The sequence below is a fragment of the Hordeum vulgare genome, chromosome 7H (assembly GCF_904849725.1).
Source record: "Hordeum vulgare subsp. vulgare chromosome 7H, MorexV3_pseudomolecules_assembly, whole genome shotgun sequence".
Taxonomy (NCBI): Eukaryota; Viridiplantae; Streptophyta; class Magnoliopsida; order Poales; family Poaceae; genus Hordeum; species Hordeum vulgare.
In genome coordinates, this window is record NC_058524.1 from 22988810 (window position 1) to 23060898 (window position 72089).

General features: G+C 44.4%; 3 non-coding genes across 3 annotated transcripts; all 3 read right to left on the bottom strand.

Moving 5' to 3' along the window:
• Positions 1-27125: 27125 nt before the first annotated feature.
• Positions 27126-27229, bottom strand: LOC123414514. The gene has a single exon (XR_006614451.1). It is a non-coding gene; the product is annotated as a small nucleolar RNA Z107/R87 (small nucleolar RNA).
• A 120-nt stretch (positions 27230-27349) lies between these two features.
• Positions 27350-27439, bottom strand: LOC123414540. The gene has a single exon (XR_006614476.1). It is a non-coding gene; the product is annotated as a small nucleolar RNA U31b (small nucleolar RNA).
• Positions 27440-27846: 407 nt separating this feature from the next.
• Positions 27847-27924, bottom strand: LOC123414523. Its single transcript, XR_006614460.1, has one exon. It is a non-coding gene; the product is annotated as a small nucleolar RNA U83 (small nucleolar RNA).
• Positions 27925-72089: the final 44165 nt, after the last annotated feature.

Sequence of the window (72089 nt, forward strand, 5' to 3'; positions counted from 1 at the left end):
CTTGTCATCCACCTGGGAGTTGGTCTTCCCCCTCGGCATGTTCTCACCTTCACTTGGTTTGGCCACACCCCCCCCCCCCCCGCCCCCACCTCTCTTTTGTGTGGCATATTTCTCCTTGAACTTTGGGCACTCACACATCATCGTCCAACAATGGGTCAAGGTGAATGGCTTATTTCCATGTTTGGACTGGCTTCCAAAGATTGAAATGGCTAGCAATGAAGATGAAGGCACCAATATACATTAATATGAAATGGACATGAAAGTATGAATCAATGGAGATGCCCACATACCATGCTTTGATGACTAGGCCACTCATGAAGCGGTTGGTGATGCTCTCAAGGTAGCAGAAAACTTGTTTCACTCTTGATGGATGAACCCCCGCATCCTTGAGATGGACACATCACCACGGTTGCTCTCAAACGTGTAGGGATCGAAATGACTCCATTCATGAAAGTATGTATGGTATCTCGCCCAAAACGTTCACTGTATTTCTCAACATTGATCATAGGATCTTTTCCAATTTCTAGCCATGCTTCCGTAATCAACTTGTCCTTATCCTAGGTGTACCTCCCGCGTGAATGCTTTGTCGCCTTTGTGCATTGGCTTGTTGTTTCAGCTCATCCTGAAACAGTTGATCCTCCTCAATGTCCACACCATCTTCATCTTCCCCTTGTTTATTGTGTCCGTCTATGTCTTCTTTCCCTTGGTTGTCATGGTCGTCTGTGTCTTCTAGCCCTTGTGTGTACTGGCCATGTCCGTCTTTGCTTTGGGTCCAGTCGTCATCGTAATCTTGACCACCCTCATAGATGATATCCTCCATGATCTCATTATAGTAGGTCGAGTCTTCACGCGTTGGCGTCATGGGAGGCATATCATCGAATAACTTGCAGGCATCAGGAATGTTGCATATAGGTATCTACTACATCCTCTTCCTTTGCATCCGAGTGGACTGAGCGACCACATGAGTGACGTTGAGGTCAAGGTTTGATGACACGGGAAAGTCCGGCAGGAGGGGACCCGTATGTCAACGGTATTGTGGATGAGCGTGACGACTCCAGACATGGCGGTCAAGCAGCCAACGAGCTCATGCTCTCCGTGTCCGTACCTGCAACGATAAGAATTACTAACGCACTGGGATCATACCCTACCATGAGGATGTCCTACTGCATAGCCTTGGCAGTGATGACCTCATTCTCCTCGTTCTCCACAATGATGGACTCCTAATGCGCGATTGCCGTTAGGGCCGTGACAATGAACACCTCTTCACCGACTCTTGTGTCCTCTCCTGTGGAATGAACACCTTATTTGGCTTCTTCGTTAGAAGCATGGGGTGAGTGGCCACACCGTCGGCCATTCCGGCAGGGAAGGAGGCTACGACAACGTTTGGAGGGTCGGCCATATAGAGATGGGCAGGAGGTTTTTGGGAGAGATGGAGGGAATGAGGTGGACGTGCCACCCACTGACGGGCAGGAGGGACAAGGGAAGGTGTTGCACGTGTCTGCATTGTTGCAAAGTTTGCCCAAATTTAAGCAGGAAATGGGTCACTGCGGACAAAACAAAATACGCCCATCCATTTGCGGAGGCGCGCTGGGCCAACATTTGTGTCAGTTTTGATTCAAAAGCGCGCACACACACAACAAATGTTGCGGTGTGTTAGAGTTGGCTAAAGTGTTACTGAAATGGCAAGGGCACATGGTGTGGAGGGCAAGCCTCCATTAGACCACAATATGAAAGATGAAACGATCAAACTTTGCTGATGGTGAGTATTGAGAAGAGGAGGATTGTATGCAAAACTGGTGTTTACTAGCTATCATCCCACCATTGATGATAATAGTTCCTTAGAGCATCTTCAATAGATCCCAATAGATGACACAAATGTAAAAATAATTGCGTTATACATCTCCAGGTCCAAAAACCACCTCCAACAAACGATGTAAACGAATTTTTTTTTACATAATCTCCTACAAGTGACGTAAAATACAATATTTGAAGATGCTACCACCTCCAGGTGATGTAAACAGTTGGTCGCATGGCAACCGCCCAACTACTTTCTTTTTTCCTTCCGCCCGCCCGCCCACCCGATGGCTACCCGCCTCCGCTGTCGGCGGTTTGTGCCCAAAAAAACACCGATCCCGTCCGCCTATCCCTCTCCTAGCCCGTCGCAACCCAGACGACTACGTCACCTCCGTGAGAGCCACCGGTGCCGCAAATTTGATTTCGCGCCACAGTCGACCACACGACCGATTTGGAGATTCGTCATAGCTCGAGCTGCCATAATGTCGTCGAAGCTGTGGTCATGGACGCGCTGGTGCTTCTGCTAGCCGAAACTCATCGCCAGAGCTAGGGGAACAGTGTGACACCGTTCACCCACGTGTGGAGCCTTGATCGGACAGCCCATAGGTCGTTTACAGCCTTCGCCCACAACAGCTGCCGCCCACATGATATGTCATGGCCATCCATAGGTCGTCCACAGCCGCCCCCATCTATTGCCCTACCCGTCGCTAGCTATTTTCTTCCATGTTACATGCAACATGTTCGATCAAATTCCCCCAAGGTAAAAAAGCATGCAAACTATGAGATTTGTTGGGTATGAAGGTATATTGTGATGGCGATTTCCATATTCCACATGAGCTCATGCGACTACTCTTTTGTGGATGATTCGTTATTTGATGAGTAAATTTGATTTGATAGAGGAAGAGGAAATTGCTCTGCTAGTGGCGCGGCACAACAGGAAGAGGTTGAAGCATGGCAGTTCCCTGTTTGACCAGGAGTTCATCCCGAGAGAATGGGTTCAGGCACAAAAGAGGTTGATACGCGACTATTTTGGTAAACCATATGTTTTTTCAGAGAGGTGCTTCCAACTCCGGTTTAGGATGTTCAAAGATTTGTTGATCCACATTTTACATTCCGTGAAGCAGTATGACCGATTCTTCCTACATAGGAGGAATTGTGTTGGGTTGCTTGGACATAGAACCGAGCAGAAGGTCACTGTCGCTTTGTGCATGATTGTCTATGGTATTCCGGCAGACTACATTGATGACAATTTGGCGATGGAAGAGAGTATTTCTATCTTGTATGTCAAACAATTTGCAAAAACCAAGGTAGAAGTGTTTGGTCAATAGTACTTTAGAGCACCCAATGCTCAAGACACTTAAAAGCTTTTGAAGATGAACAAAGCCCATGGCTTTCCATATATGCTAGGGTCCGTTGATTGCGTGCACTGGAAGTGAAATAATTGTACAAAAGCATGACATGGACAATTTATAGGGCGTGGGAAGGATATGCCACCATCATTGTTGAGGCCGTTACTGATCAAGAAACTGCTGGGGAACATCGCATGGGAAACAAAAAATTTCCTACGCGCACGAAGACCTATCATGGTGATGTCCATCTACGACGGGGATTTCAGATCTACGTACCCTTGTAGATCGCACAACAGAAGAGTTAATAAACGCGGTTGATGTAGTGGAACGTCCTCGCGTCCCTCGATCCGCCCCACGAACCGTCCCACGAACCATCCCGCGATCCGTCCCACGATCCGCTTCGATCTAGTGCCGAACGGACGGCACCTCCGCGTTCAGCACACGTACAGCTCGACGATGATCTCGGCCTTCTTGATCCAGCAAGAGAGACGGAGAGGTAGATGAGTTCTCCGGCAGCGTGACGGCGCTCCGGATGTTGGTGGTGATCTAATCTCAGCAGGGCTCCGCCCGAGCTCCGCAGAAACGCGATCTAGAGGAAAAACCGTGGAGGTATGTGGTCGGGCTGCCGTGGAAAAGTTGTGTCAAATCAGCCCTAAAACCTCCGTATATATAGGTGGGAGGGGAGGGGCGCCCCAAGGGGTTCTGCCGAACCAAGGGGGGAAGTCCTCCCCTTCCAATCCTAATCCAACTAGGATTGGAAGGTGGAGTCCTTCTCCACTTTCCCACTTCCCCTTTTTTTCTCTTTGATTTTTCTTTCTCCTACGCATAGGGCTTCTTGGGCTGTCCCACCAGCCCACTAAGGGCTGATGCGGCACCCCTATGGCCTATGGGCTTCCCCCGGGTGGGCTGTCCCCCGGTGAACATCCGGAACCCATTCGTCACTCCCGGTACATTCCCGGTAATGTCGAAAACTTTCCAGTAATCAAATGAGGTCATCCTATATATCAATCTTCGTCTCCGATCCATTCCGGAAACCCTCGTGACGTCCGTGATCTCATCCGGGACTCCGAACAACATTCGGTAACCAACCATATAACTCAAATACGCATAAAACAACGCCGAACCTTAAGTGTGCAGACCCTGCGGGTTCGAGAACTATGTAGACATGACCCGAGGGACTCCTCGGTCAATATCCAATAGCGGGACCTGGATGCCCATATTGGATCCTACATATTCTACGAAGATCTTATCGTTTGAACCTCAGTGCCAAGGATTCATATAATCCCATATGTCATTCCCTTTGTCCTTGTGTATGTTACTTGCCCGAGATTCGATCGTCAGTATCCGCATACCTATTTCAATCTCGTTTACCGGCAAGTCTCTTTACTCGTTCCGTAATATAAGATCCCGTGACTTACACTAAGTCACATTGCTTGCAAAGCTTGTGTGTGATGTTGTATTACCGAGTGGGCCCCCGAGATACCTCTCTGTCACACGGAGTGACAAATCCCAGTCTTGATCCATACTAAATCAACGGACACCTTCGGAGATACCTGCAGAGCATCTTTATAGTCACCCAGTTACGTTGTGATATTTGATACACACAAGGCATTCCTCCGGTGCCAGTGAGTTATATGATCTCATGGTCATAGGAATAAATACTTGACACGCAGAAAACAGTAGCAACAAAATGACACGATCAACATGCTACATCTATTAGTTTGGGTCTAGTCCATCACATGATTCAGCCAATGATGTAATCCAGTTATCAAGCAACAACACCTTGTACATAGTCAAAAGACCCTCACTATCCTTGATCAACTGGCTAGCCAACTAGAGGCTTGCTAGGGACAGTGTTTTGTCTATGTATCCATACATGTATCTAAGTGTTCATTCAATACAATTATAGCATGGATAATAAACGATTATCATGAACAAAGAAATATAATAATAACTGGTTTATTATTGCCTCTAGGGCATATTTCCAACAGTCTCCTACTTGCACTAGAGTCAGTAATCTAGTCCACATCACTATGTGATTCTAACGAATCCAACACCCTTACAGTTCTGGGGTTTGATCACGTCTTGCTTTTGAGAGAGGTTTTAGTCGACGGTTCTAAACCCTTTGAGATCCGAGTGATCTTTACAAATCTTTATGTCATCTTATAGATGCTGCTACTATGTGCTGTTAGGAAATATTCCAAATATCTACTCTACCATACGAATCCGTTTCACTACTCATAATTATCCGGATTAGTGTCAAAGCTTGAATCGACGTAACCCTTTACGACGAACTCTTTAACCACCTCCATAATCGAGAAAAATTCCTTAGTCCATTAGTTACTAGTCTTTGACCGCTGATCAGTGATTCAATCCTCGATCACTGTGTGTACCTCTTAACAGATTTGTAGCAAGGCACACATCAGGTGCGGTACTCAGCATGGCATACTTTAGAGTCTATGGCTAAGGCATAGAAGACTACCTTCGCCTATTCTCTTTATTCTACCGGGGTCGGGTTTTGAGTATTACTCAAATTCACACCTTACAACACAACCAAGAACTCCTTCTTTGTTGATCTATTTTGAATTCCTTCAAAAACTTGTCAAGGCATGCATCTTGTTGAAACTTCTATTAAGCGTTTCGATCTATCTCCATAGATCTTGATGCTCAATGTTCAAGTAGCGCAATCCAGGCATTCCTTTGAAAATCTTCTTTCAAACAAACCTTTTATGCTTTACAGAAATTCTACATTACTTCTGATCCACAATATGTCAACCACATATACTTATCAGAAATACTATAGTGCTCCCACTCACTTCTTTGGAAATACAAGTTTCTCACAAACCCCGTATAAACCCAAAAGCTTCGATCAACTAATCAAAGCAAATATTCCAACTCCGAGATGCCTGCACAAGTCCATGAAAGGATCGCTGGAGCTTGCATACTTGTTAGTATATTTAGGATTGACAAAACCTACTAGTTGTATCACATACAATCTTTCCTCAAGGAAACCGTCGAGGAAACAATGTTTTGATTTCCTATGGGCAATATTTCATAAATAATGCAGCAACTACTAACATAATTCCAACATACTTTTAGCATCGCTACGAGTGAGAAAGTCTCATCATAGTCAACTCTTTGATCTTGTGAGAAACATCTTCGCGACAAGTCGAGCTTTCCCCAATGGTGAATAGTCACCATCATCGTCTGTCTTCCTTTTAAAGATCCATCTTTACTTAATAGTCCTACGACCATCAAGTAGTTCTTCCAAAGTCTACACTTCATTCTCACACATGGATTCTCTCTCGGATTTCATGGCCTCCAGCCATTTGTCGGAATCCGGGCCCACCATTGCTTCTTCATAGCTCGCAGGTTCATTGTTGTTCAACAACATGACCTCTAAGAAAGGGTCACCGTACCACTCTGCAGCAGTACACGACCTTGTCGACCTACGAGGTTTGTTGTAACTTGATCCAAAGCTCAATGATCACCATCATCAGTTTTCTACTTCAATTGGTGTAGGCGCCACAGGAACAACTTCCCGCGCCCTGCTACACTCTGGTTGAAGTGACGCTTCAATAACCTCATCAAGTTCCACCACCCTCCCACTCAATTCTTTCGAGAGAAACCTTTCCTCGAGAAAGGATCCGTTTCTAGAAACAAACATTTTGCTTCCGGATTTGAGATAGGAGATGTATCCAACTGTTTAGGATATCCTATGAAGATGCATTTATCTGCTTTGGGTTCGAGCTTATCAGACTGAAACCTTTTTGCATAAGCATCGCAGCCCCAAACTTTCAAGAAACGAGAGCTTAGGTTTCTCCAAACCATAGTCTATACTGTGTCATCTCAACGAAAATACGCGGTGCCCTATTCAAAGTGAATGTGGTTGTCTCTAATGCATAACCCATAAACGATAGTGGTAATTTGATAAGAGACATCATAATATGCACCATATCAAATAGGGCGTGGCTATGACGTTTAGACACATCATCAAACTATGGTATTCCAGGTGGCATGAACTGCGAAACAATTTCCACATTGTCTTAACTGCGTACCAAAACTCGTAACTCAGATATTCATCTCTATGATCATATCGTAGACTGTTTATCCTCTTGTCACGATGATCTTCACTCTAAAATAGCTTTGAACTTTTCAATATTTCAGACTTGTGATTCATCAAGTAAATACTCCTGTATCTACTCAAATCATCAGTGAAGTAAGAACATAACGAGATCCACTACGTGCCTTAGCATTTATTGGACTGCACACATAAAAAATGCTTTACTCCAACAAGTTACTCTACTTGTTTCATGTGGCATGTTTTGCATATCTCAAGTGATTCAAAATCAATTGAGTCCAAACGATCCATCTGTTGGGGAAAGTGGCATGGGAAACAAAAAATTTCTACGCGCACGAAGACCTATCATGGTGATGTCCATCTACGAGAGGGGATGTGTGATCTACGTACCCTTGTGGACCGTACAGCAGAAGCGTTAGTGAACGCGGTTGATGTAGTGGAACGTCCTCACGTCCCTCGATCCGCCCCGCGAACTATCCCGCGATCAGTCCCACGATCTAGTGCCGAACGGACGGCACCTCCGCGTTCAGCACACGTACAGCTCGACGATGATCTCGGCCTTCTTGATCCAGCAAGAGAGACGGAGAGGTAGAAGAGTTCTCCGGCAGCGTGACGGCGCTCCGAAGGTTGGTGATGATCTTGTATCAGCAGGGCTCCGCCCGAGCTCCGCAGAAATGCGATCTAGAGGAAAAACCGTGGAGGTATGTGGTCGGGCTGCCGTGGCAAAAGTTGTATCAAATCAGCCCTAAAACCCCACTATATATAGGAGGAGGAGGGAGGAGCCTTGCCTTGGGGTCCAAGGACTCCCAAGGGGGTCGGCCGAACCAAGGGGGAAGGTCTCCCCCTCCCAAACCGAGTCCTACTTGGTTTGGAAGGTGGAGTCCTTCTTCCCTTTCCCACCTCCTTTTTTTATTTTCTCTTTGATTTTTCTTCCAATGCGCATAGGGCTTTTTTTGGGCTGTCCCACCAGCCCACTAAGGGCTGGTGCGGCACCCCCAATGCCTATGGGCTTCCCCGGGGTGGGTGGCCCCCGCCCGTTGAACATCCGGAACCCATTCGTCACTTCCGGTACATTCCTGGTTATGTCGAAAACTTTCCGGTAATCAAATGAGGTCATCCTATATATAAATCTTCGTCTCCGGACCATTCCGGAAACCCTCGTGACGTCCGTGATCTCATCCGGGACTCCGAACAACATTCGATAACCAACCATATAACTCAAATACGCATAAAACAACGCCGAACCTTAAGTGTGCAGACCCTGCGGGTTCGAGAACTATGTAGACAAGACCCACGGGACTCCTCGGTCAATATCCAATAGCGGGACCTGGATGCCCATATTGGATCCTACATATTCTACGAAGATCTTATCGTTTGAACCTCAGTGCCAAGGATTCATATAATCCCGTATGTCATTCCCTTTGTCCTTCGGTATGTTACTTGCCCGAGATTCGATCGTCAGTATCCGCATACCAATTTCAATCTCGTTTACCGGCAATTCTCTTTACTCGTTCCGTAATACAAGATCCCGTGACTTACACTAAGTCACATTGCTTGCAAGGCTTGTGTGTGATGTTGTATTACCGAGTGGGCCCCCGAGATACCTCTCCGTCACACGGAGTGAAAAATCCCAGTCTTGATCCATACTAACTCAACGGACACCTTCGGAGATACCTGTAGAGCATCTTTATAGTCACCCAGTTACGTTGTGACGTTTGATACACACAAAGCATTCCTCCAGTGCCAGTGAGTTATATGATCTCATGGTCATAGGAATAAATACTTGACACACAGAAAACAGTAGCAACAAAATGACACGATCAACATGCTACGTCTATTAGTTTGGGTCTAGTCCATCACATGATTCACCCAATGATGTGATCCAGTTATCAAGCAACAACACCTTGTACATAGTCAAGAGACCCTGACTATCCTTGATCAACTGGCTAACCAACTAGAGGCTTGCTAGGGACAATGTTTTGTCTATGTATCCACACATGTATCTAAGTCTTCATTCAATACAATTATAGCATGGATAATAAACGATTATCATGAACAAAGAAATATAATAATAACTGGTTTATTATTGCCTCTAGGCAATATTTCGAACAGAAACATGGTTTTTTCATCCATATTTTGGGATGCATGAACCCTCCAATGACATCAATGTGCTCGACCAATCACCTCTTTTTGGAAAGTTAGCCAATGAAGAAGCTTCATCAGTGACCTTCGAAGCAAATGATCGCACATACAACTATGGGTACTATCTTGCGGATGAGATCTACCAGAGGTGGAGTATTTGTCAAGCCAGTCCAAATCCCTCAAGGTAAGAAAGAACTCTACTTTCACAATGCTCAAGCGGCGGCTAGGAAGGATGTTGAGAGGGTATTTGAGATTTTGCAATCCCAATTTACTATTGTGCAAGGACCATCTAGATTCTGGGTTAAAAAATATTTTTGGAGATCATTATTGCTTGTGTGATCATGCATAACATGATTATTGAGAATGAATGTGAACAGGATTTAGATTACACCTTCTACAATATAATGCGCATAGGTGTTGTGCCAATGAGAAACGAGGAGCAGATCAGACGTTTTATGAAGGTGTACAATGAAATTAGAGACTCCAATACACACAATGAATTTCAGAATGATTTGATGGAGTAGTACTAGAAATGGCATGGCGAAAGAACTGCCTCATTTTTCGTTGTTTATTTGTTGTATTGTGCAAGAACTTTGTTGTATTTGTGTTGCATTTGATGAATTGTGTAATAATTTGTTAGTGTGGACATGTGAGAATTTTAAATTTAATTCAGAATGATTTTATTTCAAATTGTGCGGTTGTACAGTGGTTGTGCACAGCTGTGTGGCCGTCCACTGATTTTACATCTTCACTTTTGCATTTTCTATTGAAGTTGAAATTTTACATCACAAATATACAACATCAGTTGAAGTTGGCTCACTTTTGAAGATCTAAAAAGCAGTTTTTTGGTGATTTAAATTATATAACATCCATTTTTACATCTTCAAATTTACATCATCTATTGAAGATGTTTTTATCCATCAATGGCCTGTTTTCCACGTCTCAATTAATTGTTGGTTTTCCTTGGCTATCAGTCCTGAAATCAATGAGCTAGGTAGCATGGGCGCCACTACATTCGACAATGCACATGTAGATATATGTATATAATACTTGTCAATCTTCACCCAAATTAAACCATGCTCTGTTAGGCAACACACACTTTTCTGTAGCTATCATATAAGTGGTCGTGGAAGCGAAAGGTCAGTGGTAGTAGTATAAACCTAGATGAGACAGAAGGAAAGAGAATACAGCAGACGAGTAGGGAATAGGAGACGTCAGGAATTAGAACATGGGTACTTGTTGGACCTCATAGTTCCTTGATGTATCCCTGGGTCTAGTGATACTTCTATATTGGATCCAAACCTGATGCTTCATTACCAGTCGGACCTGGTACACAAAACTGAAGGGGATAAATACTTCCGTGTGCCAGGGTCGATAATGAACTAGATTAATTAGTCTGCACGCAACTTTTCATGTGCTGGTAATTGTGTTGCAGTCAGGCAGGCCCACGAGATCAAGCCCTACGTCCATACTTACATCGTCATGGCAACACTGCAGCAAGAGTTCATGAAGGCGTATTTCAGGAAGCGGCTCGGCTATGGACCACAACAGTCATTGACAACCTCCATGGCGAGTCATGAACTACACACGTGATTGAACAAGTACATATGCATCAAATGGCCAGTGGGACCTGGTCTTGTCCATCATGCGATTAAACACTAGGATTGGTAACAAATTAAGCTACCAGTGTTGTCTACTCGCGTTTGAGGGTAGTACTATATGTTTTGATCATAGTTGGGAACGACAATACTATCATATCCTCCCCTCCCCTCCTGTGACGCTCCCGTGAGCGCTGGGGGAAACCCTAGCCACCGAGCGCTCCGCCCCCTCACCACTCCCTCCTCCCCCGCCGTTGCCGGTTGGCGGGGCGGCGACGGGGCCTCCTCCTCTCCTCTGTTCGGGGGATTCCTCTCGACCGTTCATCATCACGTGTTTTTGCAAAAATAAAAAACTTCTATTTTTTGATAATTAGACCCGCAATTCCTTTTGAAATATCTATGAAACATTTTTTTTTATAAGAAAACTACATTCATAAGTATGCAACCCCCAATCCATTTTCAAGTGGCTAATTGAGAGAACGCAAGGGGCAATGCAGCCCACGGCGGTTAAGGCAAGGGGCGAAGCAGCCCTCCCAGCCACCGCAGCCCATTGTGGGTATGACACAACCCTTTGATTATGCGATTTCAATATAAACTAGCTAGGTATCCCATACAAAATGTGTGGTGCCGCTATATTAATGGCTTCGTGATATGTAATTATTTTTCAAATCAACCATATAGTAATTTGACTATTATTGCTACATCACTTCAGTGCCTATATGTCGAGACTATGATTCATTTGACATATTATTCAATATCTGCTGGTAGCATGCCGATACGTTTGATGAGCGTGCGCATGACCTCATGGTTAGCACATGACACTCCGTTCCATGTCGCTGTACATGACCCTTTCATTTTCTTTTTGACTGAGGTCAACTACACTTTCAAAAAGTGATGACTGCACAAAAAGTGGAAACAAAGAGAAACTGATTTAACGGAGAATATATTGAGTTGGCAGACCGCTGCAACTAGTGCGTGAGGGTATTTAAAGATGGACTTGGAAAATTTGACCCCCCAAACATCCACGATGCATCCGGTCAACGTCCGAATGTGTTCGTTTTAAGCCTCTATTTGTTCATGCATGCAGTCATGCTCTTCATTTTCTTTGTTATATATCCGTTCATATGCATGTGATTGATGGAGATGAATAAAGGGAAAATTAATAATAAAGAAATAGACAATGTGGTTCGGAATAGGACGGGTCTTACATCGTGGATTAACTGGTCGCGTCCCCGAGCCATCATATCTTCCGCGTATATATGATCAAAATAATGATGGTTTGCAGACAACCAAAACATTTGGAGATGTATGAGGGATCCGGTTGAGTCTTTTTTTTTTGTGTGTCTTTTCCGGCACTAACCGGATGGGTCCACATACATTTGAGGAGGATTTGAGGGAACGGGTTATAAATTCTGTGAGCAATGGTTCCTGATGAGCCCAATGGGTTGTAGGCCCTGCTAAAGTAAGTAATGACAACATTATGTTGGGGCTGGATACACACGATAAATTTTGGTTGCCCTGAGCTAGCTAGGTAGGACTAGGTCGGTCCATGAGAAGTTGAGAACGCGATGCATTCAAACATGTCTGACGCTACTGAGAAATGTTTCGTGCGGGTATATATACTGACCCACTATTCTCACCCGAGCACATAGCATCAATCTCTAACTCTATTAGGTGGCACCTTTGTTTACTCACAAATTAATATGTCTGCTTTGAAAAACAGTGAAAGCTATTGGCCTCCATAGAGAAAGCACCGAGGAATAGAAGGCACCAGGAACGAGGGGACCATTGCAAAGTGTAGCTAGCAGCTACATGTGCTTTGATTTTGCACTTTTTTCTGGAGGGTAACTCTGACAGATGCATTATATGTGAACATCGCGTCCCTAAAAATGTTGAATTATGAATGGAAAACCTATTGGACTTCCACCTCAAGATAACCTAGTGGTATTGGTGCTTCCAAGGAAATCGTCTACACCTCGAGCAAGAGCCTATCAAGCATTGCATGGAAATCTTACACTCCACCAACCAGTCACACACCTCGTGATTTCTTTGACCAGACAAGTCATTGAGACCACTATCCTAAGGCGACTTCCAATGCATTATCTTAGTGTGTTGTCCAATAAGATGGTAGATATTTGGATGCAACAACCCCAATGCATTGTCTTACAGTGTTATATCTAAAACAACCTTCGTTTAATTTGTTTTGCGGTTACACTCGCATTTCAGCACTTCAGCCTATTTGTGGAATGAACTAAATCGGTTAATATTTCTTCATGCACACAACCATCCCAACTTTGTGGCGTGCTCATATATATTATCATATATCAAAAAAAGGATTATTGGGCCTGCCCGTTGCTACCACAAATTCGTGTGGAAATTAGCAGTATTTTTTCACATGCTCGCCAATTTATACTAAAGAAAAATGCAATGTTCCCTTGGATTGAGGATCATGCTACAGCGTTCTATATTCTCAAGTATGTCGTGATCCCAACACAGGTAATGTGGCTTCCTGATATTGTCAACCTCATCGTCTATGAGACAGATGCGAACACTCGTGGTTTAAGAGCCGTGCTGATGCAAGCGGGACAAAAGGCTCCACCTGTTTATTTTGTTTGACCCGAGGTCACCCATCATCTCACTGCTTCAGCCCGAGCATGCTTAACTTTCTGGTTTTATCGCCCCTAGTTACCAAATCTGCACTTGTTGTTTTTCTGACAATAGTAAACTATCAAACCTAAACAACCTTAGGTCTTGATGTCATGTCACATGATTTAATTTTTTGAATTCCAAACAATTATTAAAATAAACAATATAAGTAATAATAATAGTGAATTTCAATGAAAACAAAATAATATTTTATTTGATTTTTTTCATTTATTCATTTAATATGCCATAATTAATATCTTTAAATATGTAAATCGAAATTCGACAAATAATATATCCATTATTATCTGAAAAATGTGAGGAATCCAAATATGACATCATTTATTTATTTTTCATGCATTTAATGATTTTTTTTTGAGTTTAATGACCCTGAAATGGAAAAGCACTATAAATGAACTCTGAAAACGTTGAAACTTGACATGGTATCATCATTTCACCCACATAGCTTGTGCTAAAAAGTTGAGAGGGTTATGGAAAAAATTGGATGCACTTTGTGTACAAACTGGACCATCTCCTTCGAAGTATGAAGGTTTCAGACGACAACTCGTCTGTTACAAAGGCATTTTTTTAAAATTGTTTCAACTCCAGACTTTTTGTGCATTCAATATGCACTATACTACACCATGTTAGAAATAACTAATTTAAAATAATAAAAAAACAATTAAATGACTAAAACAACTATATAAGCAAAATAGTATTGTTTTAATTAAAATTATAATTATAATTAGTCTAAAAATAACCAGATAAATCTTACTGTGACAACAATCTAACACGTGACTTGGAGCAAAAAGGATTAAATTAAAAAGTATTTGCAAACTCAAGTTATTCATAATCTAGGTTTGAACAAATTTGAACAAATTCAAATTTGAACCATTCAAATTTGAAAAATAATTGCACAAACAGAAATTAGACAACATTTTGAATCTAATGCAAAAAGAATCACTCAAAAACATCAAATATCCTAAAAGATATAAGCAATTTAAAACAAAAACTACAAACAGAAAACAAATTTAAAAACAGAAAAAAAATCAGAACCACTTTAGTCCCGGTTGGTGTCTCGAACCAGGACTAAAGGTCTACCCTTTAGTCCCGGTTGGTGTCTTCAACCGGGACTAAAGGTCCCATTTAAACCGGGACAGATGCCCGACCGGCGCCCTTGCCGCTCGAACCGAGACTAATAGTAACATTAGTCTTGATTCGTAATGAAACAGGGACTAATGTGTAAATTGAGCTGGGACGAAAGTCATGTTTTCTACTGGTGAGTGTATCTGCGTGTATATGAATGCTTGCAAATGTATTATGTTAAAAAAATAACGTCCTTATCACTTGGCAGGTGAGGGTGGGGAAGCTAGATCATCTGCATCTTGTCGATCAACGGCTAAACAGCGCCATGGCAGCAAAAGGTGTTGACGAAATTTCTAGGCACACAGTACAACACCGAGTACAAAATGGGGGAGACAAATCAAGCATTTGACATGCTCTCTCACCATCCGGCAATTTTGGTTTGAGAGGTGTTTCCCATCACTTATCGTACCCCGGAATGCCTCAACTATGCGAGTCGTGGGTACACCGCACATGCGACAGTGATGGCAATCATTGACAATCTCACTAAGGACCAGTCTTCCATCAAGCATTTTGTTTGGGAGGATGGCTTTCTTCGCTACAAAGCGGCCATTTGGGAAAGTGATGACTGCGCGAAAATTGGAAACAGAGAAAAAAGGATTTCACGCAGAATACTATTGAGTTGGCAGCCCGCTGCAACTAGTGGGTGACGGCATTTATAGCTGGACTTGAAATTTTTTGCCCCTCAAACATATGCGAACATATACGGTATGTGTGAGTATGTTCATTTTGAGCCCCTATTTTGTCCACGCATACAGTGATGTTTTTTTTTATATATATATTCAGTTATATGCATGTGATTGATGGAGATTAAGAGATAGAGAAAAAAATAAAGAAAGACAAAAGACGGCATGGGATAGGCCACGTCTTACATGGTGGTCTGACCGGATGCGTCCGACAGCCCTTATATATTCCCCATGTCTATGGTCTAAATATGATGGTTTGAGGACAGCTGAGGCGAATGAAGATGATATGATCGGTTTGGTTGGATCATATTTTTTATCTCATTTGTCACGGTACTAATCGGATGCGTTTGCAGACATTTAAAGAGGATTTGAGGGGCCAGTTGTAGATGATATGAGCAATTGCCCGGCTAAAGCGCTGGATACACACCATAAATTTTGGTTGCTCTGAGCTACCTAGATATAACTAGGTCGGGCCATGAGAAGGAGATGCTTTCAAACATGTATAATACTACCTAATGATGTTGTGTGCGGGTATATAGTAATCCACTATATATTGTCACCAGAGCACATAGCATCAAACTCAAACTCTAGCAGGTGACACCCTTCTTTACTCACAAATTAATAGGCCACCTTTCAGAAATAGAGAAAGCTATTGGCCTCCATAGAGCAAGCACCGAGGAATAGGAGGCACCAGGAACGAGAGGACCGTTGCAAAGTGTAGCTAGCAGCCACATGTGCTTCTAGTTTGCACTTGGGTGTTCAGGATAACTCTAACGAAAGCTTTACATGTCAATGTCATGTCGCCACAAATGTTGAATTATCAACGAAAAGCCTATTGAACTACCACATCGAGATGACCTAGTAGTATTGGTACTTCCATAGAGATCATCTACACCCCGAGCTAGAGCCAATCTACCACCGGATAGGAACGTTCCACTCCACAAACCAGCCACACACCTTGGGATTCCTTTCACAACATAGGTCATTGAGATCACTAACCTGAGGCGACTTCCAATGCATTCTCTTAGTGTGGTCTCCTTTGACATTGTAGATATTTAGATGCAACAACCCCAATGCATTATCGTATAGTGTTATAATCTAAAACAACCTTCATTTAGTTGGTTTTGTGATTACACTCGTATTTCAGCATTGTGGAATTAATGTGTGTGGCATGAACTAACTCGCTTGATGTTTCTTCAAGCACACAACCATTCCAACATTGTGGTAACCTCATATATAGTATCATGTATTAAAAAGAACGATTCTTGGGCTTGCAGGTTACTATCGCAAATTCGTACGGAATTTAGTAGTATTTTTTCACATGCTCACTCATATATACTAAAGAAAAATGTAATGTTCACTTGAACTGATGACCATGCTACAGTGTTCTCTATTCCGAAGGATGTCTTGGTCACAACACATGTATTGGCGCTTAATTCCTGATTTTTTCCAGCCTCATCGTCTATGAGACAAATGCCAACACTCGTGGTTTAAGATCCATGTTGATGCAAGACTGCAACCTTATGAAGTTCATTGGATGAGCACTAGGGCCATGGCTCTAGGGGCTGTCAAGTATGAGAAGGAGATGTTGGCAGTTCTTTTGATAGTAGTTCAACGACGCTCTTATCTCTAGGTGGGGTGTGGAGGATTGACCATCTGCATCTTGGCGACCAATGGCTATACGGCGCAGTGGCAGCAAAAGGTGTTCACGAAATTTCTAGGCCCCCAATACACCACTGAGTACAAAAGGGTGGAGATGAATCAAGCATTTGACATCCTCTCTCATCATCCAGCAATCTTGGTTGGGGAGGGGTTTCCCATTACTTCTAGTATACAAGAATGCCTCAACTATGTGTGTCGTGGGTACATGGCGGATGCGACAGTGAAGGCAATCATTGATAAGCTCACTAAGGACCAGTCTTCCTTCAAGGCATTTTCTTTGGGAGCAAGGTTGTCAAAATCGTGATCCTGAATCGGATCGGAGCTTCGATGGCAGGAGCGCAAATCGTAGAATCTTCACTATCAAGATCATAGAAACAATTATTCTATGAACCAAAATCATAGAATCAAAGGATTTGATCAGATCCTAAAGTCGTAGAATCATATAACAAAATCTCGATTCTGACAACCTTGCTTGGGAGGATGGCTTGCTTCGCTACAAAGCGAGCATTTGGGTGGGTGCAACATTGAAATGCATGCATGATTTGCCCCGGTCAATGCAAAGCAATAACAAATGAATATGTATTCAAAGCTGTGAAATACATCTTTTAAATACATATATCAGGAAAGTGACACCTAGACAAACTATACAGTCAGAAGAAGTTACCAACACGCTGATGGTGAAAAGTAACATGTGGTATAGCTCCAGTAAACATTGTCTTCTATATATGTGGATTAAATATTCACCCCTCTCTTATTACATCACTACACCATATTTTTAAGTCCTGTAAATTTTGTCTAAGTCGGAAGTGAGAAGAGAAGGTAAGAAAATGTATCTTGGGCGCCAAAAAATATATTTTATGTGACATAAAATTGCAAATGTAAAAACACATTACAAATTATACATATAAATTTCAATTTTATGATCTTATGACTCATAACTTACTTTTCTTATGCCGAATTTTGTATAGTGAATCAATATGAATGTAACTATTTGTATATCAAACGTATTTTTTTTACAAAACGGTCATAAAATTATCTCGGGTGCAAAATAATTCATTCTGCACCCTGGGTGATGAATATATATACACGCGCGCGCATGCACGCACACACACACGCACACACACACACCAAAAAATGAATAATCACACACACACTACTTTTCCGGTCAAAAAATGAACACTTTTCACAAAAGCTTGAGTCATGCCATGTTTGCTACCTTTTGGAAATAATCATATAATAATGGATTTTAAATGTGCATTATGTTTTGTGTTATGTTTGTATTTGAAGAAGTGATCATAGTAAATTAATTGTTGTTTAAATGATTTTAGGCATAATTAAACGTCTTGTGAAGACCTCGCATGTACAGAGTTTGTGTAGAAAAACGGTGTGCAATGACCCCCAGGTAGTTTTTTCAACTGGTTCAAATTGGATGTGATGACCTTCACATCGCACACTGTTTTCTTGTTCAAATTGGGTGAGATGACCTCCACATCACACACAGGTTTTCTTTTTAATCATGTGCAACGACGTGCACATTATGCACAGTTTTCACGAACTAACCATATGTGATGCTCTTCCACATTCCACATCGTTTTTTTGTTCCAACCATGTGGGATGCACACCACTCTCACACACGGTGTTTTGATAGCTTGCTCGAGGAACCCTCCCTCTATATCACACACCATCACAAAGGTGACAATTTAAAACTATGTTTATGATAAATGGTTTAGATCATTTTCTTTGAAACAATCTTTACTAGTGTAACAAAGAAGGTTTTGATCTCCTAGATAATTTGCTCTAAGATATAGATATTCCCTCGACCAAAACGCCACAATTTAATATTTCTAGGATCTCTAAGTGTTGCTGCATGGACGTGAAGTTATTTTTAAACCGGTCATTTGCATTTCACACTATTATTTTAATGATAACGACAAAATTCTTACAAGATAGCACAAAGACATGTTGAAAGGGATAAAAGAAAAAAAGCCCATAATTGCGAGTTCAATTGAAGTCTAGGGCAAGGAGAGCTCCTGTATGACATCCACAGGCATCCAACAATTGAGATTTCTATGAACGGCAGCACAAATGGGCCAGCCCATTTTACACGTGCCGATTTTGTTTATGTTTTCTTTTAGGTTTTTAGTCTGTTTTTAACCCAAAATAGCGGCTTTAGACGCTACATATTTTTTAAATTTATTAAAAAACTACATTTTAGAAAATTGTGAACGTATTTTGAATGAACAATATTTTCTAAATTAATTTTAAAAAATGATATTAATTTATTTTTCATCATTTTTAAATTACGAGCAAGTTTTGAATTTTAAACTTCTTCAAAATTGCTAACAAATTTTAAATAAGCGAAGAAAACATGAAAAACTTGAATATTATTTCCAAAAATGTGAACTTTATTTTGTAACTGCGAACAAATTTTGAATCCCATCCAATTTTTTAATTGTGATCCCGAAAACTTGCCACCATTCTCTCAAATGTGGCATGTGGCCACTCGAGAGACTAAAACTCGCACGCCCCCTCCCACCCACCACCACGCTTCCCACCCACCCCAACGTTGTCATCCTATGAGCCAATGTTGAGCTTTCCCTTCCCCAATTACCAAACGAATGAGTAGGTCATCTCCCGTTACACCCCTCGACACTAGCGATAGCGCTGGAGACACATAAATGGCCAAATTTGTAAGCCCAACCAGCAAAAAGTCAAGAGCAGGCGAGGAACCCATCCACAGTAAATCGTTGACAACGTGGTGATGGGTGGGCGGGGACGTCAACCAACAAAAAGGGCGGTAGTCAACACGGCAGCGCTAGCAAAGTAAAAGAAGAGTGAGGCAACCTCTTTGCTTCCCCCTCGACCTGTCGTGGCTACTGCGACTACCGGTGGACAATGATGGAATGGATTCTAACACTATAAGAAGTGACAGCGACATGCTTAGTATAGGGTATGTGCGATTGGGATGAATCAATACAACATGTATTCCTCAAATGTCCACTAGCTAAATTATTATGGTGTACAATATGTGTGCCCTTCAATGTCAGTCCTCCTAATAGCATTGCAGCTTTATTTGGGACATGTCTAAACAAGGTAGAGCCTAAGACAGCGGTGCATATTTCAAGTAGGAGTGTGGGCATTATTTGGGCTATCTGAAATTGTCGAGATGACTTTATTTTTAATAGAGAAAAAATCAGAAAAAATTTCCAGGTTATCTTCCGGGTGATTGGCTGGATCTGGATCCGTACGTGGTCACTACTCAGTCATGCGAAAATCATGCAACATATGGCTTATGTGTGCAAACGTTGGAAGACGATAGGACGGAATACCTACAACCGGTTTGGATGACGGTAATCTTGTCCTATTTTTTACGCTTGTTGTGGCTTTCTATTTTTATTCGGTTTTACTTGTGAACTTGTATCGGAATTCTCGCTTTGTGAAGACTTTGTTTAATAATATGGATGTGTGCATCAATTGATGCAAAGGTCGGAGATAATACTCCTTGTAAGAAAAAGGTACAAGGACTCCACTAGAGATACCCTTAGCATGGGCAAGCTTATAAGACCAAGCATTTGCAGTACCGCATCAGAACTCTTAGATTTAGATTGTTATCTGCTTTACTGATCTCTTTGACGAGAAATGCACGGGTGATCTCCAATCTGTTTTACCCAATAGACATGATATTTGGAGTCTTATTTTAGTGAAGTTTTAATTTATCATCCTTGGAAAAGGGATATTACGATAGGTTTTGTTTTTTCAAAAAGGAGGATGACCCCAGCCTCAGCGCGATGCATGCATCAATTTTATTCATTATTCACTAAGACCATACAAGGCAATACTCTTTGTTGAAGCCATCATACTTTCAATCTCGCTATGCTCTCTCAGCAAGGCTGGAGACTAGTTGACACCCCGGATACGCTGTGCGCACAGGTGTTTAAGGCACGATACTTTTCAAACTGCTCAGTTCTTGAGGCCATCGAGAAGGATGGCATCCATATACATGGCGTAGTATCCTGAAGGGAGTTGCACTGCTGAGAGCATCTTCAACAGCTTTTGTATATTTGCATTCACTTGCAATTTTATAAATCTTAGTCAAAAAACCTTCTTCAACAACCTTTGTATAAATGGTCCTTCAAATTTTTTTTACAAAGCTTGTTATATTTGCACCCGCATTTTGCACATTTGCCAAGCCAAAGACCACTTTGTAAATTTTTAGCAAGCCTGCTAAAGCCTCATTTTGTCTGAATGACAACTGGGTCCGTGTACTAGTGTGTGTTGCGCCTGCGCAGTGTGTCCGCGTGTGTACGTGTACGTGTTTTTGTGTATGTGTACGCGTGTGTGCTACATGTGTACGTGTGTGTTGCATGTGTACGTGTTTTTTGTGTATGTACGTGTTTGGGATGTATGTGTATGTGTGTGTACGTATGTGCGTTTCATGTGTGTAGGTGTACATGTGTGTGCACGTGTACGTAAACGTGAGTTGTACTAGTATACATATACATGTACGTATGCAAGTGTGCAACGTGTCTATGACAAACTGCCCCACATGTCATTGTGTGTTTTGTGCAAATATAACAATCCAACATACAAAAGCTACCAAAGCAAAAAACATGTTGGCTTTGTAAACCTTCTCTCTCCTCTTGCTATAACAAGTTTTTAGCTATTCAATATATAAAGGTTGTTGGAGATGCTGTGAAGAAGGAAATTATTTGGCGCATTGGTCCGGACAAAAATATATAAGGTGATACTCGAAGTCCAATGTCTCAGAGAGGCAACACGGTCATTACTAGGATCTCTGATCTGATCGATCCTGTCACATAAGGCTGGGATGAGCAGCTGCTACAGGAACTTTTCAATGGTGCTGATGTGAATGCAATTATGAAACACTAGTAGAAAACAGGGCATTAGAACCGGTTGGTAAGGGCCTTTGGACCCGGATACACATCCGGTGCTACGTATCCGGGACTAAAGGCCCCCCACTTTAACACCGGTCTCTTACAAACCGGTGGTAAAGGCATCCACGTGGGCGCCGAAGAGTGCGCGCAGGGGAGGACCTTTAGAACCGGTTGGTAACACCAACCGGTCCTAATGCTTTTTTTTTTCTTTTTTTTTCCTTTTCTTTTCAGGGTTTCCGATTCCGTATTTCGGTGTTTCCGTGTTCCGTATTTTCCGTATTTCCGTTTACGTGTTTCCGGTTCCGTATTTCCGTTTACGTCTTTCCGATTCCGTGTGTCCGTGTTTCGTTTTTTACGAACACGGAATCGGAAACACGTAATCGGAAACACGTATCCGGAAACACCGATTCCATGTTTGCGGTTAAGTGTTTCCGATTCCGTGTTTGCGGTTAAATGTTGATGCACCAAATAAAATTTCATATATACATGTAACACGAAGTACTCGACCGATTATCATTACATAATTTGAAGTTCGTTTCCTATAGCTGTATACTTGCATAGAGAAGGGAGCTGGCTATTGGTTCATAGGATGGAAAATTCTCCGCCTTTATCTATGACTTGCGTGTAGAGAAATCCTGCCAATTCCTCTGCAACTGCCTTGCAACGTTGGATTGGTCTGAGCATCGCCCGCTTTCGTTGCAGCTTTAAAAGAAGTAGATGAAAACAATTAAGTTATGAACAAAACTAAACATAATTGATGGCAACATAAATAAAGTTGTGAAGATCCGGTTACGTACCTCTAGATTTCTGGAAGTACGGGATTTCTCATTGATAATCCTGTGAATGTACTCGCAAACGTAGTATGCACAATAATCAGTGCCCCGTGGTTGTTGCGGGACGCTCTATATACGAGAACATAATTCAGTCAAATTAATAATAATCAAGAGAATGGTAATGGTATTGAAACTAGGGTACGTAGTACTACTTACTTTGTTAATCTGAAAGTGGAGCTTGTCTGCCCATGTACCGGGTTCTTCCTTGATGAACATTTGCCAAACCCTGGCCGACAAAGAAAAATGAATACAAGAGTTAATTATTACTTACTTGATATCAGGAAATGAACGAAAAAGAGGCCGATGAACGAAAGAGGCCGATATATATATACCTTTGAAGCATCTGACGTGCGCTCTTCCATGTGTCAGCGTCCCAGGTTAACGGGTCCCAGACTTCAACTTGTCCTTGATCGATTCTAATGATGAACAATATGAAGTGGGACCTGCGCACGTGTACACACGCAGTCATGCATACTCATCAATTACACTTAACATCAGGTAAGCAAAATGGAATGTGTACAAGAGAGTAACACTCACTTGAATCCGTAGGGCCAAAGTATTTCTTTTTTGGTACTTTGTCGCTTCAAAAACCTTAGCAAATCATCCGGTGTATCCTTGTTGAACTTTTCTATTGTCTCTTGATGAAACGAATACGGGTCAATGAACCCAAAGTCCCAGATTCCTGCCAGCCTGCATTCACGAATCTTCATTCTGCATAGTAGCGTACAAAAAGAATGTCTCGTGAGTGATAATTATACGGGCAATGAACACGAGCTTAACTAAATAATTAAATTACACAAATAAATCACTTACAAACAGTAGCAGCTGATGATAGCTTTGTCGAGGGCACGTTGATTGTACATCTGGAAAAATCATCGAACCCAATCTCCACACCGTACTCTCCGAAGTAGTGTTGATCCTGAACTGCCGCCATGATACAGTCTCTCTTTTGCCTTGCGGCCTCCAAGTACCAAACATGTAAATTCCATAGTTGGGTTGTTAGAGCACTAGGATTTTCGACCAGAGGGTGCTCGGGCTTATATTTATATACCACATCAGCAATAGCGTAACCTACGTCGCCCATGCGTGGATCGGACACTGAAGCCTGGTCAGATAACACCTTGAGCGGGGCAATTGACTGTGCTTCTTGTTGTCCGAGCTGGGGAACTTGTTTCCCGCATTTCGTCTGCTCCGCCTGCTTCATCTGCTCCGCCTGCTTCATCTGCTCCGCCTCCTTCATCTGTGCGGTGTGCATCTTTTCAATGTACCGTTCATAGTCTGAAAGTTCCGGCGGTGGCGGCGGTTCAGGATAATATAAGTTGTCGATGGTGCGCTCAACTTTCCACTTTGGTATGTTCTTCAGAGTTTCTTTCCAGATGTCTGGAGGGGGCTTCAGGGGAAACCGCGCGAACCATGCTTTATTTTTGGCTTTCACGGCCTCGTCTAGTTCCTCCGGAGTCATCAGGCCTGGTAACTTCGGGGGAGTCTTGACTTTCTTGGGTTTCCTTTCTCTCTTCTTGGGAGGAGACCCGTTTCTTCTGAACTGCAGCTTCCGCTTTGCCGTACCCGTAGTGGGCGCATCCGTCGGCTCACTGGAGTGCACGGGCGATGGACTCTCGGCCTCGGGCTCCCAATCTTCGTTGTGGGGTGGACTTGGAGGTGCGTTGGGGGGTGGACTTGGAGGTCGTGCATTCTCTGTACGAAAGTGAAAAAACTATTAAAAATAGGCTTACATGTGGTGCAACATTCAGTAATTGTTGGAGGTGGTGCATTTGTACCTGGAGGAGTCGGTGGCCTTGGCGCCGCGTTAGGAAACACGATGTGTTTCTTCTTCCACAAGATGATACCAAGCTCCATTTCTCCCAGTGTCTTCTCGCCTTCACCTCCAGGAATATCAAGCTCAATTGACTGGCATCCCGGCGTAATTGTTGACAACCCGACACGAGCATGGGATGCTGGAATCTGACCACCATGGTAGGTTGCTCCAGGTTGATTCGGTAAAGCATAGCCTGACGCCACCATGAAGGATATGTTCCCCATTGGCATATGTATCTCACAGGTTGTCTTCTCCGTGACATCATCCACGGGGTAGTGAGGCGCCGACGGTTCGACTGCAGGACCGTCTTCTAGCTGCAGCTGCGTGGAACCCACGCTGCTTCTATGCTGAGATGGGACGGGATCTGCTACAGGATCGTCTTCTAATTGCTGGTGATCAGCGTCAGGTGCAGGATCTTCTTCCTCCTCTTTAGTGTCAGGTACAGGGTGTCCCCCTTTCTTCAAGAGAAACGCCACCTTTTCTTCTAATGTCGATATCCGTTCCAGCGCCTTCCTCTTGCTTCTACTACGGCTTCTGTAAGTGCCAAGGTCCGCCGGAAACCCTTGGTTCCACGGGGTAGTGGCTCCAAAGCCTCGTGTTCGTCCCCACTTTTTGGGGTTCCCGAGTGCCTTCATCAACTCGTCGTTCTCTCTATCGGGAACAAAAGTTCCTTTTCGAACAGCTTCTATTGCCTTCTCTAGATCTAATACGACTTGTCTTATTTTTTCCGCCCATGGTCCCTCCGGAACAATCATCCCAGTCTCAGCGTCCAACGTTGCCCCATGCGCGAACAACCAGAACTTGGACCTATCGGGCCAGTCATGTGTCTGTGGAATGATATTTCTTTTCAGAAGCGCATCTTCATAGCTTCGCCACCTAGGCAGGGCAGTCATGTAGCCACCTGACCCCAAAATATGGTGATATTTCTTCTTCTTCGCATTCTCCGTATTTGTGGCTGATCAGGATGTAAAGACACCCGATTTCTTGTACGCCTTAAAATCAGGCCAAGCGTCTCTTATCTTCACTAGGTTCCCAGTGAAAACTGGATCTTCCTCCTTATATTTCTTCCACAAGTCTTTCTTCCACCTCTGGAATTGTGTGGCCATCTTCTTCAAAGCCCACTCCTCGACTTTCTTCTTCTTATCTTCCGCTACGCTGAAATTTAGCCAAACCGTGTCGCAAAGCACTCTTTTCAATCTGTCATCGACATAAGTAGCTCCAACGTTGGCGCCGGTCTTCGGCTTATTCCATTCTATTAAGTTGATCGGGACCAGGTCTCTTACAACAACTCCGCACTGATTTATAAATTTGCGATAAGTTTCTGGGGGTTCCAGTGGTTTGCCATCAGCAGCAACTTTATCGATCGAGTACCTTGCAGTATCTTTCAACCTTGCGGCCGGGCCTCGTTTCGACTTTGTCTCAGTACTTGCGCTAGCTGTTCCGGAGGGCGCCTAAACGGAAAAATAAAGATTCGTTAGTAAGTGCAATACAAATTAATTGTTGCGTCAACAGTGACTTGAGATATACATTGGCAGAGTTTGTTCCGGAGGGCACTTCTGCATCTACTACATGTTCTATATTCTCAGCTCCGTCACCGGAGTCGTTCAAAAATTGATTGCTAAACGCCTCTCCACCGTCGTCATCATGATATATGGCCGTTGCATCTTCAAAAATCATCTGGCACATGTATCTTTCCTTCTCCGCCTCACCCATTCCCGCGAGCTGATCGGCGTGCTGATCATGTGGTTCTTGGGGATCCATAGCTCAACACCTGCTAGTAACAAGAATTTAACTTAGCAAAATTATTTACGGAAAAGTTTTACGGAACCGGAAAGTTTACGGAAAAGTTTACGGAATATTCTACCAATTGAAATCACGTTTGACTCCTCTACATGGCATCATCAAGATTAATTCAGCCATTAGATTTAAAATTTAATGGTTAAGATTTATTAGATATATCATGTAAATACATCATGTAAAATAAGAGTCAATGTAGAATTCGTCACGTGGTACTGATGATGACAATGTATGAAATGTTTTTATTGAATATATTTCAAGAAGAGAACATTGTTAAAGGTAATTGAAAAACTATCATCTACATTTCAAAACAGCCTTCAAATCACTTAATTAGCATATAAAATCAGCTTCAGAGAATAAAACTTGGCTGGGCAAAAAACAAAGAAAGCAAAATGTTTGAAAAACAAGCAGCAAAAAAAAAGAAACTAAAATTGATACAAATACGAAATGGGGAGATGTGAACTAGGCTCAGACATCCAAGGAAGGAATTAGCAGCATTAGCTCTCTAGCCTGGCAGGGCGAAAGCTCTTAGGCGGCTCCGGAAATATCAATGCTTTCAGAAGAGGGAGCTTGTTATCATCATCGCAACTACATCACCAAAAAACAGAAAACAAAAACAAACACAAAAAGAGAAGAATAATGAATTGCAAACAAAATCAATTTCGTCAATTGACTTTTCCTTTGGTGACGGCTCGGTTCAGCGGGATAATCGGCATACAAATCAACTCCTGAGAGAAAACCTGTAATTTGGTCTGTTGAGCTTGAATATTTGCAAATCGTCACTGCCATCACCAAAGGAAAAATCAAGTATATATTGAAAACAGAACCAACTGGAAGACAAGAATTAAACAAATCTGCAATTGTATGGGAGGGTATAAGGGTGCAGCAAACTATGAAATCATCTACTACAGAGTCAGATTCAGAAGTATGTCAATCAGCACAGATCCAACAACATTGCAGACCCTAAGACTGGGGCGACAAATATGAAATCATCATCCTCAAAAAGGATTGGAAAAATCATGTCAACCATCACAATAAAAGTTTCCCGTGGAAACCAAACTGAATTAACAAAAACAACAGGATAGGAGCTCAGCAAGAACGTAGCGATTGATAATCACACCTGGAAGATCATATTTATTTAATTGTCTCATCACTGCTCACATCAAAGCAAATAAAAAAGAGCATATTTATTAGTCTAATAGAAAATGATTTAATTAGTTTAGTTCAAACAAAGGACAAATAAGAAAACAGAAATAGAATACCAGGAGCACACAACAATTCAATGGACACAACAATTCAATATGAACTATGCACTTGTAATCATCACTTGACCTGGAGCACACAACAATTCAATGGAAATAAAAACAAAAGACAAAAAAAACAGAAATAGAATACCAGGAATCATGATGCCTCAGAAGGAAGGCAGTAGGTTATGTAATCATTTGTGATTTCATTGAGAAAGGTTCACACTAATCATCATCAGCACCATGAAGAAATAAAACGAATCAAATATAACTACAGATAAATAAATGAGCAAGATCATTGGCCTCATAGAGAAGATTAGATCGTTCCACATGAAGAAAATTCAGACATATGCTTGTCTATTAATTTACTTTAATCCTTGGCCACCAACAAACAAACACTCTTACAGAAGGTATAACAATTTGTTCTCAATTTGTTCTCAACTACAATCAGATAAGGAGAAAGACATGGCAGCAGTGCAACGGCGACGAGGAGAAGGAAGGAGAGGTAGACCTCAACAAGGGCCGGCCCTAGGTCAGTGGCAGAGCTTACCGGTGTACGGCGGCGGCGGAGGTCGAGCACGGCGGCGGCGGCGTGGAGGCGGACGTCGGGCGGCGGCACCGGAGAGGTCGAGGCGGACGACGACGGCGGGAGTCGCGGGAGTCAGTGGAGGCGACGGCGGCGACGGAGAGGTCGAGGTGGACGGCGACGGCGGGACCGGAGAGGTCGAGGCGGACGGCGACGGCGGGACCGGAGAGGTCGAAGTGGAGGCGACGGCGGCGACACAAAATCGGAGCAGGGCTTCGCCCGGGAAGGAGAGAAGACGCGCGCGCGAAGGTTTTTCGGCAAAGGAAATAAAAACGCCTCTGTAGAAGCCTTTAGCACCGGTTGGTAACAACAACCGGTGCGAAAGACCCTTTAGCACCGGTTGTTAACACCAACCGGTGCAAAAGACCCTTTAGCACCGATTGTTAACACCAACCGGTGCTAAAGGTTTTTTTTTCTTTTTTCCTTTTTTCTGTTTCCTGTTTTCTTTTTCTTTTTGTTTCCTTTTTCTTTTTCCTGTTTCTTCTTTTATTTTTCTTTTTTGTTTCCCTTTTCTGTTTTCTTTTATATTTATTTATAAAATCAAAGTAGACTCAAAAAAAATTTAAATCAAATATTTATAAAAACATATTTATATTTTTTGATATTTTGTGTAAAAATTGTCTAAATGTCATTTAAAACAATAAAAAAATAAAAAATAAGATATTTATCAAACTAATTTGAAAATATAAAGAAATTTTTTTGTTTCCTTTTTCTTTTTTCTGTTTCTTCATTTTTTTTCTTTTTTGTTTCCCTTTTCTGTTTTCTTTTATGTTTATTTATAAAATCAAAGTAGACTCAAAAATTGTAAAATCAAATATTTATAAAAACATATTTATATTTTCTGATATTTTGTGTATAAATTGTCTAAATGTCATTTAAAACAATAAAAAAAATAAAAAATAAGATATTTATCAAACTAATTTGAAAATATAAAGATATTTTTTTGTTTCCTTTTTCTTTTTCCTGTTTCTTCTTTTATTTTTCTTTTTTGTTTCCCTTTTCTGTTTTCTTTTACATTTATTTATAAAATCAAAGTAGACTCAAAAAATTGTAAAATCTAATATTTATAAAAACATATTTATATTTTCTCATATTTTGTGTAAAAATTGTCTAAATGTCATTTAATTGTCCAAAATAGACTAATTTTTTTTGTATAAACAAAAGCTTTTGTAAAATCAAATATTATAACAACATATTTGTATTTTCTGATATTTTGTTTACAAATTGTCTAAATGTCATTTTAACACTTAAAAAATAAAAATGATAATTATCAAAATGGTAAATTTAGTGGAAACTGGTCAAAATTTTAGATATTTATCAAAATGGTCAACACAATTACATAAAAGGTTTAATATATTATTACACATCACCAACAACACCCCCTATCAATTTTTCTTCTTGCCTTTCTTCTGATTGCGCCGTAACCATGGAGTATCTTCATCATTTAACGGGATGCTTGGATCATCTTTGACTTTGAAGGGAGGAATTTCATCAAATTTATTGTAATCTTCTGACATGTCTGTCTTGTCCTCGACTCCCACGATGTTTCTTTTCCCTGGAAGAACTATGTGGCGCCTTGGCTCATCGTCTGATGTATTCGCTTCCTTATCTTTTCTTTTTCTGGGTCTGCTACACATGTCCTTCACATAGAAAACCTGAGCCACATCATTGGCTAGGACGAATTGATCATTGCCGTACCCAAGATTCTTTTGATCCACTGTTGTCATTCCGTACTTCGGGTCTACCTTCACGCCTGACAGGTTGAACCATTTGCACCAGAACAAAGGGACCTTAAAGGAAGGTCCGTAGTCAAGTTCCCATATCTGCTCTATGTAACCATAGTATGTGACCCTTTGCCCGTTGTCGTCTTTTGCATCAAACCGGACGCCACTGTTTTGGTTGGTGCTCTTTTTATCTTGGTCTGCCGTGTAAAATGTGTTACCATTTATCTCGTACCCTTTAAAGGTCAATACAGTCGAAGATGGTTGCTTGGCCAACAAGTATAGCTCATCTTCAACAATGTTGTCATTAATGAGACGTCTTTGCAACCAACCGCCGAAAGTCTTCGCGTGTTCTTTAGCAATGAAATCTTCAGGTTGCTCCGGGTATTCCGAGCGTAAAATATCCTTGTGTTCCTGGATATATGGAGCCGCCAAGCTGGAATTAACTAGAACTGTGTAGTGTGCTTGAGTGAAAGATTGCTCGTCCATACATGTTGTTGATTTATTTCCTAGCGTGCCTTTTCCACGCAGTCTCCCCTCATGGCGCGACTGAGGAACACCGATCGGGTTCATGTCAGGAATAAAGTCAACACAAAACTCAATGACCTCCTCTGTTCCATAGCCCTTGACCATGCTTCCTTCTGGCCTAGCACGGTTTTTAACATAATTCTTCAAGACTCCCATGAACCTCTCAAAGGGGAACATATTGTGTAAGAATACAGGACCGAGAACGGAAATCTCTTGGACTAGGTGAACTATGAGGTGCGTCATAATATTGAAGAAGGTTGGTGGGAACACCAACTCGAAGCTGACAAGACATTGGACCACGTCCTTCTGTAAACTTGGTAGAGTTGCTGGATCGATTGCCTTCTGAGAAATTGCGTTGAGGAATGCACATAGCTTCACAATGGGTACTCACACGTTTTCTGGCAGAAGCCCCCTCAATGCAATCGGAAGTAACTGGGTCATGATCACGTGGCAGTCATGAGACTTTAGGTTTTGGAACTTTTTCTCTTCCAGGTTTAGTATTCCTTTTATGTTCGACGAGTAGCCAGACGGGACCTTGATACTGCTCAGGACTTGGAAAAAGATCTCCTTCTCTTCCTTGGTAAGAGCGTAGCTGGCAGGACCTTTGAAATTCTCTGGATTCATCAGGTCGTCTCGTTCGTGCATACGTTGGTGGTGCAGCCGTGCTTTTGGTGTATCTCTCGACTTCTTCCCATGCACGCCCAATAAGTTTAGCAGGTTCACGCAAATATTTTTCGTCACGTGCATCACGTCGATCGCAGAGCGAACCTCTAGGAATTTCCAATAGGGTAGTTCCCAGAATATAGATTTCTTCTTCCACATGGCTACGTGGTTGTCGGCGTCATTCGGAACAGATTGTGCGCCAGGACCCTTACCAAAGATTACTTTTATATCTTTGACCATGTCATATATATCAGTACCTTTAGGGAGGGTTGGCTTCCTCCGTGTATCTGCCTCGCCTTTGAAATACTTTCCTTTCTTTCTTACGGGATGCCTGTCTGGAAGAAATCGACGATGCCCCGGGTACACATTCTTGCCTATATGTATACTTTCAGTCTCGCCTAAACAGTGTGTGCATGCGCTGTATCCCTTGTTTGACTGTCCTGAGATGTTACTAAGAGCGGGCCAATCATTGATGTTTACAAACAGCAACCCTCGTAGGTCAAATTCTTCCTGTTTATACTCGTCCCACACACGTACACCTTCGTCAGCCCACAACTCTAAAAGTTCATCAACCAGTGGCCTCAGGTACACATCAATGTTGTTGCCGGGTTGCGACGGGCCTGGGATAAGCACTGGCATCAATATGAACTTACGCTTCATGCATAACCAAGGAGGAAGGTTATAGATACATAGAGTCACGGGCCAGGTGCTATGACTGCTACTCTGCTCCCCAAACGGATTCAGGCCATCTGTACTTAGACCAAACCTTAAGTTTCTTGCGTCACGTGCAAAGTCCTCGTACTTATCGTCGATGTTTCTCCACTGCGACCCATCAGCGGGTTGTCTCAGCATATCGTCTTCCTTACGGTCTTCTTTGTGCCATCGCAGCAACTTGGCATGCTCTTTGTTTCAGAACAAACGTTTCAACCGTGGTATTATAGGAGCATGCCACATCACCTTGGCAGGAACCCTCTTCCTGGGGCGATCGTCGCCCTCAACATCACCAGGGTCATCTCACCTGATCTTATACCGAAATGCACCGCATACCGGGCAGGCATTTAAATTCTCGTGCTGACCGCGGTAGAGGATGCAGTCATTGATGCATGCATGTATCTTATGCACTTCCAATCCTAGAGGGCAGACAACCTTCTTTGCTCCGTACGTACTGCAGGGCAGCACGTTATCTCTTGGAAGCATCTTCTTCATTATTTTCAGCAGCTTTTCAAATCCCTTGTCAGATATTTCATTCTCTGCCTTCCATTACAGCAATTCCAGGGTGGTGCCCAGCTTTTTCTGGCCATCTTCGCAATTTGGGTACAACAATTTTTTGTGATCTTCTAACATGCGCTCCAACTTCAACCTATCGTTTTCACTTGCGCAGTTTATCTGTTCTTCACAAATGACCTGACGAAGATCATCATCAGACTCATCAACAATGTCCTCAAGTTCAGGCTCGTCTTCCCCCATTTCAGTATCACCGTGTTCACCGAACATAGGATAGTTATCATTATCCTCTTCTTCTTCATTGTCTTCCATTACAACCCCTCTTTCTCTGTGCTTGGTCTAACAAAAATAACTGGGCATGAAGCCTTCTTGCAACAGGTGGGTGTGTATGGTTCTTGAGTTAGGGAAATTCCTCTTATTCTGGCATTTTTTACATGGACAAAAAATAAATCCATTCTGCCTGTTTTTCTCAGCCACATTGAGAAAACTATGCATGCCATTAAGGAATTCGGGACGACGTCGATCACTGTACATCCATTGCCAGTTCATCTGCATTATATAAATTTATCAAAAACCATTATGCTAAATCATCATGACTAAATTAATTAATTAATACAAAAAGTTCATCACACGTTAAAACCAAAGTAGCGTAGTGACCATACATATATAGTTCTCATAAAAATACACACTGAAACCAACCATAAAAACTCTCTCTAATTAATGCATTTAAAAACAACAACAAATGCGATCAAAATCGCAACAAAGGTAAAAATTGACCCGATGGCATAATGATACCAAGCCTCTTTACTAATTGCATATTTTCTAATCTTTCTAATCTTCAGGCGCATTGCGTCCATATCGCTCTTGTGATCATCGACGACACCGGCAAGAACCTTTTCCAAGGTCATCTTCTCTCTTTCAGTTTTTTCCAACCTTTCTTCAGTTTTTTTCAATCTTTCTTTCAGGCCAACATTTTCTTGTTCAACTAAGTGTAACTTCTCAACAATAGGGTCGATTGGCATTTCCGGTTCCACTACCTCCTAGATAAAAATATCTATGTCAAGTTGGTCGGCGTAATTAATTGTCATATAATCAGGAAATGAAAATATGTAGTTATAAAAGATAATATACCACATCCGAATCATAGACTGGACGAGGGCCAACGGGGACGGATATCAAAACCATGGCGCTATACATAGAAAAAAAATCTTACACAATAAGAAAATTATATACAAGTAAATATGTAAATCATACAAATCAAAATTTGTTTTGGTAAATAAAAACAATAGGCTCACCAAGGTTGTGTCGGTGACGGGGCGATCGACGGCGGTGAGGAAGGGGACAAGGCGCGCGACACTAAAAAAACAACAAATCATAATTAAATTTGAGCTCAAATTGCATATGTATACATAACAAATGATGAACTCTCTCTAGCTTAGGCATTTCATCAAACACCTAGCTAGCACAACAAAAATGAAATGAGCAAGAAAACGAGCAAAACTTGCAATGCCGGAAGAGGGAATGTTGATGCTAACCGTAGGACCGATGGGTGCCAACAATCTTGACAAATGGTGGAGAAAAATGGGGATGGATTAGAGCTCCCAAGAGGAAGGAGAGAGCAAAAATGGAGTTGAGCTCGAGCTGGAAAAAATGGAGCTGAGCTGAGCTCGGGGGTGGAATATAGGGGAGGGCTTTAGGACCGGTTTGTGTTCAAAACCGGTGCTAAAGGGTCTGACAGCGGGGGCCCGCAGTTGCTGCAAAAATGAGAAAACCTTTAGCACCGGTTTGTGATATAAACCGGTTCTAAAGGTCTGTCCACTGGGCCCCCCCTCCCTGCAGCAAACGGTCCAAAGTCCTTTAGGACCGGTTTGTGTTACAAACCGGTCCTAAAGGCCTTCCGGCCATTTGCTGCAGGGAGGGGGCCCAGCGGACAGACCCTTTAGAACCGGTTTATATCCAATCCGGGTCAAATGTGGTTGGCTCAATGCCCTGTTTTCTACTAGTGAAAATACCGATAAGAGCTAAGATGCACGATCATGTTGCGTGGCATTTTGATCCTAAGGGTAAGTTCTTCATGAAATTTGCGTACCAAGTGGGCGCCCAGTTATGCAAGACAAAGCAGTGTCGCGATGCAGGAACCTCCACGGCAAGTGAGAAGGGAAAGGATGAGTGGCAGCGGCTGTGGACTTTGAACATGCCTGGTAAGATCCTGATCTTCTTATGGCATTTTGCACTTAACAGCCTTCCTCTCCGTATGAACATCAAGCGGAAGAAAGTTGAGCTTGACACTGGATGACCGGTCTGTAACCGTTTTGATGAAGAGGCGGCCATCTCTTTTTGAAATGCAAATAAGTGAGATGGGTTTGGCGCTCTATGGGTATGGAGGATACAAGGCTTGCTACACTGAACTATTCTAGCCCGAGGCAGGTGCTCGATCGTCTATGGGAACTAGATCATTGGTGACGCGCGTTGCTACGTCCATCTATTTTGAATCATGGTTGTTACATATACAAAGTAATGCATATACATTTGTTTGCAATTATTCAAAGTATTATGTTTTTCGTAGATTGCGCTTGTCTCCATTTTCCAAAATAATGCCATGGAATTGAAGAGAGGAACATGATTGATTTGCAATAATAGTTTGTTGAGTTGTTCTCTTAGATCTAATAGACTTATTGGTTCGAGTTGTGCTTGATGGTTGATGGACACATGTTTTTTGTATCATAACCTCTTTTGGCTCCTAAAATTATTCCCACAAAGGCTCACATCACCACATTTAGAAACAGAAATGACAAGGGAAAAAATTAAATTAGATGGTACAAGTGTTTTAGAAATTTTGGATAGATTATTATCTAACACTTTCGCTCGGTACACCCCCCTAAGCACATCAACGGATGAGATTTATCTATACCCCTTCATAATAAAGGGTATGATGGTCATTTAAAAAAATATGTCGCACACGCTCTCAATGTACGGCACGATGGCCCGGCCCATTGACGGATGCATGTATGACATGATTGTCTAGTACTAAAAGATAAAGATAAATAAAATATTGCTAGGACAAGATTCAAACACAAGACCTTCTACTATAGGAGGGAGTTGATAGCCACTAGGCCTAACAAGCACTTGTGATTATTTACTAATTACGCAACATAACATATTAGAGAGGCTCCTAGCGGTGCGAGATCCTGAAAACAAAAGTGAATCATTATTTCTGAAAAAGTGAATATTTTTAAGATGCGAATATTTTGGAAAAGTTGTGAATTTTAGAAATTTCAAACTTCTTTTAGAATTTTGAACATTTTTTGAACGTGAACGTTCTTTGAAAACCAAACAATTTTTCAATAATAGGAGGTAATGTAGCAAAAAAATTATATAGAACATGAAATATTTTTTGAAAATTAAAAAAAAACGCAAACATTTTTCAAAAAGATGAATAATTTTTTAAAACTAACGGATACGGTATCTAGCTTTTTTCTAAATGAACATTTTTATTTTATTTATCAGTTTTGGAAAATATGAATAATTTTTAAATTCTCGAGAAAAATTGAAAACACAAACAATTTTGAATTACGAAACAAAAAGCAGTAACAACAGATTCATGACAAACCGGATACTCCAGCATATGCGTTTATCTCATAGTTGGGCAGGCCCATGCATCTTGTTTGTTAGCTCGCTCGCCTCTCTGCTAATGAGCCACACTTTGTCGCAAAGAGTAACAAAACTGGATTTTCGTCGTATTTTGTGCTATGATCTTTCTCTAATATTTTTGAATTTTTTCATGTAATTGAACATTTTTTGCAATTTGTTTTGAATTTTTTTGATTCGCTATTTTTTCCAATTTGTTTACAATATTTGAATTTTTCTAAACAGGTAGTGTCGTGGGTATAAGCCTGACAGTAGATGTGTGGGGTATGAAAGAGATGGGCAGAGCCTTAGATACGGCGAGGTTGTATGAGTTCAGGCCCCTCTACGGTGGAGGTAATAGCCCTACGTCTCAATGCTCAGGGAGCTTGTTGTCGAGTGGTAATATGGAATATAATGAGTTGCTAACCCTTGCACCAGTGGGGAAGAGTGGCTTATATAGAGTGTGCTGTCCTTCACAACGGTCGGTGCACAGGGGTGGTATAATGGTGAATAAACACCTACGTTACACGTAACGTACGACCTAAATGCTAATAAAAGCGTGAGGAAACGTACGACCGTTTCCCTCCTCGGGGGTTACGATGTACAGAGTGGAATCCAGTCGGCCCGATAGATACGCTTCGAATGCTCGCCTTCGACTGGATGGTCGGATGTCTGTTACCGACTGGATGATGGGAATTCCTTAGTCGAGTCGGAACGGACAAAGGGCTTTGTCCCTTATGAAGGGTAGTCTTTGGATAGGACCTATAGGGTAGGCTTATGACCCTACCCTAGGACTATAACCCCATCATTAGTCCCCGAATGGATCGAGGTTGAAACGATGAAGTGATGCCTGTGGTTTGGATCCGACTGGCGCGGACGTGACTTTGGCGTTGCTTGCCTCGGTCCATTTTATCTTTTCCGATCGACGATCCGAGTGGAAGTACTCGCAAATAGACTGTCGGGATCCGAGTGCTTCTGCGGCATCTTCTGACGCGACCGGTCAACTGACAGCGGCGGATTTTCCGGGATCCTCAAATTTCGGTTTCCGCGCGCTCAGCGGGGATGACGCCATCGCTCTCGAGTAGCGCCTGACGCCTCGATTCCCACGCCTTCAACCTCTCCACTAATATCGCCGCGGTGGGTCGGGGGGATAAGGTTTCGGGGCCACCTGCGAGCGACCCAGTCGGAACCCTACTTAAATCTCGGCGGCGAGGCTTCTTCGTTACGCTCGCCGAATCTCTCGCTTTCGCCTGCTCCGTCCTTCTCGCCACCTCCAGCGCCTCTACACTCCTTCCTCCTCCTTCCTCCCGAGGGTTCGCAGTTGCCACCATGACCAAGGGTCAGACCAGCAAGATGGAGGCGAGGAAGAAGAAGGGGAAGGCGGCGACTCCTGCTCAGCGGCGGCAGCGGCCGCTGCCGGCGGGATGGATTCAAGGCGACTTCCTCCCCTCCACGGTGACGGAGGGGGATCTGCTGCAGCTGGTGGAGCACGGGATGATCGTGCACAAGTCCTGGAGGCTGCCGGCGGAGAACGAGGTCAAGCCGGCACCCCGGGAGGGGGAGCGCGTCTTGCTGCTCAGCCACGTCCATCGAGGTTTCTCCTTGCCCCCGCATCCTTTCTTCAAGGGCATCATGAATCACTTCGGGGCACAGCTTCACCACTTTCCCCCGAACGCCATTGCCCATCTCTTTGCTTTTATAGTTCTGTGCGAGTGTTTCATCGACTGCCCTCCCCATTGGGGGTTGTTCAAGCACATATTTTCCGCTAGATCCCAAACCATCAAACGACTCAGCCAGTCGGATGATAAGACACATCTTCTCCAGCTCTGTGGGGGCTTAGGTTTCCAGAATAAGAGTCGGAGTAGTTATCCTGCTCTTCAGTTAAGTGAGTCGGTCAGGAACTGGCAGTCGACGTGGTTCTACTGCCAGGATATCGCTTGTCCGAATGCAGCGACAGGGCTACCTCCCTTTATCTTAGACCGGCCCGCCCCACCTAAGCAGCTCGCGCTCACGAAGGCGGAAAAGAACGACATCCAGCCTCTGGTTGAGGCACTCGTAGACGTCGTCAGGAGGGGGGGTCACTGGCATAGACTTGCTGGAGGTCTTCCTTGGTCGGCGTATCCAGCCTCTGCAGGCTCGCGACCATGCCATTTGGCATTACACGGGTCCCGAAGACTTCACTCGGACCAACGTGGTGGGCGTGACTGAGGAGAAGGTGACCTCGTGGGTGCTCTAGATCACAGGCCCCTGCGAGAATCCCAAAGGATCTCGGCGAGTGAAGCCTTACTGCGCGGATCATCCTCCTCCGAATCAGGTGAGTAACACTCGTCGAGTGCGCTTAACTGTCTTAATTCTTGTCGTTTGTTTGAATCTCTGCGTGATGTCTGATGTTGCCGACTGAAATTTATGCAGAAGTGGACCAACTGGTTCTCCCCCGTCTCGAATGGGAACCCGGCCGAGGAGGAGGAGGAAGGCAGCCAGGAGGGCAGCGTGGAGAGCGCTGAGTATGTCTCTGACAGCGGGGAATCGGAGGAGGAGACTAGCCAGGAGGAGGAGGAAGACGAAGAGTAGGACTCGCCGCCTCCGCAATTAGAGCATCGGACCAAGCGCCGACACGAGCCCGCCGTTCCCTCGGCTCCTCCTGCGTCTTCGAGTGCTCCGCCCACTGTCCCGGTGGTCCCAAGTGTTCGAAGTGCCAAGAGGGGCAGGGATGCCACTGCGGAGCCCGCGGGTCAGTCTTCTAAGGTGGCCAAACCGAGTGGACCTAAGCCTCGGAAGGCTCTGCCGCGAATGAGGGTTGCTGTCCCTATCACCTCCACGTAAGTGTATCAATCTTCCAATTCCTTCTGATATCCGAGTGAACTCCTGTTTACTGGTCGAATGGATTTCAATCGACAGAGTCGCTACTTCTGCCACCTCTTCGGCGCGCCAGGAAGATGACCCCATGGACATGGACAATGTCGTCTCGTCCCAGCTAGGTGCGTTGTAGTGACGCCGAGTGCTTTATACTATCGCGTCTCGAATTCTATCATAGGTCCTGCTTCTTTCTTTTTCTTAGACCTCGTGTCATTCGGTCTGTCAGGGGCGATTTTCCTGGACGAGGGCGACCAAGGGAGAGCCGAACCAGCTGCGGAGCCTGTTCTTGAGGCTGCTCCACCTGCTGCTGCTCTCGCCGCCGACGTGCTGCCGACTGAGGCGCTGCCACAGACTGGACCGGTGCTGGTGGATGAGGAGCCGACTGGAGCGGACCTTGGGATGCCTCGAGAACTTCCGACGCTGCCAGGCTCGTCGAATGTCGAGTTCAACATCCAGCGTCTCCTGGAGGAGCAGGTGGGAGCGGCCAAGGGAGCCATGGTGCAGGCAGAGCTAATGGCTGGAGAAGCCAAGAGGGCCTATGACTTCGTCGCATCCTTGTACCAGCGGAGCTTGGAGCTGCGAGATGATATCCGAGTAAGTGGGCTAGTAAGTATTTACTTTTCTCTTGTAACCCACTGGGTGTTGTTGGATGGCATCTGTTGTTTGCAATGGGTTCACTCTGAGTGAACCCAGTGGGTGTAGTCCTCGAGACTTCTGTCGAGTGCTTGCACCGGGAGTTGTCTTTATGCATAGTGTCCTTGCTTTTGTCAGGTCTGTAAACAATATGACTGACTGCGAGCAGTTGTGACACTCGGAGTGCACTTACTGTAAGAGTCCCCGAGAGTAACTTGTACTTAGGTCGGGTAGTATTGGCCTCGTAGGCGTAGGTGGTAACATGCATCTCAATAGGGCGGGCCTGCTTGAGTTGCATGCCAGTGGGGTCACTCTTAGTGAACCCACTGGGTGTAGTCCCCGAGACCGCTGTTGACTGCTTGCGTCGGCAGGGGTCTGAAGAACTTAAGCTGTCGTTGTTGAATTTGCTGATTGTCTCTTGGTGTTTGCTGGCAGAAAACTTGTGAAATGGGAACAACCTATGAGACTCTCAGGGCGGAGAGGAATCAGTTCGCTGGTGAGCTGGAGGCGGCGCATCTTGCAATGGTTGGCATGAAGGATGCTCTGGAGGGACGGGAGAAGTCGTTGGAGCAGGCTTGTGAAGCAAACAAGGTGCTGACTGAGGAAGTGGAGAAGATGGGAAAGCAGAGGACTGCTCTGATGGGGCAGATGGACATGCTGAACAAAGGATGCATAGCTCAGGAGAAATACGTCAACGACTGGGCTCGGCAGATGATGACGCTTCTGGCTGGTAAGTCATGTTTGTTGCCGAGTGCTTGTACTGTGTGCGTCACACTCGACGCTTATTGTTTGCTTGTCCTTCTATTGCAGATTTTTTGCATTGATGCTGAAGTTGAAGCAGCGGACGTGGAGCGGTCCATTCGCGATAACGTGCCACTCGGCGAGGACGCCAATCGGGATCTGCTCCAGGCGCACATCCGCGTGGGCAAAGTGGGTCCTTTCATCAGTCGACTCAGAGAAGTCATCGGCCGAATTGACAAGGAGCTTTGGCCAGAAGATGAGTCGCGGCAGGAAATGGAGAACCTGATGGCGCGACTGGAGGAGATTCCGAACCGAGTGCAATCGTGGAAGAAATCTGCAGCTCGTTGTGGTGCAGATGTTGCTCTGTCTCTTGTCCGAGTCCATTGCAAGGAGGTGCGCGAGGAGAAGCTGAAGACATTGAAGGTCGCCAACACGAAGAAACTTCGATTCGTAGACTTCATGGAAACGTTCCTTGAGAGCGCTACCCGCATCGCCGACGGTATTGATCTGGACACGTTCGTGGAGCCTTCCAGTCCTGGCGTTAATCCAGATGACGCGTAAAAACACTTTTATCCTCGGCATGCCAAGTGTTTATCTGTAAGCTACTTTGGCCACTGTTGTTGGCTGTCGCTTTCTTAGATCAGTGCGGGTAAGCTTGACCTGCACCGATTGAACTATCTTTGCTAGAACTTTTGAATTGGAATCAAAGCATTTGCTCTTGTGTTGCAATGTTGTTTTGAGTGCGACGTTTAGTCCATACTCGGAAGAAGTTAATACTTAGGTGATTCCCAATCACAGCTAAGTCCCCGAGTGCGACGTTTAGTGCATACTCGGAGGAAGTTATTACTTAGGTGATTCTTGATCACAGCTAAGTCCCCGAGTGCGACGTTTAGTGCTCACTCGGAGGAAGTTAGTACTTAGGTGATTCTTGATCACAGATAAGTCCCCGAGTGCGACGTTTAGTGCACACTCGGAGGAAGTTATTACTTAGGTGATTCTTGATCACAGCTAAGTCCCCGAGTGCGACGTTTAGTGCACACTCGGAGGAAGTTCTTACTTAGGTGATTCTTGATCACAGCTAAGTCCCCGAGTGCGACGTTTAGTGCACACTCGGAGGAAGTTATTACTTAGGTGATTCTTGATCACAGCTTAGTCCCCGAGTGCGACGTTTAGTGCACACTCGGAGGAAGTTATTACTTAGGTGATTCTTGATCACAGCTAAGTCCCCTAGTGCGACGTTTAGTGCACACTCGGAGGAAGTTATTACTTAGGTGATTCTTGATCACAGCTAAGTCCCCGAGTGCGACATTTAGTGCACACTCGGAGGAAGTGATTACTTAGGTGATTCTTGATCACAACTAAGTCTCCGAGTGCGATGTTTAGTGCACACTCGGAGGAAGTGATTACTTAGGTGATTCTTGATCACAGCTAAGTCTCCGAGTGCGACGTTTAGTGCACACTCGGAGGAAGTGATTACTTAGGTGATTCTTGATCACAGCTAAGTCCCTGAGTGCGACGTTTAGTGCACACTCGGAGGAAGTTATAACTTAGGCGATTCTGGATCGCAACTAAGTTTTTTTTGTGTGACCGGAGTCTGCGACCGTGGAAGAACTCTGAATCTGCAAAAACTGAATCTGCTTTATATTATTTCATCAATACTTGTTCTTTACACTGCTTCAGTCGACGATCACGTGTAGAAACGCTTCAGGAGGTCTCCGTTCCATGCGCGCTGGATGCTGTAGAGTCTGTATGCTTCGTTGTTCAGCACCTTGGAGATGATGAAGGATCCTTCCCAGGCTGGAGCCAACTTGTGAGGTCTTTCCTGATCCACTCGGAGCACCAGGTCATCTGCTTGGAACGTGTGACTCCTGACGTGGCGTGCGTGAAAATGTTGGGGAACGTCGCATGGGAAACAAAAAAATTTCTACGCACACGAAGACCTATCATGGTGATGTCCATCTACGAGAGGGGATGTGTGATCTACGTACCCTTGTAGACCGTACAGCAGAAGCGTTAGTGAACGCGGTTGATGTAGTGGAACGTCCTCACGTCCCTCGATCCGCCCCGCGAACTATCCAGCGATCAGTCCCACGATCTAGTGCCGAACGGACGGCACCTCCGCGTTCAGCACACGTACAACTCGACGATGATCTCGGCCTTCTTGATCCAGCAAGAGAGACGGAGAGGTAGAAGAGTTCTCCGGCAGCGTGACGGCGCTCCGGAGGTTGGTGATGATCTCGTCTCAGTAGGGCTCCGCCCGAGCTCCGCAGAAACGCGATCTAGAGGTAAAACCGTGGAGATATGTGGTCGGGCTGCCGTGGCAAAAGTCGTCTCAAATCAGCCCTAAAACCCCACTATATATAGGAGGGAGAGAGGGGAGCCTTGCCTTGGGGTCCAAGAACCCCCAAGGGGTCGGCCGAGCCAAAAGGGGGAAGGTCTCCCCCCCCCCCCCGAAACCGAGTCCTACTTGGTTTGGAAGGTGGAGTCCTTCTTCCGTTTCCCACCTCCTCCTTTTTTTTCCTTTTCTCTTTGATTTTTCTCCCAATGCGCATAGGACTCTTTTGGGCTGTCCCGCCAGCCCACTATGAGCTGGTGCGGCACCCCCAACACCTATGGGCTTCCCCGGGGTGGGTGCCCCCCCGGTGAACTCCCGGAACCCATTCGTCATTCCCGGTACATTCCCGGTAACTCCGAAAACTTTCCAGTAATCAAATGAGGTCATCCTATATATCAATCTTCGTTTCCGGACCATTCCAGAAACCCTCGTGACGTCCGTGATCTCATCCGGGACTCTGATTAACATTCGGTAACCAACCATATAACTCAAATACGCATAAAACAACGTCGAACCTTAAGTGTGTAGACCCTGCGGGTTCGAGAACTATGTAGACATGACCCGAGAGACTCCTCGGTCAATATCCAATAGCGGGACCTGGATGCCCATATTGGATCCTACATATTCTACGAAGATCTTATTGTTTGAACCTCAGTGCCAAGGATTCATATAATCCCGTATGTCATTCCCTTTGTCCTTCGGTATGTTACTTGCCCGAGATTCGATCGTCAGTATCCGTATACCTATTTCAATCTCGTTTACCAGCAAGTCTCTTTACTCGTTCCGTAATACAAGATCCCGCAACTTACACTAAGTCACATTGCTTGCAAGGCTTGTGTGTGATGTTGTATTACCGAGTGGGCCCCGAGATACCTCTCCGTCACACGGAGTGACAAATCCCAGTCTTGATCCATACTAACTCAACGAACACCTTCGGAGATACCTGTAGAGCATCTTTATAGTCACACAGTTACGTTGCGACGTTTGATACACATAAAGTATTCCTCCGGTGTTAGTAAGTTATATGATCTCATGGTCATAGGAATAAATACTTGACACGCAGAAAACAGTAGCAATAAAATGACATGATCAACATGCTACGTCTATTAGTTTGGGTCTAGTCCATCACATGATTCTCTTAATGACGTGATCCAGTTATCAAGCAACAACACCTTGTTCACAATCAGAAGACACTGACTATCGTTGATCAGCTGGCTAGCCAACTAGAGGCTTGCTAGGGACAGTGTTTTGTCTATGTATCCACACATGTATATAAGTCTTCATTCAATACAATTATAGCATGGATAATAAACGATTATCTTGATACAGGAATTATAATAATAACTTTATTTATTATTGCCTCTAGGGCATAATTCCAACAGTCTCCCACTTGCACTAGAGTCAATAATCTAGCCCTCACATCATCATGCGAATTACATTGTAATAAATCTAACACCCATACAGTTCTGGTGTTGATCATGTTTTACCCGTGGAAGAGGTTTAGTCAGCGGGTCTGCTACATTCAGATCCGTGTGCACTTTGCATATATTTACGTCCTCCCCTTCGACATAGTCGCGGATGAGGTTGAAGCGTCGTTTGATGTGTCTGGTCTTCTTGTGAAACCGTGGTTCCTTTGCTAGGGCAATGGCACCCGTGTTGTCACAGAACAAGGTTATTGGATTCAGTGCGCTTGGCACCACTCCAAGATCCGTCATGAACTGCTTCATCCAGACACCCTCCTTAGCCGCTTCCGAGGCAGCCATGTACTCCGCTTCACATGTAGAATCTGCTACGACGCTCTGCTTGGAACTGCACCAGATTACCGCACCCCCATTAAGAATAAATACGTATCCGGTTTGCGACTTAGAGTCGTCCGGATCTGTGTCAAAGCTTGCATCGACGTAACCTTTTACGGCGAGCTCTTCGTCACCTCCATACACGAGAAACATCTCCTTAGTCCTTTTCAGGTACTTCAGGATATTCTTGACCGTCGTCCAGTGATCCACTCCTGGATTACTCTGGAACCTACCTGGCATACTTATGGCCAGGCTAACGTCCGATCTAGTGCACAACATTGCATACATGATAGAGCCTATGGCTGAAGCATAGGGGACGGAGCGCATATGCTCTCTATCCTCATCAGTTGCTGGGCACTAAGTCTTACTCAATCTTGTACCTTGTAAAACTGGCAAGAACCCCTTCTTGGACTATTCCATTTTGAACCTCTTCAAAACTTTATCAAGGTATGTGCTTTGTGAAAGTCCTATCAGGCGTTTTGATCTATCCCTGTAGATCTTAATGCCTAGAATGTAAGCAGCTTCTCCTAGGTCCTTCATAGAGAAACTTTTATTCAAGTAATCCTTTACGCTCTCCAAGAACTCTACGTTGTTTCCAATCAGCAATATGTCATCCACATATAATATTAGAAACGCCACAGAGCTCCCACTCACTTTCTTGTAAATACAAGATTCTCCAACCACTTGTATAAACCCAAATGCTTTGATCACCTCATCAAAGCGTTTGTTCCAACTCCGAGATGCTTGCACCAGTCCATAAATGGATCGCTGGAGCTTGCACACCTTGTTAGCATTCTTAGGATCGACAAAACCTTCGGGTTGCATCATATACAACTCTTCCTTAAGGAATCCGTTAAGGAACGCCGTTTTGACATCCATCTGCCAGATTTCATAATCGAAAAATGCAGCTATTGCTAACATGATTCTGACGGACTTAAGCATCGCTACGGGTGAGAATGTCTCATCGTAGTCAACTCCTTGAACTTGTGAAAAACCCTTTGCCACAAGTCGAGCTTTATAAACGGTCACATTGCCGTCAGCGTCTGTCTTCCTCTTAAAGATCCATTTGTTCTGAATAGCCTTGCGGCCCTCGGGCAGTACTTCCAAAGTCCACACTTTGTTCTCATACATGGATCCTATCTCGGACTTCATGGCTTCTAGACATTTGTTGGAATCTGGGCCCACCATTGCTTCTTCATAATTTACAGGTTCATTGTTGTCTAACAACATGATCGACAAGACGGGATTACCATACCACTCTGGAGCAGCACGTGGTCTCATCGACCTGCGTGGTTCGACAGAAACTTGAACTGGAGTTTCATGATCATCATCATTAACTTCCTCCTCAACCGGCATCCCAACGACAGAGATTTCCCCTTGCCCTGCGCCACCATCCAGAGGGATGAGAGGTTCGACAACCTCGTCAAGTTCTATCTTCCTCCCACTCAATTCTCTCGATAGAAACTCCTTCTCGAGAAAAGCTCCGTTTTTAGTAACAAACACTTTGCCCTCGGATTTGAGATAGAAGGTGTACCCAACTGTCTCTTTTGGGTAACCTATGAAGATGCATTTTTCCGCTTTGGGTTCCAGCTTTTCAGGCTGAAGCTTTTTGACATAAGCATCACATCCCCAAACTTTAAGAAACGACAACCTTGGCCTTTTTCCATACCACAATTTGTATGGTGTCGTCTCAACGGATTTTGATGGTGCCCTATTTAAAGTGAATGCAGTTGTTTCTAATGCATAGCCCCAAAATGATAATGGAAAATCGGTAAGAGACATCATAGATCGCACCATCTCTAACAAAGTACGATTACGACGTTCGGACACACCATTACGCTGTGGTGTTCCAGGTGGTGTTAACTGTGAAACAATTCCACATTGTCTTAAGTGAGCACCAAACTCGAAACTCAGATATTCACCCCCACGATCAGACCGTAGGAACTTGATCTTCTTGTTACGATGATTTTCAACTTCACTCTGAAATTGCTTGAACTTTTCAAATGTTTCAGACTTGTGCTTCATCAAGTAGACATAACCATATCTACTCAAATCGTTAGTGAAGGTGAGAAAATAACGATATCCGCCGCGTGCCTCTACGCTCATCGGACCCCACACATCGGTATGTATGATTTCCAACAAGTCACTTGCACGCTCCATTGTTCCGGAGAACGGAGTTTTAGTCATCTTGCCCATGAGGCATGGTTCGCATGTGTCAAGTGAATCAAAGTCAAGTGACTCCAAAAGTCCATCGGCATGGAGTTTCTTCATGCGCTTTACACCAATATGACCTAAGCGGCAGTGCCATAAAAATATGGCGCTATCATTGTTAACTCTAACTCTTTTGGTCTCAATGTTATGTATGTGTGTATCACTATCAAGATTCAATATGAACAATCCTCTCACATTGGGTGCATGACCATAAAAGATGTTACTCATAGAAATAGAACAACCATTATTCTCTGACTTAAAAGAGTAACCGTCTCGCCATAAACAAGATCCAGATATAATGTTCATGCTCAACGCAAGCACTAAATAACAATGATTTAAGTTCATAACTAATCCTGATGGTAACTGAAGTGAAACTGTGACGACGGCGATTGCATCAACCTTGGAACCATTTCCTACGCGCATCGTCACTTCATCTTTTGCCAGCCTTCGTCTATTCCGCAGTTCCTGTTTCGAGTTGCAAATATGAGCAACAGAACCGGTATCGAATACCCAGGCACTACTACGAGAGCCGGTTAAGTACACATCAATAACATGTATATCAAATATACCTGATTTTTCTTTGGCCGCCTTCTTATCAGCGAGATACTTGGGGCAATTGCGCTTCCAGTGACCCATACCCTTGCAATAGTAACACTCTGTTTCAGGCTTAGGTCCAGCTTTGGGTTTCTTCATCGGATTGGCAACAGGCTAGCCGCTCTTCTTTGAATTACCCTTCTTGCCTTTGCCGTTTCTCTTGAAACTAGTGGTCTTATTCACCATCAACACTTGATGCTCTTTACGGAGTTCAGACTCTGCGACTTTCAGCATCGCAAACAACTCACCGGGAGACTTGTTCATCCCTTGCATGTTGTAGTTCAACACAAAGCCTTTATAGCTTGGCGGCAGTGATTGAAGGATTATGTCAGTGATAGCTTCTTGCGGGAGTTCAATCCCCAGCTCAGCTAGACGGTTTGAGTACCCAGACATTTTGAGCATATGTTCACTGACAGACGAGTTCTCCTCCATCTCGCAAGCATAGAATTTATCGGAGGTCTCATACCTCTCGATCCGGGCGATCTCCTGAAAGATAAACTTCAACTCTTGGAACATCTCAAATGCTCCATGACGCTCAAAGCAACATTGAAGTCCCGGTTCTAAGCCATACAATACTGCACATTGAACTACTGAGTAGTCCTCCTTACGTGCTAACCAAGCGTTCTTAACATCCTGATCAGCCGTAGCGGGTGGTTCATCTCCTAGCGCAGCATTAAGGACATAATCCTTCTTCCCAGCTTGTAATATTAGCTTAAGATTACGAGCCCAGTCTACAAAGTTGCTTCCATCGTCTTTCAACTTAGCTTTCTCTAGGAACGTATTAAAATTCAGGGTGACTGTCGCGTGAGCCATGATCTACAACACAAATATATTCAAAGTGGATTTAGACTATGTTCAAGATAATTAGAGTTTAACTTAATCAATTTACTCGCTAAACTCCCACTCAAAAAGTACATCTCTCTAGTCATTTGAGTGGTTCATGATCCACTTACACTAGCTCAAGTCCGATCACCACGTGAGTTGAGCATAGTTTCAGTGGTAAGCATCCCTATGCTAATCATATCATCTATATGATTCATGATCGACCTTTCGGTCTCATGTGTTCCGAGGCCATGTATGCACATGCTAGACTCGTCTAGCTTAACCCGAGTGTTCCGCGTGCGCAACTGTTTTGCACCCGTTGTATGTGAACGTTGAGTCTATCACACCCGATCATCACGTGGTGTCTCGAAACGACGAACTGTAGCAACGGTGCACAGTCGGGGAGAACACAATTTCGTCTTGAAATTTTAGTGAGAGATCACCTCATAATGCTACCGTCGTTCTAAGCAAAACAAGGTGCATAAAAGGATTAACATCACATGCAATTCATAAGTGACATGATATGGCCATCATCACGTGCTCCTTGATCTCCATCGTCAAAGCACCGGCACGATCTTCTTGTCACCAGCCCCACACCATGATCTCCATCAACGTGTCGCCATCGGGGTTGTCGTGCTACTCATGCTATTACTACTAAAGCTACATCCTAGCAAAATAGTAAACGCATCTGCAAGCACACACGTTAGTTATAAAGACAACCCTATGGTTCCTGCCGGTTGCCATACCACCGACGTGCAAGTCGATATTATCTATTACAACATGATCATCTCATACATCCAATATATCACATCACATCGTTGGCCATATCACATCACAAGCATACCCTGCAAAAACAAGTTAGACGTCCTCTAATTTTGTTGTTGCATGTTTTACGTGGTGACCATGGGTATCTAGTAGGATCGCATCTTACTTACGCAAACACCACAACGGAGATATATGAGTTGCTATTTAACCTCATCCAAGGACCTCCTCGGTCAATTCCGATTCAACTAAAGTTGGAGAAACTGACACCCGCCAGTCATCTTTGAGCAACGGAGTTACTCGTAGCGATGAAACCAGTCTCTCGTAAGCGTACGAGTAATGTCGGTCCGAGCCGCTTCGATCCAACAATACCGCGGAATCAAGAAAAGACTAAGGAGGGCAGCAAAACGCACATCACCGCCCACAAAAACTTTTGTGTTCTACTCGAGAAGACATCTATGCATGGACCTAGCTCATGATGGCACTGTTGGGGAACGTCGCATGGGAAACAAAATTTTTCCTACGCACACGAAGACCTATCATGGTGATGTCCATCTACGAGAGGGGATGTGTGATCTACGTACCCTTGTAGACCGTACAGCAGAAGCGTTAGTGAACGCGGTTGATGTAGTGGAACGTCCTCACGTCCCTCGATCCGCCCCGCGAACTATCCCGCGATCACCACGATCTAGTGCCGAACGGACGGCACCTCCGCGTTCAGCACACGTACAGCTCGACGATGATCTCGGCCTTCTTGATCCAGCAAGAGAGACGGAGAGGTAGAAGAGTTCTCCGGCAGCGTGACGGCGCTCCGGAGGTTGGTGATGATCTCGTCTCAGCAGGGCTCCGCTCGAGCTCCGCAGAAAGGCGATCTAGAGGTAAAACCGTGGAGATATGTGGTCGGGCTGCCGTGGCAAAAGTCGTCTCGAATCAGCCCTAAAATCCCACTATATATAGGAGGGAGAGGGGGGAGCCTTGCCTTGGGGTCCAAGAACCCCCAAGGGGTCGGCCGAGCCAAAAGGGGGGAAGGTCTCCCCCCCCCAAACAGAGTCCTACTTGGTTTGGAAGGTGGAGTCCTTCTTCCCTTTCCCACCTCCTCCTTTTTTTTCCTTTTCTCTTTGATTTTTCTCCCAATGCGCATAGGCCTCTTTTGGGCTGTCCCACCAGCCCACTAAGGGCTGGTGCGGCACCCCCAACACCTATGGGCTTCCCCAGGGTGGGTGGCCCCCCCGGTGAACTCCCGGAACCCATTCGTCATTCCCGGTACATTCCCGGTAACTCCGAAAACCTTCCGGTAATCAAATGACGTCATCATATATATCAATCTTCGTTTCCGGACCATTCCAGAAACCCTCGTGACGTCCGTGATCTCATCCGGGACTCCGAACAACATTCGGTAACCAACCATATAACTCAAATACGCATAAAACAACGTCGAACCTTAAGTGTGCAGACCCTGCGGGTTCGAGAACTATGTAGACATGACCCGAGAGACTCCTCGGTCAATATCCAATAGCGGGACCTGGATGCCCATATTGGATCCTACATATTCTACGAAGATCTTATCATTTGAACCTCAGTGCCAAGGATTCATATAATCCCCTATGTCATTCTCTTTGACCTTCGGTATGTTACTTGCCCGAGATTCGATCGTCAGTATCCGTATACCTATTTCAATCTCGTTTACCGGCAAGTCTCTTTACTCATTCAGTAATACAAGATCCCGCAACTTACACTAAGTCACATTGCTTGCAAGGCTTGTGTGTGACGTTGTATTACCGAGTGGGCCCCGAGATACCTCTCCGTCACACGGAGTGACAAATCCCAGTCTTGATCCATACTAACTCAACGAACACCTTCGGAGATACCTGTAGAGCATCTTTATAGTCACCCAGTTACATTGCAACGTTTGATACACACAAAGTATTCCTCCGGTGTTAGTAAGTTATATGATCTCATGGTCATAGGAATAAATACTTGACACGTAGAAAATAGTAGCAATAAAATGACACGATCAACATGCTACGTCTATTAGTTTGGGTCTAGTCCATCACGTGATTCTCCTAGTGACGTGATCCAGTTATCAAGCAACAACACCTTGTTCATAATCAGAAGACACTGACTATCGTTGATCAAGTGGCTAGCCAACTAGAGGCTTGCTAGGGACAGTGTTTTGTCTATGTATCCACACATGTATATAAGTCTTCATTCAATACAATTATAGCATGGATAATAAACGATTATCTTGATACAGGAATTATAATAATAACTTTATTTATTATCGCCTCTAGGGCATAATTCCAACAGAAAGCGCCGCAGATCTTGTTGATAAATGGTTGAGCGAGTCAGCGCCATCTCGCGCTCCTCCTCCAGGAGGTTTAATACATCTTGCCTTGCTTGTTCTGCTTCAGCTTCGGAGAAGAGTTCGACTCGTGGCGCATTATGAAGCAAGTCACTCGAAAGGACCGCTTCTGCTCCATAAACGAGGAAGAACGGTGATCGTCCTGTAGATCTGTTCGGGGTTGTGCGGAGACCCCAAAGTACTGAAGGTAACTCGGTGACCCATGCGCCAGCGGCGTGTCCCACCTCTCGCAGGAGTCGGGGCTTCAAACCTTGAAGAATAAGTCCATTCGCCCGCTCTGCTTGTCCATTGGATTGAGGATGTGCTACGGAAGCAAAATCCACTCGGATACCTTGGCTTGCACAAAAACCTTTGAATCTGTCCGAGTCAAAGTTTGTCCCGTTATCCGTGATTATGCTGTGAGGTACACCGAATCTGGAGATGATGTCCCTGACAAACTTGACGGCTGTTGAGGCGTCGAGTTTCTTGATGGGCTTGGCTTCAATCCATTTCGTGAACTTGTCGACTGCCACCAACAGATGTGTGTATCCCCCCTGGCCTGTCTTGAATGGTCCGACTGTGTCTAATCCCCAAACCGCTAACGGCCACACGAGCGGGATTGTCTTCAACGCAGATGTCGGCTTGTGGGACTTTTTGGAGTAGAACTGACAGCCCGCACATCGGTCGACCATATCTTTAGCCATCTCGTTCGCGTGCAGCCAGAAAAAACCAGTCCTGAATGCCTTGACGACGATTGCTCTCGAAGAGGCGTGATGACCGCAGGTTCCCGAGTGAATATCTTCTAGGATCAGTTGTCCCTCCTCCGGAGAGATGCATCGTTGGAGAACGCCTGAAACGCTCTCCTTGTACAGTTGACCATCAATGACAGTGAATGACTTTGATCTGCGGACTATCTGCCTGGCCTGGACTTCGTCTTCTCGTAGTTCCTGTCTCAGGATATATGCAATGATCGGCACAGTCCAATCGGGGATGACAGCAAGAATCTCCATGACCAGATCAACCACAGCAGGCACATCGACTTCAGTCGGATCTATTGAACTCTTTGGTTGTACTGGTTCTTCTGCAAAAGGATCTTCTTTGACTGAAGGGAGGTGAAGGTGCTCGAGGCAGACATCACTCGGGATTGGTCTCCGAGTGGATCCGAGTTTTGCCAACTCATCAGCTGCTTGGTTCTTCAGTCTCAGAACATGATGAAGTTCTAGACCTTCGAACTTCTTCTCAAGCTTTCTCACTGCGTTGCAATATGTTGTCATGGTGGGGTTCCTGACATCCCACTCTTTCATCACTTGATTGACTACCAAATCTGAATCGCCGTAGACCATCAGGCGACGGACGCCGAGTGAGATGGCCATGCGCAATCCGTAGAGAAGAGCTTCATACTCTGCCTCATTGTTGGAGGAATCGAAGTGTATCTGCAGCACGTACTTGAGTTTGTCGACCTTTGGCGATATGATCACGACGCCGGCGCCGGAGCCATTCAACATCATGGACCCATCAAAGAACATTGTCCAATGGGCCGAGTAGATGTGGGTCGGTTGCTGTTGTTCTACCCATTCTGCTATGAAGTCAGCCAGAACTTGAGACTTAATAGCTTTCTTGGCCTCGAACTTGATATCGTAGTACAGCATCTCCATTGCCCACTTCGCCACTCGGCCTGACGCGTCTCGATTGTGGAGAATTTCCGACAACGGAGCATCAGAAACGACAGACACCGAGTGGTCTTGGAAATAATGAGCCACCTTCTTCGCAGTCATGTAAATCCCGTAGATAAGTTTTTGATAATGGGGATACCTCTGCTTGGAAGGGGTCAGGACCTTGGAGACGTAGTACACTGGCCGCTGAACTTTGTATGCTTTACCTTCTTCTTCTCGTTCGACTGTAAGCACAGTACTGACGACTTGATTTGTGGCCGCGATATACAGAAGAAGGGGCTCTTTACTGAGCGGAGCAGTAAGAACCGGCTGGGTGGAAAGTAGGACTTTGAGGTCGTCGAATGCCACTTGGGCTTCATCTGTCCACTCGAAAGTATCTGATTTCTTCATGAGTCAGTACAGAGGAAGTGCTTTCTCGCTGAGTCGACTGATGAACCTGCTCAAAGCCGCTAGGCAACCTGTGAGCCGTTGAACATCGTGTATTCTGACCGGCCTCTCCATTCGAACGATGGTCCCGATCTTTTCGGGGTTGACATCGATCCCTCGTTCGGAAACGAAGAAACCGAGTAACTTTCCGCTCGGAACGCCGAATGAACATTTGGCGGGGTTGAGCTTGATATCGTACCTACGAAGGTTGGCGAATGTTTCTGCCAAGTCAGTCAGCAGGTCGGAACCTTTGCGTGACTTGACTACGATATCATCCATATATGCCTCCACATTCCGACCAATCTGGTCAAGAAGGCATTTTTGGATCATGCGCATAAAGGTAGCCCCTGCATTCTTCAAACCAAATGGCATAGTGATGTAGCAGAAGCACCCGAATGGGGTGATAAAAGCTGTCTTTAATTCATCGGGACCATACAGACGGATCTGATGATAGCCCGAGTAGGCATCAAGAAATGACAAACGCTCGCACCCCGCAGTCGAATCGACAATTTGATCTATGCGGGGAGTGGAAAATGGTCCTTCGGGCAGACCTTATTGAGGTGTTTGAAGTCGATGCACATTCGGAGCGACTTGTCCTTCTTGGGCACCATGACAACATTGGCGAGCCACTCGGAGTGGTGAACCTCGCAAATGAAGTTGGCTGCCAGCAGCTTGGCCACCTCCTCCCCGATTGCTTTCCTCTTGTGCACGGCGGACCGGCGCAAGCGCTCTCGAACGGGCCGAGCGACGGGGTCCACATGCAGTCGGTGCTCAGCCAACTCCCTGGGTACACCTGGCATGTCAGAGGGTTTCCATGCGAAGATGTCCCAGTTCTCACGGAGGAATTGGGTGAGCTCGGCTTCCTATTTAGGATCGAGGGTGGTGGAGATGTTCGTCGGGGCAGCAGTGTCGTCCGTCGGGTGGATGCTGACCTTCTTCGTCTCTCCCGCCGACTGGAAAGCGGATTCTGAAGCTGGCTTCTTTGAGCGCATAAGGTCGGCGGGGTCCACTGTTTTCTTGTACTCGTCGAGCTCGAGGACGACCATCTGCTGGTCGGCGATTCTTGATCCTTGCTGCAGGCACTCTTCGGCTCGCTGCCGATTGCCCGTGATGGTGATCACGCCTTTTGGGCCTGGCATCTTTAGCTTCAAGTATACGTAACATGGACGGGCCATGAAACTCACATACGCTGGGCAGCCCAGAATTGCGTGATAAGCGCTCTGGAAATCCACCACCTCAAACGTGAGCTTTTCCTTGCGAAAGTTCTCGTCGGAGCCGAAAACGACGTCCAACGCAATCTGGCCGAGTGACTTTGCCTTCCGTCCAGGGACGACTCCATGGAACTGCATACTGCTCTCGCTGAGTTTGGACATCGGAATGCCCATCCCCTTGAGAGTGTCGGCGTACATGATGTTCAAACCGCTGCCGCCGTCCATGAGGACTTTGCACAGTCGGACTCCTTCCGCCACCGGGTCGACGACCAGAGCTTGTCTTCCTGTGGTGGGAACATGCGCTGGATGATCCGACTGGTCAAAGGTGATTGCAGTCTAAGACCATTTAAGGAACTTGGGGCTGGTTGGAATGGCCATGTTAACCTCCCTGTTCACCAGCTTCAGTCGACTCTTGCTTTCGACGTCAGCAAAAATCATGAGTGTCGCATGGACTTGGGGGAACGGATCCTCCTTATCCTCCTCATCTTGTTCATTGACCTTCTCACTCGGTTGCCCGTCGCCGAACCCCTGGATCAGGAGGCGGCACTGCCGAGTGGTATGCTTTGGATATATAGGGTTGCCCTCTTCGTACATCTTCGTATGAACCGGGCATGGCTGGTCCAGGATGGGATTATTGAACGGCTTCTTCTTGGGGGTAAACTGCGCCTTCCCTTTGTCCTTGAACTTGGCATTGGTCACGACTGCAGCTTCTGCCTGCGGAGTGGATGGAGCCTTTTGCTTTTGCTTCCGAGTGTTGCTTTCCTTTCCGTCGCCGACTGTCTTGTGCTTGCTGCTTCGGATGCGGTCCTCTTCTTCGCCATTTGCGTAGCGAGCTGCTATCTCCATCATCTTGCTCATGGAGATGTCGCCTGTTCGGCCAAACTAAAGGTACAGCTCCCTGTACCACACGCCTGCCTTGAAGGCGCAGACTGCTTGATGCTCGGTGACGTTCTCCACCGTGTGGTAGAGAGTTGTCCAACGCTGAATGAAGTCGCGCAGGGGCTCATTCGGCTTCTGGACGCGATGCTGGAGCTCCACGAGGCCCGCAGGGCGCTTGCACGTCCCTTCGAAGGTCTTGATGAACACTCGGGCCAGATCTACCCAACTGTAGATGCTCGAGGGGGCTAACTGATTCAGCCACGCTCGTGCTGAGCCGTCGAGCATCAGAGGGAGGTGCTTCATGGTGACATGGTCGTCCCCTCCTCCGATCTGGACTGCCACTCGGTACTCGTCTAGCCATGTTTCCGGCTTGGACTCTCCTGTAAACTTACTGATTCCCGCCGCCAATCGGAAGTTGGGCGGGATGTCAGCCGAGCGGATGGCTCGACTAAAACACTCGGGACCAGACACGATGGTCCTGCTTCCATTTGGACGGTCCATATCGTGACCATCACGGTGGGCTCGGCCCCTATCGACTATTCGTTGGGCGATACGCCCTCTTGCGTCGGGTCTTGGGTCGTAAGTGTCGCCGACTGAACGCCGATCATCATGATGTCGGGACCCGTAGGGCCCACCCCGCGGAGGGGTGCGTGAGCGGCGGCGATCTTCGTGATTCATGGAACGGCTGCCTCCCCTGCGGCGCTGATAGGAACCAGGGCTATGAACCGACCGATGCGTATTCGCATGAACGGAACTATTATGGATCCTGTTGTGCGACTGGGAGACTGCCGAATTCTGCTGCTGCGCCGTGTGCAAGAGGGCTCGGATCTGCTCGATCCCTCTTCCTGCCTCTGAATCAGTTGGTTGGAGGGAATCGGCTATCTTGGCAGCCGCAGCCAAGTTGAGGAGGGGTGCGCGGAACAACTCTACGTTGCTCCGCCGAGTGTGCCGACTGGCAGAACGACGAGGTGGACGGCACGCGCCGGACGTTTTGCCAACCTCGCGCTCGCTTCGGCCAGCTTGACGGGGATCTTCATGGGAGTTGGCCATGTGTACTTCTGCTGCGGGCCAGCGACCCGCATACTCGGAAGGGAACTCAGTCGGAACCGAGTCCGAGTGCTAGGATAGCGGGGCAACCACAATGGACTCTAGAACCGCCACTTGTGAAGACGCGTTCTGGCGCGCCTGGGCGTATTGCACCCAACGCTGGAGCCGCGGACGGCGAGACCGCTTGCTGCGGCGCGTGACGGCGGTGCAGGTCGACACCGGAGCCGACTGTTGGAGAAGAAGAATGTCGCGGGCGTCAGCACGGAAGTGCGTAGCCCCACGACGGGGAAGCACCTCGACGTCGAGAGGAGCATCCCGAAGCCACGCCGAATCGTCGATGATGAAGGAGAGAGCGCCGAAGAAGATCTGGTGACCCATGCTCGAACCTCCACGGACGACATGACGAAAAGAAGTAGTCGCAAACTCGCCGGAAGTCGCTTAGACGCCTGCCCCACGGTGGGCGCCAACTGTCGTGGGTATAAGCCTGACAGTAGATGTGTAGGGTACGAAAGGGATGGGCAGAGCCTTAGCTACGGCGAGGTTGTATGAGTTCAGGCCCCTCTACGGTGGAGGTAATAGCCCTACGTCTCAATGCTCAGGGAGCTTGTTGTCGAGTGATAATATGGAATACATTGAGTTGCTAACCCTTGCACCAGTGGGGAAGAGTGGCTTATATAGAGTGCGCTGCCCTTCACAACGGTCGATGCACAGGGGTGGTATAATGGTGAATAAACACCTACGTTACACGTAACGTACGACCTAAATGCTAATAAAAGCGTGAGGAAACGTACGACCGTTTCCCTCCTGGGGGGTTACGATGTACAGAGTGGAATCCAGTCGGCCCGATAGATACGCTGTGAATGCTCGCCTTCGACTGGATGGTCGGATGTCTGTTACCGACTGGATGATGGCAATTCCTTAGTCCAGTCGGAACGGACAAAGGGCTTTGTCCCTTATGAAGGGTAGTCTTTGGGTAGGACCTATAGGGTTGGCTTATGACCCTACCCTAGGACTATAACCCCATCAGGTAGAAATTTTGTTCCAAAATGATTCGCAAATTTGAGAAAAAGTTGACTACTAGGTAGATTAATTTATACAAAATTTTACGAACTAAAAGATGAACATTTTCAAAATCCGTGAACGCTTGAGTTGATCTAATAGGCACATGCTCAAAATTTTGAAATATTATTTTGAATACCTTAAAATAATCTTGCCTTTAAATAATGTTTAATTTTTTGTTCGTTTTCAAACAGAAGTTATAAATTCCAATTTTGTTCGTTTTCCAAAAGTTATTCATGTGTTGATAAAATCACCGTGTTGAAGACATTCGTTCGGTGTATATTTATTTGACATTTTGTTCCGCATTACTGAAAAAAATCATTGTTTATGGAAAATGTTCGTTGTGTGTAAAACAAATCAGCATGTATTTTAAAAAAGGTCACCATAAAGTTTAGAAAACATTTAGTGTGTATTTAAATTCAGGTCACCGTATACTATGAAAATGTTCAGTGTGTATTTTAATTCGCTTTTTGATAAAATTGTTTAGATTTTAAAATTTGTTCACAATTGTTTTGTAAATTCTGATTTAAAAATAAATTCATATTTATTTCAAAAAATATTGAAAAAGTAAAAGAATGGATGTACGTAACTTGTTTTGATAGTAATTAAAATTTAGCGCTGCGTATAAGTTAATCTTACCTGCTAGCTCGGCTGGCTGGTAAAACCCCTTTCAAAGGGTTCTTCCTATGGCTTCTCATTCCACGTTTTTTATTTTTTGTGTTTTTCTAATCTTATTGTTTATTTATACAAAGAGTTTACGTGTGTATTAATAAAATGTTTATCATACATTCTGAAAAAAATCACCGCATATTAAGAAAATGTATAATATATTTTTAAGTGTTCATGCATAATTAAAAATGTTCAGCGTAGCGTTTGTCACAAAAGAGTTTAATGTGTATTTAAATATTGTTCAGCGTATATGAAAACAAATGTTTAATGTGTATTTAATATTGCTCCGCATATATTACAGAAATGTTTAATGTGTATTTAAATACTGTTGAATGTATATTACGGAAATCTTATTTTATATTAAGAAATATTCATCGTATATGAAAAATTAAGAATTTTTAAGAATTTCAAAACTGTGTACACTTTTTTCAATTTTTTCACTTTACAAAAAATGTTCATATTCTAAAAGGCTTTTTCAATTTCATACTTTGTTCCTGATTTTTAAAGATTATTCGCATTCTTTCTTAAGATGTGTAAACATCTTTTTCAGCAAATGTCTAAACTTTTGGTAAAAAAGTATCTTCCGATTTACTTAGTATTTTGAGATTGTAGATTGGCTTTGGCCACCAATGATTGTTAGCTCAACTGGTGAGAAACTCCCCAAACTATCAAGAGGTCTGGAGTTTGACTCTCCTTAAATACAATTTGCTTTTCGTGATATTTATTTCCCTTAATGGGCCGGCCCATTCAGCAATAGCGTATGCGTGACCCATCGTATATATACCAAACTAAATACAGCCAGTGAAAGGTCTATATTGCCCTTTATACTATTTATGAAGGGGGGTGTACCGAAGCGGGACTCATTATCTAAACGATCTGAATCATTTCTAACATTGTTGTTAGCCTACAACACAAGTCTACATTGCAATCTGGGAGAGAGAGAAAGAGATTGTACAAGGGTTAGAACCTGGGCATACAGCTCTTCTCATCATAGCAATTGTCTTATAGCTCACTTCTAAGTCACTATACATCTGGCCAATATATCAAAGTTATTTCAAAAAAGGGAGGAAAAACATAAGTCAATGTAATTCATATATAATCAAGATGATGCATGTAAACGTAAGTCAATGGAAATATGGAAGCAAACACCGGTCAATAAATAAAATGGAACTACTTTGTATTTATTTGAAGAAATTTTGTTCATATAACATAAAACTATGCAAATGGAAATCTATCTACGGAGATAGTAGTGACAAACCAGAGGTCTGAGTACCGAGCTTAATGGATTTATAGTGGTTACGGACTTACCGTGATTGGCCGTGACGATGCCCTTCAATAGAATCAGCAGGCTCGTGATGGACTTCGGTACTACACGTCTTGTACAAAGTGTTATCGGAGACATGCTGTCAGAATTCATGTTCCAACTTCCAATATAATCCTGCAGGATTGGGTCATGAGTCATGTATCCTTGTTTTCAAACATCAGTGCAGCAGCGAAGAATTGGAGCAGTTCAACGTTACTGTCTGATCCCTATGTATACATACAGGGTAGGTCTGCACATTCATATAAGAATGTTCTACTGTGAGGAAAGTATGTTCCTATGGGTGATGCAGAGTTGCAGAAGTGACCTTGAAACTACAGTTGAATATACTTATGAAGTACTGAAGCACATGTTATAGGATCAAAAAACATTAATTTGCATATGGGTGCCAATTTTTCAGCACCTTCCATGATTAAGATGATCCAGCATACCACTCATATTTCGCAAGCTGCCAGCCATCTGTGTGCAAATCATATGCAAAATATGAGTTTGTGCTTGAGTCTTTCAGAAAGAAAAATGAGCTCATGTGGTCTGAGAACCATTAAATATTTTCTCCAGAATGAACAAATTATTTTCAAGTAAATCTATCAAGCAGCAGCAACTCGCGGTATCAAGACGATTTATTGAAATAAACCTTTGAGGCTTGGTTTTGCAGAAGTAACCATCCTGCATAACCAAATCAGATCAGGAAACTAAACATAAGAAGTCACTATTTCTATGATCTAACAATGGATTTGTTTTTCTCATGTACATGCACTGATGGATTCACACGAAGAAACAATCAATCATGAGTAGGAACCGAAAACTGGATCGAACCTAAGAAAACTGCAAAAGTAGAGAAGATAAAAAGGAAAAGAGATAGTACATGTCAACAGTGCCCTTGACTGAACACGTTGGCGGAGTCATGAACAAAGACCATGGAGAACACGAGGGGGAAGAAGCATAACCCGTAGGGATGTACCGGCCAAAACCATCCCCTCGGGAAAATGGAAAACCCTCCAGTTCCAGTTTTACTGAATTGGAGGGACAGTCCCGGGTCCTCCATTTTTGGGGCCAATAGCTCAGATGCGACATATTTCCATCTAATTGGAAGCAGTGCGACATCTTTCGATGAAATAGCTCTCGTGCGACGGTTTGAAGCAAGAAAATAGCTCACGGCCACACATGCATTAAAACCTTAGTCAACTAGTCCAATTTGCGTTAGGTCATGTCTTACCTAATTTGGACCGAAATTAATTAGCACCGCATCCCGTGAAACTGCCCGACCAGAACTGTCCGAAACTGCCCGTGCTCCATTCTTCAGCTCCGGAGGCGGCTACGGCGGAGGAGCCCTCTTTCTTGGCGGCGGCGGAGCCCCCTTTCGGCGGCGGTGGCCATGGTGGTGAGTGAATTCGATACTCTAGTCCCAATCCCTTCCGCCTTGTAGATCTGAGCTCTCTGTTTTGCTTGGTGAAATCGATAGAAGGTGAGAGGGGGCGGCGCGGTGAGAGGAGCCCGTGGTCAGGTCGAGAAGGAGCCGCCAGATTCAGCTTCGAACAGGTAATGTGCCTCCCTTCCGCCCATTTGTGAGTGCGATTGAAGGCACTCTTTGCTCTGTCTCACACTGCCCACCCGCCTATAACAGAGGGGATGCTGCTGAAACCTTCGAATTTGCAATCAATTTCTTTCCATCGACGACAAATTAGTTGATGGTAGCATTCAGAACATCCAGAGAGACACAATTGTGAAATGGGAGGTTGATTGTGCAGAAATTGATCCCAATGAGCTACAGTCGATGGAAGAGAAGGCAGTGAGGAAATTGGTGGAGAAAATTGGGGAAACTGTGCTTTGGGGTCCAGAGCAAGAGGCTTCACTATTGCGGTATGATGATTTCAAAGGAGAGTATGTCAGAATTGAAGATGGTGAAGATATTGTTGATGAAATCGATAGGCAAGAGGGCTGGGCAAGCCTCAAGGCTGAATTTTTTGCTGAGCTCGTTGATCTGAATATTGACTCGAAGGTAGGTTATGTGCCGTCACACTTGGCTATGCAGAAGGCAGATGATGATTGGGCTTCACAGAGTCATATCGTTCCCATTATTCTGATCTGACAGTAATAGCCGATGGGGCTAATGCACATGCAGAAGAGGGAAATGTTGCTGTTGTTGATTGGAATGCAGTTGAGTTGGAGGAGCCTACTGATTTGGTCATTGCACCAATTGCTGACACTGAGATGGCCAAACTATTTGGCATTCCATTCGATGACAGAGGTGTGGAGGAGAGGGATGAAGCTAATACAAGTGATAATGATGACAGAGAATCGAGTGAAGATGTAGATGAACAGTTGATGAAAGATGTTGCACATGATGTAGATGATGCACATGATGAAGAGCTGGTGCATGTGTATGACAAGGAAAACTCTGTCATTCGAGTGGGGAAGTTGTGGCCAAACATGGATGAGTTCAGGTTGTCTTTCAAGACTTATGCAGTCAGACATCAGTTTGATGCCAAGACAATTTGGACTGATAGAAAGAAGTTTTATGCTAAGTGCAGAGGTTTTGATGGTAGTGGTAGGAGGGCTTGCAAGTCGTACATATCTGCTAGACTGCATCCTGATGGAAGTACTGTCAGGGTTAACCAAATCCCTTATAAACATACTTGTGTGACAAGTTCACAGAAAAAATTAAGCATGACATCACATATTTGGGTTACAGAAAAGATAACTCCAATTTTGGCGAAAACACCCAACACTACTGCAAAAAGACTCCAAGTAGACTTGGAAAAGTTGTACCCCATTAAACTACATTATACCACAGTGTGGAAGGCTAAACAAAGGGCAATGAAGAATTTGTTTGGTGATTGGGCAAACACATTTAGGCTGCTTTTCAATTTCAAAGCAGAGGTGGAGAAAAGGTCACCTCGTAGTGTTGTCGAGATAGATACTGAGGTATCAGAGGATGGCAAGGTTTATTTCTCCAAATTCTTTATGGCTTTAAAGTCTTGCATCGATGGCTTCAAAGCAGGATGTCGTCCATATTTGAGGATAGACTCATCATTTTTGACAGGCAAGTGGAATGGTCAGTTGGCAGCATGTAATGCTCTAGATGGACATAACTGGATGTTTTCAGTTGCTATTGGCTTGTTTCAGTCAGAGACAGAGGCTTCATGGACATGGTTCATGATGCAGTTGAAAAGATGCTTAGGGCGAGTGTCACCTTTGGCAATACACACAGATGCATGCAAAGGTCTGGAAAATGCAGTTAAAAATGTGTTCCCACATGCTGAGCAAAGGGAGTGCTTCGGCCATTTGTGGATGAATTTGATCAAAAAATTCAGAGGAGATGAATTTGGGAGAATGTGGCCATCAGCAAGATCTTACACTAAACAGACACATTCATATGATCTTAGTAAGGTAATGGCAACATGTGAGGAGTTTGGTACATGGTTAAACACCTACCATTCTTTATTATGGTACAGGTCAGGATTCAACACTGCCATCAAGTGTGACCATATCAACAACAATTTGGCAGAAAGTTTCAACAACAAGGTGAAGCAGCTAAAAGATTTGCCTGTGCATGACATAGTTGATCAAATCAGGATCATGCTCATGCGGCTTTGAGAATTGAGAAAAAAGATTGCTGATTGTCTGCAAGGTGATAAACTTCGAGCAGTGGTACAACAGGTGGTCAACAAAAGGAGAAGTCTTACACATTTGTCTGTTGAAAAATCATCACTGTGGGGTGCTGAAGTTAGAGATAACAAGACTGGAAGGAGGCATGTTGTTAACACTGAATTGCATGATTGCAGTTGCCTCGAATGGCAGGCCACTGGTAAACCATGTGATCATGCCATTCTATTCTTAGTCGGTCAGCCAAAGATAAATATGCATCCATATCTGCATGAGTATTATTCGGTAGCAAAATTCAGAGCTGCATATGCAACTCCAATTCCACCTCTTACAGATCAAGAGCAGTGGCCAGAAGTGTTGCTTGAATATTCCATGTGTCCTCCTCTGACAAAAAGAAAGGAAGGCAGACCTAAACAGAGTAGATTCAAAGCATGGTTTGAAAAAGGTGGGAGTAGTAAGAAGGGCAAGAAGGACAAGAAAGATGCAAAGCCAAAAAGGGCTCAAAACGGTAACAAAAACAGATGCAAGAGGTGCCAAATACTTGGGCAGAGAGAGGGATCTAGACTATTCATTTTCTCTCCTCCTAATCCGAGAAAGTATGTGCTTGTTTATTTGTGTTTGTTCATATTCTGGTTTTGTTTAAATTATAAATATGTGGCATGCTTTGTTGTTTTCAGGAGGAAGCTTTCAAGTCAGCCTATTATTGTTGAACAGTGTTGGCAAACAAAAAGAGCAAGAGTGAGTGGCACTAGAAGGAAAACAAGTCAGTGGTTGGAACAGTTTGGTACTGCAACTGAAGAAACTGATGCCTGGGTGCACACTGTCGAAACTGAAGCTGTTGTCACTGAAGAAACTGATGTCCAGGTGCACACTGTCAAAACTGAAGCTGTTGTCACTATAGAATTTGATCAAACTGAATCTGCTATCGAGTTTCATGAGGTGATAGCATCGAGTCTAGTGAAGAAAACCAAGATGATCAGTGAACTTGTGTGTGCAATACAACCAAAAACAAGAAATGCTAAGGCGAAGAAGGGTACACGGCGTGGTCGGAAGAGATAGAACTGTTAATCATTTGAAATTTATGACATGTAATAAAAAAAATTTGGGCACTATGTACCCACATGTTTCCATCAGAACTTGCTTGGTTATTATTGTTTTCAAACTGAATTTCAAATTTGATGAAAAATAAAAAAAATGGTTTAAATTCAAATTTGGACTCAAGTTGAACTTTTGACTCAATGCTATCACAATAACTCAAATATGGTTGTTATGTCATCATTCTGAGCTCTTTTATTAAGTTACACTCATAGTCATGAAAAATGTGTTTCAAACGACCTCATAAGGTAGGGTAAACGTCATCTTCTTGAAGGCATTTTCCTGCAATTGTATATAAACCATGTTTATATATTTTTTGGTTGTTATGCAACATAATACGACTATGGGCAGAAGTTTTTTTTTTCTTTTTTTGAATTATTTGTGCTAATATGAAAAATTGTCAACTTTTTCACAAAAACATTAACCGACTTAAAATCAAAGTTTATATTTTTTTTTGCTAAGTATGTGATGTAAAATGACAATGCGCTGATTTTATATATTTTTGATTTGTTTTGAATTACTTATGTTCAACCCTAGCTCATTTCGTCGATATCGTGAACGTGTGAATTTTGGTTTTAAGATGTGCATATAACAAGTTTGCATTTTTTATAGCACCTCAGTTGCATAAGTAGACCATGTGCACTGGTTTTATATTTTTTTGACTTTTTTTGAATTACTTATGGTCTACCTAGATCATTCCATCAATACCATGAATTGTGTGAATATTTTTCATTGAAAAACGTGGATATAACAAGAATCCGTTTTTTTATAGCAACGTAGTTGACAGTAAGAGAAAGTTTTATATTTTTTTGATTTTTTAAAATTATGTGTGCTCAACCCTAGCTCACTGAAACCCTAAACCCCGGAAACCCCATCCGAAACCCCGCCATAGTACATTGTACATTGTAACAAAATCTCATCTTCTTGAAGAAATTTTCCATCAACTGTATATAAACCATGTTTATATTTTTTTTGATTGCTATGCAACATAATACGACTATGGGCACAAGTTTTTTTTTTGATTTTTTTGAATTATTTGTGCTTATTTGAAAAATTGTCAACTTTTTCACAAAAACGTTAACGGACTCAAAATCAAAGTTTATATTTTTGTTTGCTAAGTGTGTGATGTAAAATGACAATGTGTGCTGGTTTTATATTTTTTTGATTATTTTTGAATTATTTATGTTCAACCCTAACTCATTTCGTCGATATCGTGAACGTGTGAATTTTGGTTTTAAAATGTGCATATAACAAGTTTGCATTTTTTATAGCACCTGAGTTGCATAAGTAGACCATGTGCGCTGGTTTTATATTTTTTTAATTTTTTTGAATTAATTATGCTCTACCCTAGCTCATTCCATCAATACCGTAAATTGTCTGAAATTTTTTCATTGAAACGTGGATATAACAAGAATCAATTTTTTTATAGCAACGTAGTTGCATGAGTAGACAGTGACTGAAAGTTTTATATTTTTTTTTTGTTTTTTTTGAATTATTTGTGCTCAACCCTAACTCACTGAAACTCTAAACCCCGAAAAACCCAAAACACCGGAAACCATACCCGAAACCCCGCCATGTTTCGAGCCGTTGATCGCTGTTGAGTGACCGGTTGGATCTGACGCCGATCCACGTGTGCACTTGTTCTACAAGCTGATTGGCTGGCGAGCTGGGGTTTGGATCGAGGGCCCGTGTGGCGTACAATCTAGACCGTTCAAGAAGATCCGACGATTGACAATGATGCGATGCATGGATATGGCGTACGCGTGTCTCACTTCGTGTGCTTCTTTGTTGCGTTCTTTTGCATGCATGCACGCGTAGCATCTGAGCCATTAGCAGCGCATTAAGCGCCGCAGTCTGAATAGGGGCGTGCAGCGCATCGTCTGAACGGGGGCATGCGCGACGCAGTCTGTGAATCGACGACGCACCCTTTGATCCAATAGGCAAACGCAAACGACATCAGTTAATTGCGGGCCCGAAATCGACGAAGTGACGCAGCCCAAAACGCCTATTTAACCCCTCCTCTCGTGCACATCTAACCTTCATCTTCCTCCTTCTCCCCAGCCCCTCTCATCTCATCCAAGCCCCATCCAAGCAACCAAGCCCCCAAGGCAACCATGGAGTTCCACGGGCCGACGTTCCAAGTGTCCGGCACCGTGCCGGAAAGGATGTACCCCGCCGGAGTCGTCGTCGAGAACCAGCTCCGGGTCTGGGCCATGTCCCACTGGGAGGGTGAACGGGAGTTCGCGACGCTCTTCCTTCGCGCCCTGTATCGCCACCTTCCTGTGGGAACTCCCCAGATGTTCACCATCGACGAGCCCCGCCTGGGAGGAACTGGTCCTCGTGCGCTTCCGCAACCCCTACGACACGTATCACCTCCTTGGTCGTGTCTGGTTTGGGGGTGCAAGTTCATCTGCTTCACCACGTACAACATCTTAACCGACCTCGACAGCATTTGGCCCAACCAGCACGCCATGCACACCCTCCCCTACAACCTGCCGGCCGCCGATGATGAGGAGTGAAGACGCGTCTCTCCATGTCGGGTTTATCCCGTTTATCATATGTTTTTTATCGTTTCTTGTCTATCGTCTTATCTGTAAGGTTCATCATGCAAAAACTATCGTATCATTTTATGTAAGTTGTAATCGTAATGTTGTGCCCGCTACTACTAGATACGTACTATATCTATGTGGTATATATGTGTTTATCTCTGTGTCTATTGGTTGCCTCCGTCGAATTGGTTTCATATGCGACGATAGTAGGGTGAGTAACAATATTTTTACTCTATTGGTTGCCTCCGTAGTAATAGAATTCTGTTTGTTGCCTTGTTAATCTTGTTCACACGTCCTTGTTAGTTGCCATCATTTAGAAAAATCAAGATCGACACTGTACACGTTGGAGTAATGCACTACAAGTAAAAAAGCAATCGCCTCAGTTCAATTCACAATGGAAAGTGAAGGTAGTCTTGGGAGAGGAACTGGCTTGATCGTACGTGCACGTCGTGCGTGAGGTGTGAGGTGTTTGGTTTTCTTGTTTGGCTGTAACTGATTTTTCTTGGGATCCAAATGCATTAAGTAATCTGGCTAGAATGCCCAATGAGCACCAAGCAAAAAGTACGTGCATTGGCTTACGTGACTTAGATTTGGAAATAACTAAACAATTAAGGTTACGTGACTTAGTTCTGGCTGCGCATGGAGAATGACCAATGAGTAAGTCAAGGAAACAACCAAACACATTGTGGATGCTCTCTGTGTTACTTCATGAATAAAATATTTGACACAAATATTTCGGTCAACAATGCATGCAACTCGTAACAAAAAAATTATGAAGTAAATATTACAAACATGAAAACAAATCAAATTATTTAGGACCTAAGACAAGTAAAACAAGTAAAACCATATTTTTTGAAATAAAAACAAGTCAAATCTAGGCAGGTGTTTTTTTTTCTCTTTGGGCCTGATTTGTCGGCCCAGCATCTATTAGGCAGTTCAGATTTATTTTTTTCGTGTAACTGCACTATTTGGGCCTTATTATTCCTCAACTTCAACGTCATGGCCCAACATCTATTCGCCAGCCCACGAATAATTTTTTTTTCTACTGAAACTGAACTTTGGTCTCGCAAATGCATATTCAAATTTCAAATTACCCACTTCACTGAAGAACTTAAGAAGTTTCTGCTTACACTCAGTAGATGAAACTAGCTTGCTTACACTTTTGTCCATTCTAACGACGGATGAACAAGAGGAAACGAAATAACAGAACAATGATATATAAAATGAGATTTGCTTGCTTCTGCAAATCCACATCCGCCTTAGAAGCTTCTTTACCTTCTTCAATTTCTCGTTTACTTCGGCCTCCACGGGAAGTTCAGCAAGGGCAGCCCGTTCAGCAATCCGCGTAATCCTTGCCGTCGGCATGGGTCTCTCCGCCCACGCTCCTCTGCCCGAGCTGAAAGTGGGTCTCTCCACAGCAAACGGCCCCAAAATTAGATCCCGAGTTGCGGCGTCACTCATATCAATGTGGCCCTCAGATTCAAGCCTATGAACGTACTGATCGATCCACTCAAAATGGGAACATTTCGGAAACAGTAACATGACCCTAGATCTCAAATTCGAGGAGAAAAAAGGCAATTTGGATAAATTTGAACAAAAGATTACGACATTGTGGGGAAGGAACTGAGATCTTACCTTGCCATCCGGTCCCATCATGGGAATGCTCAAGCATGACACAAAATGTCGCCCGAGGTTGCCATTCTCGTCAGTTTTACTGACCATCCGCTTAAGAGCCTCTGGCCGTGGGCAGTCCGAGCACCTTCTCATCGTAACTGCACCATACTCTGGTCAATCTTGACTGCGTGGCGGAGGAGCTGGACATCCTGTGCGCCGTCGCCGGAGAAGGGGCGGAGAAGAGGAAGATTGGGGAAAGGGGAATAAATGGCACACGCACCAGCTCGGGCACGGGCACAACTCTGTTTTAGATTCCGCGAGGTGGGTCCCACGCCGCTGAGGTGGATAAGTTGTGGGTCCAAGCGTCACATAACCCTAACAGCTAATGAGCAATTCTGTTTAAGGGCCATGTTGGCCGTGAGCTATTTTCTCCCTTCAAACCGTCGCACGAGAGCTATTTCATCGAAAGATGTCGCACTTCTTCCATTTAGACGGAAAGATGTCGCATCTGAGCTATTGGCCCCCATTTTTGCTCCAAAGTCGCTCATCCCCCACAGCCATTGGCGCAATTAACGGATGATTACCGCGGCCATGTCACGCATCTACGGAGTGGCTCCCTCCAACCTGACGTGGACGTGGTAGCCAACGGCCGGAGAGATGGCTGCCATCGCGCGTGGACCACGAGGGGCGCCCTCCTGCCTGGAGTGCTGGCATCTGCGTTGCTCTCTCTCTCTCTCTCCCTCACTCTCCCCCTCTCTCTCTCCCTCCTAGGCCGAGACTGCGAGGGGTCGCGCCGTCAAGGGTAGCGGAGCGCGACAGAGTGCGCGGTGGCGTGGTAGGAGATGGGCAGGGAGAAGAAAAGTAATGCTACATCTATTACTTAAAGATTTTACGTATAAACTGATGTGTAGGATTATGATTGGTAATTGAGGGATCTGGGGCCCCACCCCCATTGAAAATCAGGGGGGAGAAAAGAATTAGTTTGAAAGGTTAAGTAAACCTTTATAATTTTTTGTAGGTCTAGCATTATTGGGAAGAAGAATGACCACCGTTGGTTAGGGATCAAACGTCATCCTGTAATAGTGAACAAGAGGCATCGGAGTCGGCCCCTATAGTAGCAGCTGAGGGATAGTCGGACCAAGCGGGAGCAAATCGTGCATCTGACAACGAGGGACAACCAGGATGTGGGATCTAACAACCAAAAATATTCACGTGAGAAGCCCCGGTTTAGGTTCGGTTATACTGTCCTAAATTACAGAGCACACCGCGGGACACTGCTCTCATCTTGCTTTGGAAGTGGTGGAATGCTAGAAATAAGGTGAATGCAGGTCATAAATTGAGGTCTACAGATGATATCTTACACAATATCCAGATACACTTACAGTATTACAAGGGGGAGGACAAGGTATAACCTATGAATGTGACTGTCAAGAAAGTCTGGCAACCACCCCACCAAATTCAGCCAAGGTGAATTTTTGACGCAGCTTTTTATGAGGAATCAGGAAGGGGTGCATGGGGCTGTGTGATCCGAGATGACCAGGCATTTTCTTGGCAGAAAAAGGGGGCACTCTTGAGCATATCGCCAGTCCTTTACATGCGGAGGAGATGGCATGTGTCAAGGCAACAGAAGCAAGCGCCGACCTCGGCGTCCATAGGGTGTGGCTGGAGTCCGATTGCCAAGTACTGGTGAATGCTCTGCATTCTGATGAGTAAGAGCGAGAGATGGTTAGTGTTCTTCTACGGGAGACATTACATTCAGTTTGTGCCATGCAAACTTTGAGCCGTTTAATTTCAGCTTTTGTAATTGTGAGTGTAACAAGGCTGCCCATGATGAACTTGTTACCTATAGCTTCAGGGTCGGACTTGCTGATCTCTCCTGGATTGATCAGGCTCCACACTTTGTCTCTGTTCTGGTCGCCAGCGATATTGCTGCGCGGGTCTACGTTTGGAATGAAATGTTCCAGGTTTTGAAAAAAAAAGTCTGAAGCTACCATATCAGCAACATCGTCTATCGTTATTCCTATCAACTTGATGAATGGATATAGATTATCTGAGCCGCATACCCAGACCTCACATCAAAATCTAACATATAAGCCCGAGTCCCCAACCAAGCCGCATTGCTGGGTCTGGGACACACATGGTTTGGCGCACATTCAATGGTCACCGTGTGCATGCTGCACAGGTCACCATCATCGTCTTCCATCATTCCATCTTTAGAGTATGTACTGATGCATCAACCTTGTCATGCCCAAATGTTGGCGATGCCACGATGATGTCAGACAACGCCACCATCAACACGTGTCCATCGGCGAGACACCCTCTGCTCCACGCCGTCGAGGCTCGCCGTTGTCGATGTGCCAGATGCCACGATGCCACTTGTCCTTTGCAAACAGGACCTGCTGCTGCTGGACCCATACCCTCCTCCTAGAGTTCCTCTAACCGAGCACCCGGACACCCTAGGCGACGCCTCCAAGAAGGGCACGACACATGTAGTGTCGACGCCGCCCAATCTGAGGAGATTTTGGGTGTTCACCCGGGCATGGGTCGGGGTGTAGGGGAGAGACCTCGACGACGCCAACAAGGAGTAGAGTGGTGCCTTTGTCGTCGTCACCATCGGTGATGAACAAGCCATCCAGAGTTTCCTCCGGTCCGAATCCACCTCTACCAGCCCCGCCAATGCACCTATGCCGACGGCCGAGACCGCAAGCCACCAAGTGCAGCAGGAGAGAGGCTGCAACAAGGAGGAGATCCACCACAGCGTCGTTGTGCCCCCCATAGCGCCGTGACCTAACCCGGTAAGATCAACCCGCGTCGATCTCGCCACCCGGTAAGAGGGAGAAGGCTCCCCACCGCTGCCCATGGGCAGGCTTCACCGGCCGGCGTGCCTAAGCGACGGCGAGGGGAGAGGAAGACGAGGAGGATCAGGGTCTGGTGCGTCTGGTGGCTTCTTCTGTTGCCCACGGGAGCGTCATAGGAGGCGATCATAATTTTTCAGGAGAAGGCTCCACTTGGGCTAGCTCCTGCTTGTTTGGAGTATACTCTTACGACAGGTTTTGATAGAATGTAGAAGTAGTTGCATAGGAATAGTAGGTCTCAGTGCCATGTGGATTAATCAGTGTACACGTCGTAAAAGATGGCCTGAACTCTGAACCTAGTTGCAACTAGCGGTTCCCCATTTTTGTATTGTTCCTGATAATTTGGTTCGCCCATTTTATAGTATGTTGTCCGCTAGAAGAAATTATGGAACCTAAAATGGCAAATCAAGCTTAGACATTCATTTTCATCTTTACAGAGAATATACTAAGTTTCTGACCTATGAACAAAATTCAGGTTGTATCATACAGTAGATAGTGCATAAAAGTTTAGTTTGTTGCACATTTTTTCCAGGTTATGGCTGCTTGATCTTGTCATTACATATCTATTGATTATTGTTCTGCCACCTAACTGCCTCGTTATTTCTGCTGTTTCAGTCTAGGATGTGCTGCAACACCCAGGTGTGAGTCCTGACAGCTCACCTGTTCACAAATTTCGCTGCCTTGGATACGACGAAAGCAGAACTGGATGTCTACTTTTGCCTATAGGTAGATAGATATAGTAGAAAACTCAGCAGCTGCCATGTTTCTTCTGCTAGCAAAACTTTCTCTTTTCTCCTGACATGACAGGCGAACCCTTGTATGTTACGGATTCAGAACTGCTAAACTGAACAATTTTGTAGTGATGCTGGTCGTCGTAGTCGCTGCAATGTCGCTCTTCTGACATTCAACTCTTTGATGTGGTTGCAGGAATGTGTGAGGCAGATTCCTGAAATGTGTAACTG